The following is a 72,089-nucleotide window of genomic DNA, read 5'->3' as shown; positions in this document are numbered from 1 at the left end:
ACTAATAAAATAAAAAGGAGGTTTGACCCACATCAGCTAATTAAAAATAATAAGTACCAACAAATAACACAAATCATCAAATTAACAGATGATCTAGAACAACTAGTGCCTAGTCTTAAAAAAGAAGCAGAGAATCTAGCTCCCTTGAATCCACGAAGGAAACATGCATGGTGGACATCAGAATGTGACAAATTCCATGAAGATAGACACCAAGCATGGTTAAAGTTTCAAACACATAAAACTGAAGAAAATGCCATCAACCTAAAAAATGAAAGAAAAAAATTCGCTCAAAATATTAGAAGAATCAAGAGAGGATTTCATAAAGATATTATAAAGTCTATAGAAGGCAATTATCATAAAACCAACTCCAGGAACTATTACAAAATTTTTGGGAAACAACTTCAACAACATGAGGCCCCCACACAAATACTGAAAGATGAAGATGGAAGAATGACACACAGTAACAAGGAAAATGCAGAAATCATGGCAAAAGCATTTTACAAACTTCTGAATTGCGAGGAACCCAAAGAAGCCTTACAAATCAACATAAATACCCCAATAAAAACCAAACCTAACAAACTAGACCCTCCAACTTTCCAAGAAGTAGAAGAAATTCTTAAAGAACAAAAAAATTATAAGGCATGTGGAGAAGATCAGGTTTTTGTTGAAATGTGGAAATATGCAAGTGACACAGTCAAGACCTCCTTACACATGGCTCTAACAAAAATTTGGGTAACAGAACCATTTCCCGAACATCGGACCACAGCTATCATCCACCCACTACACAAAAAGGGATATAAGAGCAACCCAGACAACTAAAGAGGCATCTCTCTCCTAGATTGCACATATAAAATTGTATCCAAGATCCTATATGAAAGAATCAAGGAGCAATTAGAACAGGAGTTAGGGGAATATCAGGGAGGTTTCAGACCATGGAGAAGCTGTGCAGAGCAGATAATTAGTTTAAAATTGATTATGGCATACTACAAGAAACGGAACAAACCTCTGGCAATAACATTTGTAGATTTTAAGAAGGCATATGACTGTCTCCACAGACCATCAGTATTAAAAATTTTAAGAAATCTAGGACTCCATCCAAAACTAATTAAAATAATACAACTCACTCTAACCAACACCAAATCAAAAGTGAAGTTTGGAGGAGAAATTTCGGAACCATTCCTCATAAAAACAGGCTTAAGACAAGGTGACTGCCTATCACCATTACTTTTCAACTGTGCACTGGAATACATAATGAGAGAATGGTACAAGGACAATCCAAAGAGGATAAGAACTGGAAGTGCAAAAGATGATATTAGCTTAAACTGCTTGGGATTCGCTGATGATCTTGCTCTCCTAGCCAACACCGTTCAAGAAGCCAGGCAACAAGTGAAACCACTACAAGAAATAGCAAAGAAAGTAGGCCTTCGAATATCATCTGAAAAAACGGAGATTATGCTAACTGATCCACCACTTGCAAACAAAATTACAATAGGAGAACAGGAAATCAAAATTATTGATAAATTTAAATATTTAGGCGAAATAATAACATACAATCTAAATGAGAAGCCGTCATGGTAAAATAGAATAAAAAAACTGAACTATGCAAATTACATTACCAAAACTAAATACAAAAAAAACCTATCTATAGATGCAAAATTAAAACACTATAAAACAGTTACACAACCAGAAATAACATATGCAGCTGAAACTATCTTCAAAACAACTAATACAGAAGAAATTGACAGAATACTAAAAATAGAAAGAAGAATAATTAGGACATGTATAAATAAACAGTATAGAATAAATGGACATTGGAGAATAGCATCAAATGAAACAGTATATAAGAAAATAGAGCCAGTCATGAGCACAATCAGCACACTCTCACGTAATGATCACAACGAAAAGATCCGAGAAATTAGAGCAAATACGGAGACTTACAAGCAGTCGTTCTTCCCACGCACAATTCGTGAATGGAACAGGGAAGGGGGGATCAGATAGTGGTACAATAAGTACCCTCCGCCACACACCGTAAGGTGGCTCGCGGAGTATAGATGTAAATGTAGATGTAGAAACGCATCTCATTCTTTGGACATCTGATGAGAACTCCAGAAAACAGAATTAGTAAAAAAATAATACAAAAATTGTGGAATAGCAAGAGCGACATTAAATGGATCACAGAAATTAAGGAAGATGTAAAAGAACTTCAAATTACAGTAGATGACCTAAAAAACAAGACAGAGAAAACCAGAATACTGCAAGACCCGCAAACCAGACTACAAATGAAAATCAATAAAAGGAGTACAGGAAGAGTTGTCTCAGATGAAGAAAGAAAGAAAATATCTGAAAGAATGAAGAAATATTGGGCAGACAGAAGAGCAAAACACCTTTCATATAAGAATAGCCTCTAATAATTATATTACCTAAATATATTAGGTTATTGTCGAACCAATTGTACCCATGTGTAACAACTTGTTTAGAACTTTGTATTTTTGACTACAGTGGTCCAATGAAGGCCATAAAATAAATAATAATATAATAAATACTGCATGCCCTATGCACACAATACCCCGCTGAAGCAACAAGTGTTACGCCTCAGAATTCCGCCCGTGTGTTAGAGGAACACTGAGCAGTTTCGCACGCGTGTTATTTCTGCGACGTATTTCCTTGTTGGTCAGCCACGATTAGCCCACCCGTGTAAGTATGGCGATGATGATGATGATGTTTGGTTTGGAGGGCGCTCAACTGCGCGGTCATCAGCGCCCGTACGACGTTCCAATTTTTACACATCCCAATTTTTCTTTTACACAATCCAATATAGCCACTGTCACGAATGATGATGATGATGAAATGATGACGACACCACAAACAGCCCGTCCCCGGGAAGAGAAAATCCCCAACCCGGCCGCGGATCGAACCCGGGACCTCGTGATGCAGAGAGAGCAACGCTAGCCCCTAGACCACGGCGACCATGACGAAATGTTGTTATGTTGAATGAGAATGTCCGTTAAATTGCGGACACGAGCATATATTCGAAGCGAACCGGAAGTGTGAAGATGCACTGTGGTACCAGAGAGACCGAAACTGATGTCACTTTTGTTTGACATATCTTTCCATTAATGGACCGATATATGACAGAATTCCAAAGAAAGACAATCTGGGTGGAAAACCAGAATCTTCTGAAATAACAATAGGCATCTATCGGGACAACGCAGTTGAAGGCAGTGAGGTTTGCCTTTATCTGACCATAGTACGGCTTTCAGACGAACAAAAGAAAAATCCTCTTGATGGCATAATGTAGCGCTGAAACTGGTTGCTCCAATAAAATAACAACTGTAAATTTAAACGGCTGTAGGTGTTTTTGTTGTGACTTGGCAAGACAGCCAAGCCACTAGGAGAGGAAGCCGAAAGGCACGCGTTTAAGCTCACGCAGGCTGGCGTGAGGTCTGGAACAGGACAAGGTAATGAATATAGCCAATAACGTACGTAGCTGCTGGAATACTTAACTTTAATCCATAATTGGTAAACATCGGTCTGACGGTACATGCATCACAAGATAAATAGCAAATGATAATGGCGCCTTGCTAGGTCGTAGCAAATGACGTAGCTGAAGGCTATGCTAACTATCGTCTCGGCAAATGAGAGCGTAATTTGTCAGTGAACCATCGCTAGTAAAGTCGGCTGTACAACTGGGGCGAGTGCTAGGAAGTCTCTCTAGACCTGCCGTGTGGCGGCGCTCGGTCTGCAATCACTGACAGTGGCGACACGCGGGTCCGACGTATACTACCGGACCGCGGCCGATTTAAAGGCTACCACCTAGCAAGTATGGTGTCTGGCGGTGACTCCACAGTTTTGATTCGACATTTTGTAATGAACAGCCGAGGTCCCGCATCCATCTGTAGAAAGATGGACTTATAGGATCTTGAAAATTCTGTTCCGCTTTGGTCGCAGGAATTCTAGACAGCGTCTCTGTCGTGAAGGGATTGATAAAACCCTGAGTGATTGCGGGACAGCGCTTTGTCGATAATTCCGACCAATTAGAGTGAAGATGCTTGTTGCAACACATGTCAAAACATACATTCATCTTTTTAGTCGCTGGGCAAATAACGATTTAACTTTATTATATCTTGACTCTTATTAAATGCAGAGACAAGATGAGAAATGAGAAGTTATCTCCATAACAGACGAAGTAATTAATTTTCTTCTGTTACTCTCTTCTCTCTGTAGTTCCATCTAGTACCATGGAAGTTATTCCCTGATCTCTTAACAGATGTCCGATCATTGTGTCCCTTCTTCTTGTCAGTGTTTTGCATATATTCCTTTCCTCTCCGATTCAGCAAAGAACCTTCTCATTCCTTACCTTGTCCACCTAATTTTCAACATTCGTCTGCAGCACCACATTTCAAACGCTCCGATTATCTTCTGTTCCGGTTTTCCCACATTCCACGCTTCACTACCACACAATACTGAGCTCTTGCTCAAATTAAGACATATGTTTGAAACTAGTAGACTCTTCTTGGGCAGGAGTGCCCGTTTTGCCCGTGTTAGTCTGCTGTCTATGTCTCTCTATCATTAGATATTTTGCTGACTATGTGGCAGAATTCCTTGTCTTCGTCTACTTCGTGATCACCAGTCCTCATGTTGAGTTTCTTGCTGTTTTCATTTCTGTTACTGTTCATTACTTTTTTTGTGTTAGCAGAAGAGCCAACACCGTGTTACGAGTGGAGGCCGAAATGCGCGCGTTTTAGCTCTCGCAGGCTGGCGTGAAGAGGGAAGAACTATACTGACGTGAGGTCTGGAACATGACAAGCAATGAGAATTCAGAAAGCGGACGTAATTAGTTTGATACTTAACTTTAATCCATTAATGATGAACGTTGCTCTTGACGGTACATGATTCACAATATTATCTGTTCAGAATACGTTCTTGAAGTAATTATGGTAACTGAATATGGCGCCTTGTTAGGTCGTAGCAAATGACGTAGCTGAAGGGTATGCTAACTATCGTCTCGGCAAATGAGAGCGTATGTAGACAGTGAACCATCGCTAGCAAAGTCGGCTGTACAACTGGGGCGAGTGCTAATGAGTCTCTCTAGACTAGACCTGCCGTGTGGCGGCGCTCGGTCTGCAATCACTGATAGTGGCGACACGCGGGTCCGATGTAGACTAACGGACCGCGGCCGATTTAAAGGCTACCACCTAGCTAGCAAGTGTGGTGTCTGGCGGTGACACCACAACTTTCGTCTTTCTTCGATTCACTCTCAATCCATATTCTGTACTCATTGGACCGTTCGTTCCATTCATCAGATCCTGTAATTCTTCTTCACTTTCAGTGTCATCAGGGAATCTTATCACTGACACCCTTTCCCACTCGTGAACCTCTCCTTCAGTTCTGTCATTGCTTCTTCTATCTTTAGATTGAATAGTAGGAGCGAAAGATTACATCACTGCCTTACACCCTTTTTAATCCGAGCTCTTCGTTCTTGGTCTTCCGGCCTCTCCAGTCTCTTGGTTCTTGTACATGTTGTATATTACGTGTCTTTCCCTTTAACTTACCCACATATTTCTCAGAATTTCGAATACTTTGGCCATTTTACATTGTTGAACGCATTTTCCAGGTCGACGGATTTTATGACTGTGTCTTGATTTTTCTTCAGTCTTGCTACCAATGTCAACCGCAACGTCATAACTGCCTGTCTGGAGAGTTTACCGTTTCTAAAGCCAAACTGATCGTCATCTAACAGATTCCCAGTTTTCTTTTCCGTCCTTGCGTATATTATCCTTTCCAGGAACTTGGATGCGTGAGCTGTTAAGCTGATTATGCGATAACTCTCTCACTAGTCGGCTCTTGATGTCTTCGGAATGGCGCGGATGAGCTTTTCCGAAAGTCTGATGGTATATTTCTAGTCTCATACATTCTACACACCAACATGGATAGTAGTTTTGTTGTCACTTTCCCCCAATGATTTTGGATGGTTCAAATGGCTCTGAGCACTATGGGACTTAACTTCTGAGGTCATAAGTCCCCTAGAACTTAGAACTACTTAAACTTAACTAACCTAAGGACATCACACACACCCATGCCCAAGGCAGGATTCGAACCTGTGACCGTAACGGTCGCGAGGTTCCAGACTGCAGCGCCTAGAACCGCTCGGCCACTCCGGCCGGCAATGATTTTGGAAATTCTGATTGAATCTTATGTAACCCTTCCGCCTTATTCGATCTTAAGTCTTCCATAGATCTTTTAAATTGCGATTCTAATACTGTATTACCTCATTACCTCTCTCTTCTATGTCATGTTTCTTCTTCTGTCATATAATCTTCCACCTATCCACACTCTCCTCTGGATTTAACAATGGAATTCGCACTGCACTCTTAATCTTAGCGCTCTTGTTTTTCGCTACAAGGAAAGGTGTTTTGTCTTTATGCTGAGTCAGTCCTTTTGGCAACATTTCTTATTCGATTTCTTTTCATTTTTTATGTAGTCATTTACCCTTAGCTTTCCAGCCTTCCTCTTTATTTCATTCCTAAACGACTTGTGTTTCTATATTTCTGAATTTCCCTGGACATATTTATGTTTCCTTCTTTCGTCGATGGATTTCTCGTGTTACCCGCACTTCCTTCTACGCAAGAGTTTCTTTCCAACTGCTGTTACTGGCCTTTTTTGAGCTGTCCATTCCCCTTCACCCTTACTGACTACCGAGCTATTCCTTACCACAGTATCTATAGCCTCAGAGAACTGAAAGCGTATCTCTTCGTTCCTTAGTACAATATCTCACGTATTCATACATTAATCCTTCCTGACTAGTGCCTTAAACTTCGTTGTTGTTGTTGTGGTCTTCAGTCCTGAGACTGGTTTGATGCAGCTGTCCATGCTACCCCATCCTGTGCAAGCTTCTTCATCTCCCAGTACCTACTGCGACCTACATCCTTCTGAATCTGCTTAATGTATTCATCTCTTGGTCTCCCTCTACGATTTTTACCCTCCACGCTGCCCTCCAATACTAAATTGGTGATCCCTTGATGCCTCAGAACATGTCCTACCAACCGATCCCGTCTTCTAGTCAAGTTGTGCCACAAACTTCTCTTCTCCCCAATCCTATTCAATACTTCCTCATTAGTTATGTGATCTACCCATCTAATCTTCAGCATTCTTCTGTAGCTTCTATTCTCTTCTTGTCCAAACTATTTATCGTCCAGTAATCTGATGATGACACTTAAATCTATACTCGATGTTAACAAATTTCTCTTCTTCAGAAATGCTTTCTTTGCCATTGCCAGTCTACATTTTATATCTTCTCTACTTCGCCCATCATCAGTTATTTTGCTCCCCAAATAGCAAATAGAGATTGAATAACATCGGGAAGAGGCTACAACCCTGTCTCACTCCCTTCCCAACTTCATCATTACTAAATTATGGTCTGGGTCTACATCTGCTCCTTCGTAAGCTTTACAATCCAATATCTGATTCAGGATAAGAGTTCAGAGGCGGAACTCCAGCACCAAACTTTTAGAGGTTGTTGAGGTACACCTGAGTGACTTGGCATAAGGGACTTAACAGTCTCCGACAACTCGTTACAGATTTATTGAATTTTGTTTGGTTTCTTGCTCTAGTTAGCTTCGTATATGCATTGCACTGAAAATATCTGCGTAACACTGCAAATGTCAACGATATGTTCCTGCGGCCTTGTTTCCATTCGCCCACGGAACCTACTGTTGACAAGAGTAATGCCCTCATTACCTAATCGCCCTAAAGTTTTCACTTACTGCTCGGTTCTGTCTAGTGTTATGTTTTCCGGCAGGGTTATCTGCTCGTTAACAGTGATACACTGGACTGATATGGATGGGTGTACTGATGAGTTGGCCGATACGCAGCTTACGTATGGGTTCAGTGAGTGCAGCGGAAGACAGGCAGAATTAAAAAAGGTATATACTAGGTGTGTGAGAAAAGTAATGAGATTGACAACTCTGCGAGCGATCTGGCAACGCTGTGTTGTTCTACTTGGGTAGGCCGGTGTGTTCATCGCTTCCAGATGCCCAGTCCGAGTTTCAGCTCTGCACAGCCATGAAGCAGTTCTTGAGAGCGCCAACGTTATGCTGTCAAGTTTTGTTTTAAATTTGGGGAATCCACCAGTACGACCTTTGAAAATTTGAAAAATGCCTATGAAGAACATTCCTTATTAAGAGTATAAGTTTTTCGCTGGCACAAATCATTTTTGGAAAGAAGACGAACATCGCTCAGAGAGACCTTCCACTTCAAAAACCGACGAAAACGTCGAACGTGTGCGTGCTCTTGTGAGATGAGACCGAAGTTTAACAATAAAGATAATGGGTGACAAATGATTTCACCGTACATCAAATTTTGACCGAAGTTTTGTACATGAGGATATTTGTACCAAAATGGTACAACTGAGCAAAAGGGCAGTCGAAGAACGTATGCATTGATCTTGAGAGGATTGCCAATGACCACACGAATGGTTCAGTCCTCTGATTATACGTAATGGATCCTGGATTTTTGAGTACGATCCTGAGACAAAGCGGCAAAGTGAGAACTGGCACATAGAGACATTTCATTGACTGAGAAAATCTCGAACGAGCAAAAATAGATCAGAGCAATGCTGATTTGATTTTTTTACAGTAGGGCTACAGAGCATTAAGAATAAGTTCCTTACAGGACAAACTGTCAACCACGTGTTTTACAAAGATGTTCTTAAAAGGTTCAGGAAAAGGACGAATTGGGTGAGACTGAATATTGAGGACAAGTAGATGCTGCATTATGACAACGCCCTATGCCACACGGCCACTTCCAACATGGAATTTTTGATCTCAAAAGTCTTCCAAAGCCCCCTATTCACCTGCTCTGAGCCTTTGCAACTTTTTTCTGTTCCCGAAATTGAAAAATTTCTTAAAAGCGTTATCTTTTGGGATTTTGGAGAACATTCAAAACAATATGACCGATATGTTAAAGGCCCTACCAGTTGAAGCCTTTCAGCGCTGCTATCAAGACTGGCAACAACGACTCCGTGTGTGTATAGCTACCGAAGGGAACTACTTTCAAGGTTACAATATTTTTGTTTAAAAACAATGAAAACTTTGGTAGATAAGAAGTCAGTCTCATTACTTTTCTCACACACCTCGTATTGTAGGGAAAGATGGCTTATATACAGGGTGGACCATAGCAGTCCTTTGTTTTACGTAGCGGAGTGGGAGTCAGCAGTGAACTTGACCAATGTGTAGTAACCATAAGTCAGCTTGAGGTTATGTTGTTTGTTATTATATGAGAAACAATGTATAGAATGTTAACTACAGAACAGCGTGTATTTTTTCCAAACATGGTGGAAACCTGACCATAGTTACAGTGATGTTTATGATCTGTTTGTAGAACGTTTTACGAACAACCAAATCCATCTACACAAGGAATTCACAATTAAATTTAAAATCTGAAGTGACTGTGTCGATGGCTGAGCTTCCTCGCTTAGATAAGCCGAAGTCTTTTACTATCGAAACTGACCTTAATGTTGTCGCGCAGTGTTTCGTGCAATCACCGACTAAATCTCGAAGCAAAGAGACCAAGCCCACCAAGGATTCAGAAAAAAACTGAAACTGAGACGGTATAGTGCTACTTTACTTCAAGGCCTAAATGAAGATGATCCAGACAGGCATTTGGAATTCTGCAAGTTGTACACTATCCGACAAGAAGCCGATCTCAAGGGTTACAAAAGCATTCTTTGGAGCGACGAGGCAGTTTTAAGGCCAATGTCAGATTTAGTACAAAAAAGTGTGTCTACTGGGATTCAACGAATCTCCATGTGGAGATAGAGCCATATTCTCCTGGCGTGAATGTGTGGACAGGGATTTTCAGCAGTGGACTAATCGGGCCTATTTTTTAATGCTGCAGCAAATAACCTAGGCATCCTTCAAGAAGTGTTGTCAGAACTTAAAAATAGTCTGCTTTTGAACATCTGCAACCTGTTACGGAATTGTTAAAATGTCACCAAGGTGGAGCACCCTCGCATTATGGAGCTATTGGGAGAGACTTTTGCAATGAAAATTTTAGTGAGTGCATTGGTAGACTGGGTATTATTGAATAGCCTACACGATTCCCTAATGTCACACACATCGATTTTCTGTCTATGGTATACTAAAAAGATGTTGAGCATTTCAATGAACATATACAATCACAACTGGAAAACCTATAGTCCTGCAAGATGTGTGACAAATACTGTAAATCAGAGTTGAAGTGCAATGTTTGCATAGAACAGCGTGCAAACCACCTTGAACATCTTTTGTAGGTCATTGAACTGTACATGTATTTCTAAGTTGATAATAAATTTGTACTTCCATTTGCTTAGTGTTATTCCACCAAACACATTTTTAACAACTGATTCATGGCCTACCCTGAACAGTATGTACAAGGGAGAACAATAAGAGTTGAAAACCAAGAGAGAAGTGCTTAGATTAAAGACAGCGAATAAATCATTCTGCTCTCCTCTTCATTCTACACATAGAAAGACCAACGAAGTAAATGAAAATAAAGATTCATTGGGGGGATTGAAATTCCAAGTGAAAGGATGTCAATGTTAAGATTCGCAGATAACAATATTATACTCAAAGAAAGTGATAAAGGCTATGTACAGGTTAATGAGCACATGATATAGATTGTGTGTAAACAAAAGAAGAAAGTAATGAGAATCATCCGAAACTGGATTATCGGCAAACGTAACAACAAAGTCAGAGACTAAATTTCTTTTACTATACGTCTATGATCGCAAATTTCTTTGTCATTAGACTACCGGTTTCAGTCTATAATGACCAGATCTGTTTTATAAAAACATGTCCTAATATAATGGCGCCATAGTGGCATCGTGAAATTGTGAACACAAAATCATTACCATCTGACGATGCCACTGTGGCTCCCGTACATTAGAACAAGTTTTTATAAAACAGACCTGAAGATGGTCATTGTTCTTGTTGTTGTGGTCTTCAGTCCTGAGACTGGTTTGATGCAGCTCTCCATGCTACTCTATCCTGTGCAAGCTTCTTCATCTCCCAGTACCTACTGCAACCTACATCCTTCTGAACCTGCTTAGTGTATTCATCTCTTGGTCTCCCTCTACGATTTTTACCCTCCACGCTGCCCTCCAACACTAAATTGGTGATCCCTTGATGCCTCAGAACATGTCCTACCAACCGATCCCTTCTTCTGGTCAAGCTGTGCCACAAACTTCTCTTCTCCCCAATCCTATTCAATACTTCCTCATTAGTTATGTGATCTACACATCTAATCTTCAGCATTCTTCTGTAGCACCACATTTCGAAAGCTTCTATTCTCTTCTTGTCCAAACTATTTATCGTCCAGTAATCTGATGATAAAAGAATTTGCGATCATAGACGTACAGTAAAGGAAATATATTCTATATCAGGGTCACTGTTCAGTTCGCGACCATGTCGCAGCTTGTGTAAAATAAGAGACAATTTAGTAGATATGCTGGAGGAATTTTGCTAAGAATTGTGTTAAAATATGGAAGATGAGGCAAAGAGGACATAAGATGCAGACTAACATACGCAAGGAGGGTGTTCGTCACTGAAAGATTTGCTAATATCAAATATAAGCCTCAATTTGAGAAAGAAATTTCTGAGATTGTACATCTGGATTATAGCACTGTACGGAAGTTAGTCATTGGCAGATGAAAAGCGGGTAGTAGGAGGCTCGAAGTGTTTGAAGTTGGAATAAGAGAGATATTCTGAATAAGAGAGATATTTGATTAGTGGTTGTATATTAAAGAGGTTTTGCTCCTTTTAGGGTCTTAGAGTATCTTCTACTGAAGGCTGGCTGAATGGTTAACTTCCGGAGAGATCAGCAAGAATCGACAATAAATCATGGGTCCAACTTGCTAAATGTACACCTACATCTATACTCTGCAAACCAGAATTGGGAGTGTAGCAGAGTGTAATCCACACTGTAAAATTTTCTACGGCTTTTTCCGATTTCGTTCGTGTACGGCTGCGGTGAAAATGAGTGCTTAAATGTCTATGTGAGCTGTAGTTAGTCTAATTTTGTCGTATCCCTACAAATAATAATTTCTATGTAATGACTGGTTCCAACTGTAACTCGTTGATATTGTACTCATACTACACTTTTTTTGTTTTGTGAAGAGGACAGCTTTACATTTCTGAGCATTGAAAGTAAGTTGAACTTGTTGCACTCTTCTGTAATCTCATCAAGACCTAAATATTTGTACACCTATTTTCAGATTGCTTCTGTATAGACAATGTCACCATTCACAAAAAGTCTGATGTCAGCATTAATATTGTAGCTAGGTCGTCAGTATACAACATCAGCAACAAGGGAGCCAACAGACGTCCCTGTGCTAGCTTAAATTACTTCTACATCAGTCGATGACCCGGTATCCAAGGTAACAAGCTGCATCTTTCCTCCCAAGAAATCCTCAATCAGTGATAAATTTCATTTGTTACGCCGTGCGATAGTACCTACGTTAATAAGTGTTGGTATGGTACTAAGAAAAAAGCTTCTCGGAAGTAAAGGAAAATGTATGCGCCTGACTGCCTTGATCTATGCCTTTCAGACAGTCATGTCAGCTTCACATGACGTTTTCGGAATCCATAGCTGGTTGGTATGGATGATGTAATTCTTCGAGATACCTCATTCAAAAATGGTTCAAATGGCTCTGAGCACTATGGGACTTAACATCTATGGTCATCGGTCCCCTAGAACTTAGAACTACTTAAACCTAACTAACCTAAGGACAGCATACAACACCCAGCCATCACGAGGCAGAGAAAATCCCTGACCCCGCCGGGAATCGAATCCGGGAACCCGGGCGTGGGAAGCGAGAACGCTACCGCACGACCACGAGATGCGGGCGAGATACCTAATTATGTTTGAGCACAGAGTATGTTCTAAGATGCTGCAACAGATGTTTGTCAAAGATGGTAGTTCTGTGAATTACTTCTGCTACTGTTCTTGTAGACGGCTGTGACCTGTGCCTTCTCTCGACTACTGGGTTCAGTTATTGTTCAGGGGATCTATATAGAATATTATTAACTACGGTATAACGAAAGGAAAAGTGTGCTGTTGTTTGCGGTGACTACGTTATTTATTTTGCTCTGGTTATAAACTGATATTTTTGTGGCGTCTATTCGACATGCAGCACTTCTAGCATCGCGTACCTACACGACTGCGGGAAACGTTCAGCGGCCGAGCTCCGTGTAGAAATTGGTTCGGCGAAGCGGCTTACAGCGAAGCTGTTGGATTCCTGGAATCCTCAGCTTGACCTGGCTAACTACAGAATTTCGAGGCGTGCGGGCCCTCGCAGAGCGGAAGCCAGCGGACAGAACCACTCTCGCAGAAACTGTCAGAGGCTGATTACTGTCTTTCCTGTTGTATGTTCGCTGAGTAATACGTACTGTAACATACAGTGGGAGGACAAAATAGGGAAACAAACAAATACAAAACATTGCCATGCCCAACATGGTGTAGGGAAACAGTTGGCATTCAAAACAGCTTCCAGTCGCCTCGGAATGGATAAATGCAGGTCTTGTATGGTTTTCATTGCAATCTTATACCGTTCATCCTGTAAAATGGTGTCAATTTTAGGTAATAGTGATGGAGATGATAACGGTCTCGCAAGCAGACCGCAAAGGATGAACAATATCGATATCTCATGAGTGTAGTGAGCAGAGGAGATGTGACAATTTCTCCTCGTGCTCACAAAACCACTCTTGGACGGTAGGAGCTGTGTGAACAGAAGCCCTGTCTTCTTGGAACACAGCGTCACCGATGGGGAACATTGCGCCATGAGGTGGACGCGATCAGCCAAAATGGTCACGTAATCCATCAATGGCAGTAACGAATTCTTGCAGGGTAACCATGGGGACAAGGGGGTAACACGATACGTCTGCCTGTATCATCACCGAACGCCTGTCTTGCTTCACTCTTAGGATATAAACTCGGCCAGAAGCTGAAAGCAGTGCGACTCATCTAAGTGACTTTCTTCCATTGTTCCGTAGTCCATGTTTTGTACACTGGAGCGCCAAATAAACTAGTACACGTGTGCGTATTCAAATACAGAGATATGTGAACAGGCTGAATACAGCGCTGCGGTCGGAAAGGCCTGCGTAAGACACCAAGTATCTGGTGCAGCTGTCAGATCTGTTACTGCTGCTACAATGGCAGGTTATCAAGATTTTAAGCGAATTTGAACGTGGTGCTATAGTCGGTGCAAGAGCGATGCGTCACAGTATCTCCGAGGTACCGAAGAAGTGGTGATTTTTCCGTACGGCCATTTCATGTGTGAATATCAGGAATTCGGTAAAACATCAAACCTCGGACATCGCTGCGGCCGAGAAAAGATCCTGCAAGAGCGAGACCAACGACGACTAAAGAGAATCGTTCGGTGTGACAGAAGCACAACCATTCCGCAAACTGCTGCAGATTTCAGTGCTGGGCCATCAACAAGTGTCAGTGTGCGAACCATTCAACGAAACTTCATCGACATGGGCCTGCGGAGCTGAAGGCCCAGTCGTGTACTCTTGATGACTAGACGACACAAAGCTTTATGCCTCACCTGGGCTCGTCAGTACCGACATTGGACTATAGATAATTAGAAACATGTTGCCTGGTCGGACAAGTCTCGTTACAAATTGAATCGAGCAGATGGACGTGTACGGGTATGTAGACAACCACATGAATCCATGGACCCTGCATGTCAGCAGTAGACTGTTAAAACTTGTGGAGGCTCTGTAATGGTGTGGGGCGTGTGCAGTTGGATTGATACGGGACCCGTGATACGTCTGAATTTGACTCTGACAGGTGAGACGTACGTAAGTATCCTGTCTGATCACCTGCATCCATTCATGTCCATTGTGCATTCCGACGGACTTGAGCAATTCCAGCAGGACAATGCGACACTCCACACGCCCAGAATTGCTGCAGAGTGCCTCCATGAACGCTCTTCTGAGTTTAAATACTTCCTCTGGGCACCAAACTCTCCAAACACGAACATTGTTGAGCATATTTGGTATGCTTAGCAACGTGCTGTTCAGAAGAGATCTCCACCGCCGTCGTATTCTTACGGATTTACGGACAGCCCTGCAGGACTAATGGTATCAGCTCCCTCCAGCACTGCTTCAGACATTAGTCGAGTCCATACCACGCCGTGCTGCGGCACTTTTGTGAAGTCGCGGGAGCCTTACACGATATTAGGTAGGTATACCAGTTTCTTTGACTCTTCAGTGTACAGTCACATGAAGGAACATGGAGTAGTGACGGACACAAACAGTTTCTGTTATTTCCTACTATTTTTATTGTTGTCAGAAATGAAATGTGTTTCGCGCAGCGTTTGTAAATATTTTTAATTCTATATAAATAAAACCTGTGTAATATATTAAAGATATTTGGAGGATACTATTACCTCTTCAGTTACAGAATTATACGGTGATTAAAATTCTGTATATTTTTGAAGGTAACTACATAACTTGTCGACAGTTAAGACAGACATTGTCGGTAGTGCAGCATCTTTTACCTTGAAGAGGAAGGTCTTCTAACGTGGAACACGTGATATTTTCAAATTATCTGAGAGTTTTTAATGTCTTAATAATTTTCCCTGCTTTAAAAATTGACATTTGCGTTATTTTCGAATTGCTTGTATTTCACAATGTTTTTAAATTGTTTTTAACTTTGTAATGATTCACCTTAATTTGATTTGGCTTACTGATTGCTAATATGCAGTAGCTTAATAATATAACACATAGACTATTAAATACATAACTGACAACATTTCGTTGACTGAAACACTTTTATACTCAAATAGAATATTTGTTAATACGTACATGACCATGTTGTATTTTGCAACAGTGTTTCACATTTGGAAAAAACCTTTCTACTCCGCATAATTGTTGAAGTTCGAGAAAGAAGCTACAGCACCAAGAAGTGAATGCTATCATTTCAAAATGGCATGAGAAAACGTATTAAGCTCCTACGCACGGATATTCAAATGACTTGCATTTCGGGACAAACGCACAAAGAAGGTCGGTGTAAAGCCATCCCCATTATGCAAGTAAAGAAAGGTAACACAACAGAAGATTTCTCATTCAGAAAATACATTTGGATGTTTGTTGTGAGAAAACTGTATTATGCTCCGTGTAATTAGGAAATACGTCTAAAAACATGTCAGAATTCGGCAGCAGCAGAATTGTGGCCTACCGAAACTGCCGTTTATCGTTCCGCGGCTTTGATCGTGATCCCATAACCGTCGCGCGGATGTGAAATAGATGGTTTCAGACAGGACGTACGCAAAGCAATGCGTGATCTCAATGGACCCGCTCAACTGTTTGTTGCTCAAGAGGACAAACATAATGTATAGTTCACTTTGACGCGCAAAACTGTGAATGCCACATCACTTATGGTATTGGGCATGTGTTGATCAACACAACTCTCCACATGGAAAGTGCTACGACATCCGGAGCTGTACACACTGTGTAATGTGCCAAAACATTGCGGTAGACGTTACGGACCAACTTGTCGCCTCGTTAAGGAACTGTTGTTGGTATTGTGGTCTCCAGTCCAGACGCTGGTTTGATGCAAGTCTCCAAGCTACTCTAACCTCTGCAAGCCAGTACATCTCCGAATAACTACTGCAACCTACATCCTTCTTAATCCGCTTAGTGTAATCGTCTCTTGGTCTCCATCTATGATTTTTACCCTCCATACTTCCCTCCAGTACTAAATTGGTGATCCCTTGACGCCTCAGAATGTGTCCTGCCAACCGATACTTTCTTCTGGCCAGGTTGTGCCACAATTTCCTCTTCTCCCCAATTCTGTTCAGTACCTCCTCATTAGTTACGTGACCTACCCATCTAATCTTCAGCATTCTTCTGTAGCACAACATTTCGAAAGATTCTATTTTCTTCTTTTCTACACTGTTTATCGTCCATGTTTCACTTCTATGCATGGCTACACTTTCAGAAAAGACCTAGTGACACTTAACTCTATACTCGATGTTAACAAATTTCTCTTCTTCAGAAACGTTTTCCTCGCCATCACCAGCTACAAAATATATCCTCTCTACTTCACAGTCATCAGTTATTTTGCTCCCCAAATAGCAAAACTCATTTACTACTTGAAGTGTCTCATTACCTCATCTAATTCCCTCAGCATCACCCGATTTAATTCGACTACATTCCATTATACTCGTTTTGTTTTTGTTAATATTTATCTTATATCCTCCTTTCGAGACACTGTCCATTCCGTTCAGCTGCTCTTCCACGTCCTTTGCTATCTCTGACAGAATTACAATGTCGTCACCAAACCTCAAAGTTTTTATTTCTTCTCCATGGATTTTAAATCCCACTCCAAAGTTTTCTTTTGTTTTCTTTACTGCTTGCTCGATATACAGATAGAATGACACCGGGGATAGGCTACAATCCTATCTCATTTCTTTCTCAATCCCTGCTTCCTTTTCATGCCCCACGATTCTTATAACTGCCATCTGGTTCCTGTAGTAAATGTAAACAGCCTTTCGCTCCCTGTATTTTACCCCTGCCACCTTCAGAATTTGAAAGAGAGTATTCCAATCAACATTGTCAAAAGCTTTCTCCAAGTCTACAAATGCTAGAAACGTAGGTTTGCCTTTCCTTAATCTTTCTTCTAAGATAAGTTGTAGGGTCAGTATTGCCTCACGTGTTCCAACATTTCTACGGAATCCAAACTGATCTTCCCCGAGGTCGGCTTCTATCAGTTTTTCCATTCGTCTGTAAAGAATTCGCGTTAGTATTTTGCAGTTGTGACTTATTAAACTGATAGTTCGGTAATTTTCACATCTGTCAACACCTGCTTTCATTGGGATTAGAATTATTATCTTCTTCCACTTTCCTGCTTTCCCATCTTTGATTAGAACTTGGTTTCCATCAAAGGACTTGATATTCATGCAAGCGGTCCTCCTTTCTCCAAAGGTCTCTTTAATTTTCCTGTAGGCAGTATCTATCTTACCCCTAGTGAGATAAGCCTATACATCCTTACATTTGTCCTCTAGCCATCCCTGCTTAGCCATTTTGCACTTCCTGTCGATCTCATTTTTGAGAGGCTCGTATTCGTTTATGCCTACTTCATTTACTGGATTTTTGTATTTTCTCCTTTCATCAATTAAATTCGGTATCTCTTCTGTTACCCGAGGATTTCTATGAGCCCTCGTCTTTTTACCTAATTGATCCTCTGCTGCCTTCACTATTTCATCTCTCAAAGCCACCCATTCTTCCTCTACTGTATTTCTTTCCCCCATTTTTGTGAATCGTTCCCTAATGCTCTCTCTGAAACTCTGTACAACCTCTGGTTTAGTCAATTTATCCAGGTCCCATCTCCTCAAATTCCCACTTTTTTATATTTTCTTCAGTTTTAATCTAGAGTTCATAACCAATAGATTGTGGTCAGAGCCACATCTGCCTCTGGAAATGTCTTACAATTTAAAACTTGGTTCCTGAATCTCTGTCTTACTATCATATAATCTATTTGAAACCTTTCAGTGTTTACAGGCCTCTTCCACGTTTACAACCTTCTTTAATGATTCTTAAACCAAGTGTTAGCTATGAATAAGTTACGCTCTGTGCAAAATTGTACCAGGCGGCTTCCTCTTTCATTCCTTACCCCAGTCCATATTGTCTTCCTTTTCCTACAATGGAATTCCTGTCATCCCATGACTATTAAATTTTTGACTCCCTTATCTATCTGAGTAATTTCTTTTGTCGCATCATGCATTTCTTCAATCTCTTCATCATCTGGGGAGATAGTTGGCATATAAAATTGTAATACTGTGGTAGGCGTGGGATTCGTGTATATATTGGCTACAATAATGTATTCACTATGCTGTTCGTAGTAGCTTTTCCCCATTCCTATCTTTTTTTAAAATTATTATACCTTCTTCTGCATTGCATTATTTGATTTTGTATTTACCCTGTATTCACTGACCATAAGTCTTGTTCCTCGTGCCACCGAACTTCACTAATTCCCACTATATCTAACTTTAACCTATCCATTTCCCTTTTAAATTTTCTGACCAACCTGCCCGATTAAGGGATCTGACATTCCACGCTCCGATCCGTAGAACGCCAGTTTTCTTTCTCCTGATAACGATGTCCTCCTGAGTAGTCCCCGCCCGGAGATTCGATCGTGGGACTATTTTACCTCCGGAATATTTTTACCCAAGAGGACGCCATCATCATTTAACAATACGGTAAAGCTGCATTCCTTCGGGAAAAATTACGGCTGTAGTTTACCCTGGCTTTCAGCCGTTCGCAGTACCTGCACATCAAGGCCGTTTTGGTTAGTGTTACAAGGCCATATCAGTCAATGATCCAGACTGTTGCCCCTGCATCTACTGAAAAGGCTGCTGCCCCTCCTCAGGAAGCGCACGTTTGTCTGGCCTCCCAACAGATACCTCTCTGTTGTGGTTGCACTTACGGTACTTCTATCTGTATCGCTGAGGCACGCAAGCCTCCCCACCAACGGCAAGGTACGTGGTTCATGGGCGCGGGTTAAGGAACTACCGAAAAAAAATCGCAGCACCAAAAATAAGTAATGCAGAGTAATGCGGGAAAACATTTCTCTAGGTAACATTGGAAAATTACCGTCGAACCTCCTTGCCTAGGGACGCCATGTGAAAGTTGATGTCGTCAAGCCCTGAATGAAAATTGCGCAACGGATAACTGGGGAGAGGAGCTTGAGAGCGCTACCTAGAGAGCGTGTCCTTTCTGTAGGATACTAGGCAAGGGGCTGGAGGGCTCACACGCTGATGTGTGGGTCCCTGCATTCTATAGCTTTTATTTTAAATGAATTCCTTTAACTTGACTCCTTTTGCGATTTTTACGGTATATTAAAGATTGATGACAATTGATTACCTATTTATTTTAAACATTATCACTCGACTATACAGCGATTGCAGCAATTGTTCCAGTTTACAGATATTAAGATTTTACAACTTACACCTCTGGTATATTATATACTAATCTGCACGCAAATTTCTACCAGCGAGACGGAATTGCGTTGGCCAAATGTATATCACCAAAGTCTCCCAATATTTTACATGGGACATCCACTATGTGAGGAGGATAACGGGCAAACTGGAGACCGGATACATTAACACAGGGGGTCAAATTTCCGAAATGAAACGAGAACATTAATTTCCTTACACAATCCGAAGCTGGAAATTAAAGAATTAGTGCAAATATTCAAATACCTCTCTTCCACGCGTGAACATCGAGACACACGCACTGAGGGCATGTCTGTTCACTTACTCGTCTTCTGTAACACTTTCTTCCTAGGCCCCGGTGAAGGGGATGGTCGAATCACTTGGCCGTGACCAACCTCTCCACCCGAAATCTTGTGACACTGAAACGTCTTTGACTTTTACCTGCCTGTGCTATCTCTCTGATCCCCTACCCAGGAGTAAGGTTGGCACTACTATACTACAGAACTACTTCCCAACTAAGATTTTGCCACGCTTTATGGAAAGGTGTGAGGAGGGTTAGGAAAGTTCATGTGCAGATTTACATCCACGTACAAGAAATGCATAATGCACGACACATATAAATACGTATTATGAAGCCCGACACATTTCTTTCCACCCGTCCACATGGGTTCTGTTGCACCCGCGGCCGGCCGCGCCGTACAATAAAACTGGCGGCGAAGCCGCCTCCGTTTGTATTTCCCGGTGCGAGCGAGCAGCGAAACCTGCTGCTTATGGAGCGGAAACTACTGTACCGTTTCATGGCCTCTGAGGTATTTTCTCATAGGAAGTGCTGGGGCCCGGGTTCCCGGGTTCGATTCCCGGCGGGGTCAGGGATTTTCTCTGCCTCGTGATGGCTGGGTGTTGTGTGCTGTCCTTAGGTTAGTTAGGTTTAAGTAGTTCTAAGTTCTAGGGGACTTATGACCACAGCAGTTGAGTCCCATAGTGCTCAGAGCCATTTGAACCATTTGAAGTGCTGGGGCGAGCTTCCAGCTGAAAAGCAGAGAATGCATTTTTGACTGGTGGGGGGACTAAGGATGTAAGAGGGGAAATTGAACCTTCTAGAAAATCTTCTGAAAGGAATATGAGCTTCGCCTGATTGGTTGCCAGATTGATGACTCAGGTTGCGGGAAGCAATATTTTTGTAACGGCTGCTGGGATTCATCCCCTCAACATATTTAAGTAATTAATATTGCAAGATTACAGCATGAGATAAACCATTGCAAATGTGAAATGATGGTGCATTAATAACCAGTTTAACCGACAGAATGTTGAATGGAAGCTTGCAAACGTACATGGATTGTGTTGTACAAGAGCCGGATGTCAGTTTGTGCAATGGAGTCCCATGCCTTTTGCACTTGGTCGGTCAATACAGGGACGTTTAATGCAGTTTGTGAATTATGCAGGAGTTGTTGCCCGATGATATTCGATAAGCGCTCGATTGGAGACACATCTAGTGGTGAAGCAGGCCAAGACGCCATGTTGACGCTCTGTAGAGCTTGTTGAGCTACAACAGCAGTATGTGGACGAGCGTTATCCTGTTGCAAAAAAAAAACCCATGGATTGCTGTTCATGAATTGCGGAACAACAGGTCGAATCACGAGACTGGCATACAAATTTGCAGTCAGGGTGTGTGGGATACCAGAGAGTACTCCTGCTACCATACGAAATCGTACCCCAGACCACAACTCTAGGTGTAGTCCAGTGTGTCCATCAAGCAGACAGGTTGGTTGCAGATCCTGAACTGGCCTCTACCTAATCAACGCACAGCCATCACGTAGAAACAGAAGCAGCTCTCTTCAGAAAACACAACCGACTTCCAACCTCCCCTCCGATGAGCTATTGCTTGAAGCCACTGAAGTCGCAAATGGCGGTGGTTTGGGGTCAGTGAAATGCACGCTACAGGGCTTCTGGCTCGGAGCTGCCCTTGAAGTAACCAATTTTTAACAGTTCCTTGTGTCACAGTGGAGCCAACTCCTACTCAAATTGCTGCTGCAGTACGACGGTCGTCCCTCCTGGTAGTGCCACATGGCCGCCCGGAGTCCGGCTTCTTGTCGCCGCACATTTTCGCGACCACCGGTGCCAGCAGTCATGTACAGTGGCTACATTCCTGTCACGTCTGTGTGCAATATCGCACAAGGAGTACCGAGCTTCTTGTAGCCCTGTTACACGACCCTCACAGAACTCCCTCTTGGTGTTGCGATTTTTTTTCCGTGAGTCTAATTTTCAGGCCGATGTACGGATAAAAAAATAGCGCTATTGTAAAATATTTTTGATGTTTATAAGTTGTTATGTATTTACTGTTCTAGAAAAGCACCAGAGGCGAAACGGACTTCGTTGATTCTGTTATGGCGAAGGTTTATAATAGATCATATTAGAAAAAAAAATGAATGGAGTAAATATGCCGAGTAGCGGCAAAGAATTAATTTATATACATGTGACAGGCGTAAGAGATAGTATCTCAGGTAATTTTTGTTTCAAAAAGAAAAGACAAAAAATTCATTAATTCTTATTTGAGATGCCCGCTAAATCACGCAGGGCTAACAGTTAATTAGGGTTGTGGAAAGGGCCAAGGGGGTTCCGATCGGATTCATTTCACAATTGTAATTTATTATCATTTCGTTCACCAATACACTTTTTTGTGGACTGGCAAGACAGCCAATCCACTAGGACGGGAGGCCGAAGGGCACGCGTTTAAGCTCACGCCAGGCGTGAGGTCTGGAACAGGTAAAGGAAGTTATAGTAGCAAAGAACGTACGTAGCTGCGGGAATACTTAACTTTAATCCATAATTGGTGAACATCGGTCTGACGGTACATGCATCACAAGATAAATAGCAATTGATAATGGCGCCTTGCTAGGTCGTAGCAAATGACGTAGCTGAAGGCTATGCTAACTATCGTCTCGGCAAATGAGAGCGTAATTTGTCAGTGAACCATCGCTAGGAAAGTCGGCTGTACAACTGGGGGCGAGTGCTAGGAAGTCTCTCTAGACCTGCCGTGTGGCGGCGCTCGGTCTGCAATCACTGATAGTGGCGACACGCGGGTCCGACGTATACTACCGGACCGCGGCCGATTTAAAGGCTACCACCTAGCAAGTGTGGTGTCTGGCGGTGACACCACACACTTTTTGAAGAATTAAATTTGTTTCGCGGCTGAAGGCCTCCAAACAGATGCTTTAGATAAGTTCAATATTGAAAAGACATGATACACATTTAAATTTACGAATAAGATAAATCGTATACATATATGAGATCAGCATGCGGAGTGGCAGAAGACCGCCGGATTAAATATTCAAAATTCCAAATATACCATGATGATTTCTGAAGGTAGAAGGCCACAATGTTTTAAGATGCTAACAGGGCTTATGGCCCACAAGGTGCACAGAAAGGAATAAACAAACGCAATAAGATGGCTGAAGGCCGCAAAGTTAAATTCTGCAAATTAAGGAAATATATATCACAACGATCGGTAAAACAATACGTTAAGTTTAAAAATTTCCTTTTTGCAACACCAACGGCGGAAGGCCCACATAACTTGTCAAATCTTTCAGAGGAAATTACAATTCAAGAGCAGAAGGCGATAATGTTTGGATTTGAAGGAAACTCTGAGAACATGTTTCCAGGACTGAAGGTCCACACAACTAACCTTGCCAAATTAAAAAAAAAATGTGATTTTCACTATGCAGCGGAGTGTGCGCTGATATGAAACTTCCTGGCAGATTAAAACTGTGTGCCCGACCGAAACTCGAACTCGGGACCTTTGCCTTTCGCGGGCAAGTGCTCTACCACTGAACTACCGAAGCACGGCTCACGCCCGGTACTCACAGCTTTACTTCTGCCAGTACCTTGTTCCCTACCTTCCAAACTTTACAGAAGCTCTCCTGCGAACCTTGCAGAACTAGCATTCCTGAAAGAAAGTTCTGCAAGGTTCGCAGGAGAGCTTCTATAAAGTTTGGAAGGTAGGAGACGAGGTACTGGCAGAAGTAAAGCTGTGAGTACCGGGCGTGAGTCGTGCTTCGGTAGCTCAGATGGTGGAGCACTTGCCCGCGAAAGGCAAAGGTCCCGGGTTCGAGGCTCGGTCGGGTACACAGTTTTAATCTGCCAGGAAGTTTCATATCAGCGCACACTCTGCTGCAGAGTGAAAATCTCATTCTGAATTGTGTGAGATGTTTTTCAATTGCATTCATTTAAATAATTGGTATGTTCCAATTCCTTCGCTACTTAAGTTCATTCTTAATGAGTTTGAGGTAATTTAGAAGAATAGTTTTTCATTTATAAGAATTTTTACATTTTTATTTTTGTTTGTAGGTATGTATTTATCTTTCCTATAAATATGGAAGACTTAAAGCAGGCTTTGGGTATAGACATGATGCAACCATTCGATTTTTGCGTATGTGGGGCCTTCTTGCTGATAACGTTCGATGTCGTGAGTGCGGCGAACATATGCTCCTGATAAGTGTGTCTGCTCGTCGTACGATTTATTCGTATAGAGGTGTAGCAAGTATCTACTACGGCGCTAAATTAGTCGAGGAATATCGTTTTGGAAATCGAAGCTGACCTTGAGGTATACAGTAAAAATAAAAATTGTATACTGTTGATGTTTGAGCTATCCTGTGTGGTTGTGTGTGCATGACTGTCGTGTGAGTGAGCGTTCCGTTTTAGAGTGGTATTCGTTTTGTAGGGAAGTATGTGGGGAATATGTAAAGTACAGGGGGCCTTTTTGGGGGGGGGGGGAGGGGAGGATGTTATAGTCGAAATCGATGAGTCTCATTTTGGCAAAACCAAGCGTAGCAGAGGGGAACCTGCGATGGGGTTATGGATTCCTAATCGAACGAAAACAGTGTTGGTGAAAATAATTGAAGATCATGTTGCAGACGGTTCTGTAGCATCTTGTCGTCAATCATAATACTGAATTCAGATCTTCATCAACTCGGGCTTGTACCAATAGTATAGAAGGTTACTAGTCAGCTTTAAAATCTGTTGTAGGGAGGGGGAAATAACGCATTTCAACACTACAGAGCCATTTAGATCAATATTCATGGACACGTAGTGTACTCGGTATATACTACCAATTTAAGTGTTTCCTTAAACATGTTGGGCAAATAATACTCGAAAATTTGTCAGTTAATTTCGAGTTGGGATGGGGTCGGGGGTAAATGATAATTAAGGGAAAGGGTGGGTTTCGTCGAGATGATTGAAATACCGATTTGCATTTTTTGGGGTTGATCAATCATTCTTCATTTTCTTGTGTCAGCTAATTTTCTTCTGTGGATATTTTTTAATAATTTTAGTTCAATCGTTGATCTGAACTTCTGGGTTTACGTGTTTGTATGTATGTGTGTTTTTTGTGATGTTGTGTTTCATGTGTTTGTGTGTATGTGATTTTTCTAGACGTCTTCCAGGCGAGCTTTGGTTTTTTGCGGAGGAGTTTGCGTATGGTAAGATTAGTTTTTTATTTTCATGTTGTACTGAATTCGTCATTTTTGATGTATTTCTTTGTCGTATTATATTGTTCTGCGTTATGTATGGGTTCGCCAGCTGCCGTACGGAATATAAATTTTACAATTATTGCTCTTTTTCCCTTTCTTAGTACTAGTATCACTACGAATTTTTCGAGTCTGTATTAGCACTACTGACTTTAGACCGACATACATAAAATTTGTATCCTATAGTTCAGTTTACGTATATAATTCAACTGAGGTACGGAATACTGAAGCTAGCTAGACGAAAAAACCGACAAATGTAACATTGGTATCATTTACATACACCACTGGCCATTAAAATTGCTACACCAAGAAGAAACGCAGATGATAAACGGGTATTCATTGGACAAATATATTATACTAGAACTGACATTTGACTACATTTTCACGCAATTTGGGTGCATACATCCTGAGAAATCAGTACCCAGAACAACCACCTCTGGCCAGTTGCTCGGCCACCATTGACCAGACGTTTTCAATTTGTGAGAGATCTGGAGAATGTGATGGCCAGGGCAGCAGTCAAACCTGTATCCAGAAAGGCCTGTACAGGACCTGCAACATGCGGTCAGGCATTATCCTGCTGAAATGTAGGGTTTCGCATGGATCGAATGAAGGGTAGAGCCACGGGTCGTAACACATCTGAAATGTAAAGGCCACTGTTCAAAGTGGCGTTAATGCGAACAAGAGGTGACCGAGACGTGTAACCAATGGCACCCCACACCATCACGCCGGGTGATAACGCCAGTATGGCGATGACGAATACACGCTTCCAATATGCGTTCACAGCGATGTGGCCAAACACGGATGCGACCGTCATGATGCTGTAAACAGAAAGTGGATTCATCCGAAAAAATGACGTTTTGCCATTCGTACACCCAGGTCCGGCGTTGAGTACACCACCCCAAACGCTCCTGTCTGTGATGCAGCGTCAAGGGTAACCGCAGCCATGGTCTCCGAGCTGATAGTCCATGCTGCTGCAAACGTCGTCGAACTGTTCGTGCAGTTGGTTGTTGTCTTGAAAACGTCCCTATATATTGACTCAGGGATCGAGACGTGGCTGCACGATCCGTTACAGCCATGCGGATAAGATGCCTGTCATCTCGATTGCTAGTGATACAAAGCCGTTGGGATCCAGCACGGCGTGCCGTATTACCCTCCTGAACCCACCGATTCCATATTCTGCTAACAGTCATTGGATCTTGACCAACGCGAGCAGCAATGTCGCGATACGATAAACCGCAATCGCGATAGGCTACAATCCGACCTTTATCGAAGTCGGAAACGTGATGGTACACATTTCTCCTCCTTGCACGAGGCATCAAAACAACGTTTCATCAGGCAACGCCGGTCAACTGCTGTTTGTGTATGAGAAATCGGTTGGAAACTTTTCTCATGTCAGGACGTTGTAGGTGTCGTCACCGGCGCCAACCTTGTGTGAATACTCTGAGAAGCTAATCATTTGCGTATCATAGCATCTTCTTCCCGTCGGTTAAATTTCGCGTCTGTAGCACGTAATCTTCGTGGTGTAGCAGTTTTAATGGCCAGTAGTGTATACAGGTTAATTGAAAAACATAATATAAATGTTGTGTATGTCGCTCTTTTCCACCTTCGCTAGCACTACTAGATTCTTCAGTTGACCTATATAGGTCAGCTGTAGTATGGAACACAAATATTTTGTAGGTAGGTCTTTTCGCCTTAGCTAGTAAGAACAGAATGCTAGTAGTAGCGGAGGCGAAAGGAGCAACACCTGTAAAATTTGTTTACGTACTTCAACTGACATATATAGGCCTACTGAAGAATAGATTACTAATGCTAATGAAAACGAACAAATCGACGTAAGTTAAATTTGTTTCCCGTACTGCAGTTAACCTATACAGATCGACTGAAGTTTCGGATACAATTCATATATATCTCAATATTCCATGCTAACGTTACTTCTGTCTCTTATTTGCTTTATTTTTACAGAAGTTCTAGGACTGTAGCAGGCGATATACTTAACATTATGTTCGAAATATTTATGGACGTGATATATGCTACCATCTGTTTTCTCTCTCCTGCATTCTTTTTTTTACGAACACTCTTCTTTGCTGCTAAATATGTGTACTAAATTCTGACGTCATTGGTTAAAGCCGACGGGTTGTATCCCGTTGTTCAGTAGTCCCCATTATGCCGCTTAACAAATATTTTGCCAGCGGTCTCGTATTGTCGCAGGATCGAATCCTGCCTCGGGCATGGATGTGTGTGATGTCCTTAGGATAGTTAGGTTTAAATAGTTCTAAGTTCTAGGGGACTGATGGCCTCAGAAGTTAAGTCCCATAGTGCTCAGAGCCATTTTGTTTTTTGGTATCGTATTGTAGTAAGTGCCCTTTCAGACTAGCAACCTGTATCTTCTAGATATGGAAGTCTGATGTTTCCTTTTGCGGCGACCGAAGAAATTCTAATTTGTGAGACCGCAACTCAAACCTGTAATAACAATAATTGCGTCATTTTAGGAAGAAGTCTACCTTTATTGGCGACGTGCGTAGAAAGGACTATTGTAACTGTGTACTAATGTTTATTTTATTTGTTGTTTCATGCTACAAAACTGTTCATGTTCAGAGAACCGAAAAGTAAAACCTATCTGGTGAGGAAATTAAAAGCAGAATTGACAAGAGAAGATGCAGCAATGCTTAGCGGCAGCACATTAGCGAGAACGCATATGTGTCGTAGATTTTATTATGGGAAATGTTATTTAATTTGAAGGTGATGCAGAATTTTTCATTTCAAAATTCATATTACAGGCACACTACAATAGAGTATAACAATAAAACTTCGAAAATTGTTTTAACAAGATGGCTACATCATTCATAGCCGCCATTAAGAAAATGATACTGATACAAAAAAAAATTAAATTTTAATTTATGAATTTGCGTAGCAGAGGATGTTTAAGAATCAGGCATCTGCTATCAAAACAAAATTTTATTAACAGAATTTTTGTACAGGCCTGGTAGAAATGGCTCTGAGCACTATGGGACTTAACTTCTGTGGTCATCAATCCCCTAGAACTTAGAACTACTAAAACCTAACTAACCTAAGGACATCACACACATCCACGCCCGAGGCAGGATTCGAACCTGCGACCGTAGCAGTTGCGCGGTTCCGGACTGAGCGCCTTAACCGCGAGACCACCGCGGCCGGCAGGCCTGGTAGACAATAAGCAAGTATGAAGCACAACATTGCAAGTGCAGATTCTGACACGATACAGGTACCAGATCAGAAAAGTTAATACAGGTACCAGATCATGATGTCTAACAGTTTCTTTCGGTCTTAGGCTCTCTTGAGATCATTAAGGAATACACGCGAAGTGCGCGGAACAACAGTTAAGGCACGACTGTCAGAAATCAAACAACGCGTGGTGTTACCCAGCATAATGCACACGCGGAGAATAATGTCACCTGAATGACACAGCAAAACATTCAACCATATCTGAATACGTACAATAATAACAATGGTACGCATTCAAATGGAGGCAGTCCAAACAAAAAACCAGAAGCCGGTAACAATAACAACAAAAATCGAAGTGGAAATAATCACAATTACAGGCAACATAATACGTCACCGTATCAAAATAACTCGCAACCACAGCATTACGTAAACAATTATCGACAAGGTGCTTTTTCATACTTAAATAACCAGTGAAGTCATTGGGAACCGCCAACAAGTGTTACGCAGCAAAACAGTAATTTAATGAATCATGGTTAACCAAGCAACAACAATATGACTAATCAAAACACGACACCACGCATACCAAGATAACGAAACGGTGACTGGAACAGACAATATCCGACTGTAAATGTTGTGGAGGTGGCAACTGAAGTCATTCCAACAACCACTTGTTCGACAAACTATGTAATGTCACATCTCACCCCCAGGTGGTGACTGAGGAATGCGTGGGGCGGACGATGATACAGTAACAGACATGTTTGTCGCATTGTCGCTGCGAATGAAAGATAGTACACAAACACACGTATACCTAGGGATGTAAACAAGCCGCACATACTTCTACTAATGTGGAATCATGATGCAAGTTTAACGGAGTAGTTTCTTGAGGATCATTCTCAATGCCGATCAGCAGTAAAAGCGATTGTTCTAGCAACGACTAAAGGTATTGTAGGAGGTATAGCGATGAATATTATGACTGATACGGTAGCGGCGATTAGCGCCGTATCTCACAGTATTTATAAAGAAATGGTTGAACTAGGATCGATTCCTGAATTTGTGGTTCAAAAATGCCGAATCTTGACTGCAGTTGGGTGCAAATCAAATAGGATAAGTAAGCAAATATTTGTGACTATGGAAGCAGGAAATCGTACAATAGAACAGCCGTTCCTTGTAGTAGAAAACCTGATCATAAATTGTCCAACTGGCGTAGATTCATTAAGAAAGAAGGACAGTATAATTGACTTCTCAAAAGGTATGTTTTATGAAGCATAACGGCACTCAGATCGACATTAGTCTGGATAAGCAGACACTGAATCACAATAAATAACGTTCGGGATACAAGATCCAGTTAGTGTGTGAACAAGATGACAGTACTGGCAATGAACCTGTCTTTGATCAGGAGATGGAAGACCTACAATCCCTAATTAATTATAAAATAAATGATACTATAGCTATTAACAAGAAACAACAAGAAACACTACACAAACTATTGCTAAACTACATCTCTAAGAGAAATCAGTGTGATCAATACTCACGTATATAACATGGAAGTTAAACCTCACGAAATATTTTGCTATTACGCACATATCTTCTGTCCAAGCACCCCGCTGCGCGTGAAGAAATCAAGCAAATGGTTAAATGGAATACCATATAACCATCAATATCTCTTCAATGCAGTCCATTATTAACTGTAAGCAAACCAAACGGAAATATACCTTTAATTCTGGATTCGCGTGCGATCAACAAAAGCATTGTACTAGTTCGCAAAGAGGCCGAAAATTTCGAAGAAAAGTTGCAGGAATTTTTAAGAGTAAAGTACTTATCAACTGTGGCTTTAAAATATTCGTTTTGGCAAATGCCATTAAGCAAAGAGTCAAGGAAGTATACTGCGATTATTTTTGGTGACCGCAGTTACCAATTTTGCGTATTTTTATTCGGACTCAAAGGAAGTTCAGGTCTTTTCACTACTGCTCTAGACACAGTTCTAGGCACAGAATTACTGGAAAAGGTGACGTTGTACGTTGATGACATCCTTATAGCCACACAGACGTGGGAAGATCACATATACGTTTTGGAAAAGACAATATATAAATTCGCACAAGCTGATGTTACAGCAAATTAAAGTTTGCGCGAAATGAGATGAAGTATTTGTGACACATAATCAGCTGTGAAGGCGTTAGACCAGATCCTATCAAACTGGTTGCAATTAAGAATTTTCCTTACCCTTGTACCAAAAAACAATAACAGTATTTCCTGGGTTTAGCGTCATTTTTTAGGCGCTTCATCCCATATCAATTCCTCAACAGCAAACACTTGCTGTCACTTTTAAAGGAGAATCATGTTTGGGGTTTGGACGGAACAATGTACACGAGATTTTAACAGAATAAAGGAAGCATTGGTAAACTCAAATATTTTGAGTCATCCTGACCTTAATGAAGCTTTCTGTATTGGAAGTGATGCATCATGCAAAGGGGTTGGGTCGTGTCTTTTTCAGGTATTAGGAATTTGGGACAGCCAAGGGGTAAAAATTGTTGGTGTTGCTAGTCGAGCCCTAAGTGAACATAAACGCCCTTATTCAACCACAGAGTTGGAAACATTGGGAATTATATGGGCCTTTAAGAACTGTAACTATTACATTTTCGGAAGACATGTGAAGGCATACACTGGCCACCAGATGTTAACTTTTTTAATGGCATGTACAGAGTCTTACATCCACGATTACTGAGATGGGCACTGACCTCGCAGCACTACTCGTTCGAAATATTATACACTCCTGGAAATGGAAAAAAGAACACATTGACACCGGTGTGTCAGACCCACCATACTTGCTCCAGACACTGCGAGAGGGCTGTACAAGCAATGATCACACTCACGGCACAGCGGACACACCAGGGACCGCGATGTTGGCCGTCGAATGGCGCTAGCTGCGCAGCATTTGTGCACCGCCGCCGTCAGTGTCAGCCAGTTTGCCGTGGCATACGGAGCTCCATCGCAGTCTTTAACACTGGTAGCATGCCGCGACAGCGTGGACGTGAACCGTATGTGCAGTTGACGGACTTTGAGCGAGGGCGTATAGTGGGCATGCGGGAAGCCGGGTGGACGTACCGCCGAATTGCTCAACACGTGGTGCGTGAGGTCTCCACAGTACATCGATGTTGTCTCCAGTGGTCGGCGGAAGGTGCACATGCCCGTCGACCTGGGACCGGACCGCAGCGACGCACGGATGCACGCCAAGACCGTAGGATCCTACGCAGTGCCGTAGGGGACCGCACCGCCACTTCCCGTCAAATTAGGGACACTGTTGCTCCTGGGGTATCGGCGAGGACCATTCGCAACCGTCTCCATGAAGCTGGGCTACGGTCCCGCACACCGTTAGGCCGTCTTCCGCTCACGCCCCAACATCGTGCTGCCCGCCTCCAGTGGTGTCGCGACAGGCGTGAATGGAGGGACGAATGGAGACGTGTCGTCTTCAGCGATGAGAGTCGCTTCTGCCTTGGTGCCAATGATGGTCGTATGAGTGTTTGGCGCCGTGCAGGTGAGCGCCACAATCAGGACTGCATACGACCGAGGCACACAGGGCCAACACCCGGCATCATGGTGTGGGGAGCGATCTCCTACACTGGCCGTACACCACTGGTGATCGTCGAGGGGACACTGAATAGTGCACGGTACATCCAAACCGTCATCGAACCCATCGTTCTACCATTCCTAGACCGGCAAGGGAACTTGCTGTTCCAACAGGACAATGCACGTCCGCATGTATCCCGTGCCACCCAACGTGCTCTAGAAGGTGTAAGTCAACTACCCTGGCCAGCAAGATCTCCGGATCTGTCCCCCATTGAGCATGTTTGGGACTGGATGAAGCGTCGTCTCACGCGGTCTGCACGTCCAGCACGAACGCTGGTCCAACTGAGGCGCCAGGTGGAAATGGCATGGCAAGCCGTTCCACAGGACTACATCCAGCATCTCTACGATCGTCTCCATGGGAGAATAGCAGCCTGCATTGCTGCGAAAGGTGGATATACACTGTACTAGTGCCGACATTGTGCATGCTCTGTTGCCTGTGTCTATGTGCCTGTGGTTCTGTCAGTGTGATCATGTGATGTATCTGACCCCAGGAATGTGTCAATAAAGTTTCCCCTTCCTGGGACAATGAATTCACGGTCTTCTTATTTCAATTTCCAGGAGTGTACATTAACCGAAAAGACAACATAATTGCTTTGGTCACGTCTGCCTCAGGAACGGTATCATGACGTAGATGATCTGGAACATGTAAACAATGATTGCATCATGTTGATGCAGGACAAACACTACCGCCACTATTGTCTTGATTTGCATAGGAATATATCAGTACTGCAGAAGGCTGACAGTAGGTGGAAAAAGGAAAGATCGATAATAGCGAGCAACCCTTGCCATCCTATTGGAAAGCCTTATAAACTATGTCAGGACGCCCTATCATAACGTCGACGTTCAGACAGTAATCAATGGTACGTCTGTATTCCACAAGTCCACAAGAATCAGAAGCAAATCTAACCTGGCATACATATTTTACTTTGAGGGGAATTGCGATGCAGAGAAATGGATGCAGAAACTAAACACTTACTGTTACTTCACAAACATGTGGAGGAAAATTCAGGAACTTATCAAAACATGTACTATTTGTCAAAAGACAAAACCTGAGAATCTAGGTTGTAAAATAGAATTGCATCCGATTACCCAGTAAATCTAAAGAAATTGTAGCGACAGACATAGGCGGACCGTGTCCTAGCAGTAGAGACGGTGTCAAGTATGTAATCACTCTATATGACCTTTTCTCAAAATACGTGAAACTAAATGCCATAAAAGGCGCGACAGCCAACACAATCATTACACGAATAAGTAGAGATTACATCCTAGCGTTGGAAAACCTGTCGCCATCCTTTCGGACAATGCATCATATTATATAGGTTACCAGTGGAGGAAGTTTTTGAAAGATAATGACATCAGAATTATCCATCTGTATATCAAGATTTTGCCCCCAGGCTAATGCGTGTGAAAGGGTATTCAAGGAAATAAACCGTTTCACGCGACCGTACAAATCAGGGAATCATTCTGAGTGGCTGAACTATATGTCTCTTTTCGGGGAAGTGTACAATAATTTGCCCATTTATGACTACAATCATACACCTACGGAAATTAAGTTAGATGGAAAGTAACGAATGGTGTGATCCACTTTCCGAAGATTCCTGGACAACCGGAATTCTACGACAACAAGATACGAGATGTGTTGATTACCCTAGCAAATAACGCCATAATCAGAAAACACGAATTTGACAAAACTATAAAACGAACTCGGGAATGTACAATAGGCATGCAAGTTCATTCGAGTGACTCACCCAAAGCCTTGTGCATTGAAGAAACGTAATGCTAAGTGAACGCTTCTTTATGAATGTCGGTACATCATTGCTCGCATTCCACAAGCTGGGTCGTATTTGTTCCAAAATCATAGAACAAACAAAATAGTTTGATTATACCATCATAGGAATTTACGTAATGTTCATATAAAAGCATAAATAAAGTCATGAGCTTGTGCGAATTTATATATTGTCTTTTCTAAAATGTATATGTGGTCTTCCCATGTCTGTGTGTCTATAAGGATGTCATCAACGTACAACATCACCTTTTTCAGTAATTCTGTGCCTTGAACTGTGTCTAGAGCAGAAGTAAAAACACCTGAACTTACATTGAATCCGAATGAAAGTACGCAAAATTGGTAACTGCGGCCATCAAAAATAATCGCAGTGTACTTCCTTGACTCTTTGCTTAATGGCACTTGCCGAAACGGATTTTTTAAAGCCATGTCTACAGCTTACAAATATACAAAGTCATCTATGATATTTTATTTCAGGTCAGCAGCTAATGAGAAATAAGAGATAGTGCAGAAGAAAACTTTATTATAGTTTAAATCTGTCTATAAGATAAATGATTTATTTAATTTATTGTGCTGCGTAATGAAGACTATGTCAATCACTACGGAAATTTCTACGTAACAGTAATGACAGAAAACTGAGCACTTATGAACCAGACACAAACAGAAATCATTCCTAGAAGCGAACTACGTTTCAAAACACAGAATGAAGCCGCAAACTTTCAGAATATAATGGATAATGCCAAAGGAAGCAGACAAATGATGTAGATGAACTAAATCATTACACAACATTGGAAAACAGATTAGGTTCCACAAACACATCTACTGCTGTACCTTGTAGCTGGACTTTGAGCAATTTTAATTCTTACTTTAAGTGTAGTATTTCATTTGTAGATATGAGCTTGTGCTCAAGTGTCGTTGCGCGGCATATGGTGGCCCTGACCTTTTCTTTCAGGTTTTAGTAGTAATTAAAAACAAGAAATCCTATGGTGACATAAAAGAAACATAGAATTGCTGCATAAATAAATGTATAGTAGAATGTTTAGAATGACAAAATGGTTCAAATGGCTCTGAGCACAATGGGACTTAACAGCTGAGGTCATCAGTCCTCTAGAACTTAGAACTACTTAAACCTAACTAACCTAAGGACATCTCACACATTCATGCCCGAAGCAGGATTCGAACCTGCCAGCGTAGCGGTCGCGCGGTACCAGACTGAAGCGCCTAGAACCGCTCGGCCACTATGACCGGCTTAGAATGACAGAAAAACTTTTAAAACAACGAATGAAATCGTATAAATGATGACAGGAATGTCCTAAGGCACCATAAAGTGTGATAAATTCAAATACTGAAGTAACGCGTAGAGAAATGTTGAAACATCCGGCCACAAATTTTCAATGTCGTCATTCCATCATACAACTGGTGCTTTTCCATGTTCGCAAGTGTGAATACATTTCATGTCTTTCGGAATTTCGTAGTCAATTTGCTGTATGCTAAAGAGTCGATTGCAGTTTGTGGATTTGGGTTGGTGGAATTATTAATCGGTGTGGTGCCCAGTTTAATGTTCCGATGTACTCGAATATGGGTCTGGACCGGGAGTTTCCCATGGTGAAGAATCGTATCTGATTGCATGGAGCAGATTGGTTGTCTTGAAATTGTAGTTAGTGCGTAGTGATGACTTATTTGTATATTATACTAAAGACCTGCATTGTTAATGTCGGTTGCAGTATTGTAAATTGGTAGTACAGCGCAAGCGGCACGTGTGTCAAGATATTCACTTGTTTTGGGTAGGAAAGGAACCATTACAGCGAGCCATGAGCAGTGCTATTAATCGTTTAAAAGGAAAAAAGTCTGCGGAGAGTGTCCGTTGTGTTGAAGAATTCATAGGGTGAAGAGCTAGTCAGGTACCAACGCGTCAAGAGGCTGAGATTTTGCTTACCTAGGTTAGAATGTAGGGTCAAGGTGGCAGTGGTGACTTTTTGTCATTTATTCATAGCTTGGTTAGTTCTTTTGAGGTACATGAACAGCCGTGTACATCTGCGAACTACACTCCTGGAAATGGAAAAAAGAACACATTGACACCGGTGTGTCAGACCCACCATACTTGCTCCGGACACTGCGAGAGGGCTGTACAAGCAATGATCACACGCACGGCACAGCGGACACACCAGGAACCGCGGTGTTGGCCGTCGAATGGCGCTAGTTGCGCAGCATTTGTGCACCGCCGCCGTCAGTGTCAGCCAGTTTGCCGTGGCATACGGAGCTCCATCGCAGTCTTTAACACTGGTAGCATGCCGCGACAGCGTGGACGTGAACCGTATGTGCAGTTGACGGACTTTGAGCGAGGGCGTATAGTGGGCATGCGGGAGGCCGGGTGGACGTACCGCCGAATTGCTCAACACGTGGGGCGTGAGGTCTCCACAGTACATCGATGTTGTCGCCAGTGGTCGGCGGAAGGTGCACGTGCCCGTCGACCTGGGACCGGACCGCAGCGACGCACGGATGCACGCCAAGACCGTAGGATCCTACGCAGTGCCGTAGGGGACCGCACCGCCACTTCCCAGCAAATTAGGGACACTGTTGCTCCTGGGGTATCGGCGAGGACCATTCGCAACCGTCTCCATGAAGCTGGGCTACGGTCCCGCAAACCGTTAGGCCGTCTTCCGCTCACGCCCCAACATCGTGCAGCCCGCCTCCAGTGGTGTCGCGACAGGCGTGAATGGAGGGACGAATGGAGACGTGTCGTCTTCAGCGATGAGAGTCGCTTCTGCCTTGGTGCCAATGATGGTCGTATGCGTGTTTGGCGCCGTGCAGGTGAGCGCCACAATCAGGACTGCATACGACCGAGGCACACAGGGCCAACACCCGGCTTCATGGTGTGGGGCGCGATCTCCTACACTGGCCGTACACCACTGGTGATCGTCGAGGGGACACTGAATAGTGCACGGTACATCCAAACCGTCATCGAACCCATCGTTCTACCATTCCTAGACCGGCAAGGGAACTTGCTGTTCCAACAGGACAATGCACGTCCGCATGTATCCCGTGCCACCCAACGTGCTCTAGAAGGTGTAAGTCAACTACCCTGGCCAGCAAGATCTCCGGATCTGTCCCCCATTGAGCATGTTTGGGACTGGATGAAGCGTCGTCTCACGCGGTCTGCACGTCCAGCACGAATGCTGGTCCAACTGAGGCGCCAGGTGGAAATGGCATGGCAAGCCGTTCCACAGGACTACATCCAGCATCTCTACGATCGTCTCCATGGGAGAATAGCAGCCTGCATTGCTGCGAAAGGTGGATATACACTGTACTAGTGCCGACATTGTGCATGCTCTGTTGCCTGTGTCTATGTGCCTGTGGTTCTGTCAGTGTGATCATGTGATGTATCTGACCCCAGGAATGTGTCAATAAAGTTTCCCCTTCCTGGGACAATGAATTCACGGTGTTCTTATTTCAATTTCCAGGAGTGTATTTTGCTCGATGACTCTCCATCAGTTACTACGAACTCTGACCTCTGTGACAGGAAATCACGAATACAGTCTATAACTGAGACAATATTCCATAAGCACGCAATTTCACTACAAGCCGCTTGTGTAGTAGTGTCAAAAGCCTTCTGGAACTCTAGAAATACGGAGTCAATTTGAATTCCCTTGTCAGTAGCACTCAACGCTTCGTATGGGTAAAGAGCTAGTTGTGTTTCGCAAGAACGATGTTTTCTAAATCCGGTGTTAACACACCGGTCTCTTCGAGGTAATTCATAATGCTAGAGCACAATATATGTTTCAAAATCCTGATGCATATCGACGTTAATGATGCGGGCCTGTAATTTAATGGACTACTCCCACAACCTTTCTTGAATATTGGTGTGACCTGTGCAACTTTCCAGTCTTTGGGTACGGATCTTTCGTCAAGCGAACGGTTACAAGAATGCTAAGAGATTTATTTAGCTTTCTACGATCAGTTGTCACAGAATGCGCCAAATATTTACAGGTGTCGTTTAATACTGAAGCGTCAGTTGATTCACACATTTACTAAACTCATCTCTACACAAAGTTCAGAATGATTGCTGAGTCTAATATGTGACTAGCTCATGTGTCCTAACCAGACGAGGCTGTCTGCTTGATCAGAGATCAGGAGCTGGGGGTGAGCATTCCTGTGCTTGGCTGTGTGCCCAGTGGCACTGGGAGACAGGACGTCGCCCCGACAGGGCATCCCGCAGGAATGCAACGAGGCATCGTTAACAGAAGTGGTGCCGACGTAAGATAGTCACCAAGTGCTACTTATTGCCACTGTTACAACAAATGTTTGTTTACTGGCCAATAGCCTGTTCAATAAGGGAGAAAGCCCGCAATATGACTATCTCATACTAACAATCCTTAAAACATTAGAACTGGAGTCGCTGACTGGATTACCACATCAGACGCATCGTTGTAAGATTGTTAGAATATGCATTTAGCAGTAATCTTTATTGGAAAAAAGGAATGTAATTTGCATAATGAGTGGGTAGTACACTGACCGGCACGCAACACTTCAGCTGCTTACAAAACCTGAAATTTATTTCAAATTTGTGACACTTTTATGGCTCTAATCCACTATCTTATGACGGAATATTGTGATACGGTCGCATCTAAGTGTCCGACAATGAAAAAAGAAAGACGATTGTAAACAAATTTAGCAAATGAAGCGAGAGATGCACACTTTAAGGAAATTTTGAGTAACCTCATAGAGGTAATGCATGTCTGTTTTGATGTTATACAGGGCTATTACAAATGATTGAAGCGATTTCGTAAATTCACTGCAGCTCCATTCATTGACTTATGCTCACGACACACTACAGATACGTAGAAAAACTCATAAAGTTTTGTTCGGCTGAAGCCGCACTTCAGGTTTCTGCCGCCAGAGCGCTCGAGAGCGCAGTGAGACAAAATGGCGACAGGAGCCGAGAAAGCGTATGTCGTGCTTGAAATGCACTCACATCAGTCAGTCATAACAGTGCAACGACACTTCAGGACGAAGTTCAACAAAGATCCACCAACTGCTAACTCCATTCGGCGATGGTATGCGCAGTTTAAAGCTTCTGGATGCCTCTGTAAGGGGAAATCAACGGATCGGCCTGCAGTGAGCGAAGAAACGGTTGAACGCGTGTTTCACGCGTATCCCGCAGAAGTCGACGAATAAAGCAAGCAGGGAGCTAAACGTACCACAGCCGATGGTTTGGAAAGTCTTACGGAAAAGGCTAAAGCAGAAGCCTTACCGTTTACAATTGCTACAAGCCCTGACACCCGATGACAAAGTCAAACGCTTTGAATTTTCGGCGCGGTTGCAACAGCTCATGGAAGAGGATGCATTCAGTGTGAAACTTGTTTTCAGTGATGAAGCAACATTTTTTCTTGATGGTGAAGTGAACAGACACAATGTGCGAATCTGGGTGGTAGAGAATCCTCACGCATTCGTGCAGCAAATTCGCAATTCACCAAAAGTTAACGAGTTTTGTGCAATCTCACAGTTTAAAGTTTACGGCCCCTTTTTCTTCTGCGACAAATACGTTACAGGACACGTGTATCTGGACATGCTGCAAAATTGGCTCATACCACAACTGGAGACCGACAGCGCCGACTTCATCTTTCAGCAGGATCGTGCTCCACCACACTTCCATCATGATGTTCGGCATTTCTTAAACAGGAGATTGGAAAACCGATGGATCGGTCGTGGTGGAAATCATGATCAGCAATTCATGTCATGGCCTCCACGCTCTCCCGACTTAACCCCATGCGATTTCTTTCTGTGGGGTTATGTGAAAGATTCAGTGTTTAAACCTCCTCTACCAAGAAACGTGCCAGAACTGCGAGCTCGCATCAACGATGCTTTCGAACTCATTGATGGGGACATGCTGCATCGAGTGTGGGAGGAACTTGATTATCGGCTTGATGTCTGCTGAATCACTAAAGGGGCACATATCGAACATTTGTGAATGCCTAAAAAAACTTTTTGAGTTTTTGTATGTGTGTGCAAAGCATTGTGAAAATATCTCAAATAATAAAGTTATTGTAGAGCTGTGAAATCGCTTCAATCATTTGTAATAACCCTGTACAAGTAACACTTTTCTTCACAGACCTCCGCGACGATTGAGGACACATCTGGTCACAATTTCAAAAGCGTGTATTACCGCCTCTTGCACCAATGACGGCATTGAACCTTCCCGGCATGTTCCTGATTAACGTGGTAACGTCCTGTTGATAGATTACATCCCATTCTTCCAGGAGACCGTTCCGTAGGTTCTATAGCGTCTCTGCAGAGTACTGACGGGCTGCCCAGCCAGTCCCAAACGTGCTCAAAAGGATTCAAATCAGAGCTTCGAGCAGGCCAACGCATAACATGAACAGCCGGCTGAAGTGGCCGTGCGGTTAAAGGCGCTGCAGTCTGGAACCGCAAGACCGCTACGGTCGCAGGTTCGAATCCTGCCTCGGGCATGGATGTTTGTGATGTCCTTAGGTTAGTTAGGTTTAACTAGTTCTAAGTTCTAGGGGACTAATGACCTCAGCAGTTGAGTCCCATAGTGCTCAGAGCCATTTCGAACTAAATTTTTTCGAACATGAACACCTGTTTCATTCAAGAACTCTTGCACAGTTCTCGAAACACGTGGGCATGCATTGTCGTGCATTAGTGTAAAATCATCATCAATAAAGAGAGCAAAAGGAACAACGTGCTCCAGAAGGATTTCCTCCACATATCGATGTGCGGTAAGGCTCCCAAGCTCCACAAAGAGCAAATCTGTCCTTGCAGCTGTATTATGCCTGTTCACACCATCACAGAACCACCCTGAAAAGGAGCCCTGGGTTAGAATGTGCAAGGGGAGTACCTTTCCCCTGGCCTTCTCCAGACCCTCTCTCTTCCGTCAGGCCAAATCGTGATTCATCGGTGAACAACACTTGATCCCGTTGTTGTACTGTCCAGCCAAGATGTTGCCATGTGAAACGTTGTCGAGCTGTGCAGTGCTCTCTGGTGGGTTCCGGACCTGCAGCAGATCTTCTGGACTGAAGGAAGATTGGCTTCTTCAGTCCTTTTCGAACGGTTCTCTCAGTAACATCGACCACTCGAACCTGGTGGAGTCGATTTCGTGCTTCAGTAGGGGTGGTATGATGGTTGTGGAGAACTTAAAGTTGTGAGAAGCGGTAAACTCTCTCTCATGTTGCTCTTCTCGGGCCTGTACCTGGTCTCCCTGCAAAACCTTCAGTTTCCCTGTGCCTTCGTGTAGTACCAGAAATCGTGGAAATTGTAGTCCTCAACACTTCTGCAACCTAATGCATGCTGCGGCAATCTTCCACCAAAGCAACAGCTTCTGCAGATTGTTCAAGGCTTAACGGCATTATTGCTTCAGAAACTCAATTACGAAAATCATAGAAAGATCCTACAAACACGTGTAACTGAAAGGGGAGCAATTCAGGTTACAATAAATAGCGCTGCAACAGGGGGAAAACATGATTCGCTCACATTCAGTGAGTTTTCCAGGTTGCGTGGGAAACAATTGAAGCTAGTGCAATAAACAATCAACACTACATTGTTTGTTCGCATAGCACCGCCACTAATGTACTCCATCTAAAAAACGTGGCTGAAGTGCTTCACTTTGATTAAATAGATAATTGCACCATAATTACACATCATTTATTGAGTGTTGCGTATTTCGTGCCGGTGAGTGTATTTTACTTAGATCCAGATATGCATATCGTCACAACAAGTCATTTTCGAGAATCTGCGAAGTAACAGGGCATACCATTTGTGTATCATTACTACTGTCATTTTAGGCGACGGATGTCGTGGCTTGTCGGCCTCTGTAGCTGAATGGTTCTTGCCGGTGTCAAAAAAATGATTCAAATGGCTCTAACAAGGGAACCTCCCCATCGCACCCCCCTCAGATTTAGTTATAAGTTGGCACAGTGGATAGGCCTTGATAAACTGAACACAGATCAATTGAGAAAACAGGAAGAAGTTGTGTGGAACTGTGAAAAAATAAGCAAAATATACAAACTGAGTAGTCCATGGGTCACATAGGCAACATCATGCACAATGTGAGCTCAGGAGCGCCGTGGTCCCGTGGTAGCGTGAGCAGCTGCTGAACGAGAGGTCCTTGGTTTAAGTCTTCCCTGGAGTGAGAAATTTACTTTATTTATTTTTGCATAGTTATTATCTGTCCGTTCGTTCATTGACGTCTCTGTTCACTGTAATAAGTTTAGTGTCTGTGTTTTGCGACCGCGTCGCAAAACCGTGCGATTAGTAGACGAAAGGACGTGCCTCTCCAATGGGAACCGAAAACATTTGATCGCAAGGTCATAGGTCAACCTATTCCTCCACAGGAAAACACATCTGATATATTCTATACGACACTGGTGACGGCATGTGCACCACATGACAGGAATATGATGTCGACCCACCTAACTTGTACACTTGGCGATTCTTCTACCTTGCCCGATTTAGGTTTTCTTGTGGATGTGATAATCACTCCCAAAAAAGTGATGAAAACATAAGAGTTTGTCACATAAACTGAAAATAAAAAATAAAAATCTTCGCTCAATGGAAGAACTTAGGACCTTTCGTTCCACAGCTGCCCACGTTACCACGAGACCATGGCAGTCCTGCGATCCTACCGTCCTTGATGTTCTATATGTTACCATGAACTACTCAGTTTGTATATTTTGCTTATTTTTTCACAGTTCCACACAACTTCTTCCTGTTTTCTCAATTTATCTGTGTTCAGTTTTTCAAGGCCTATCCACTGTGCCAACTTATAACTAAATCTGAGGGGGGTGCGAAGGGTAGGTTCCCTTGTAAGCACTGTGGGACCTAACATCTGAGGTCATCAGTCCGCTAGACTTAGAACTACTTAAACCTAAGTTAACCTAAGGACATCACACACATCCATGGCCGAGGCAGGTTTCTAAACAGCCACCGTAGCAGCAGCGCGGTTCCGGACTGAGGCGCCTAGAACCGCTCTGCCACAACGGCCGGCTTGCCGGTGTAGGCGGCACAAGTCGTGACACAACTCTCCCATGTATCGATATTCATTCTGGAATGTGACCTCGTATCGCTCCGAAATGTGCCCGCTCAAAGCAAAAGATTTTTACACCGCCCTTTTCCGGGCAGTTCCGCGTAACGTATGTGTCTGGCGCAGTTGTTAGATCTGTTGCTGCTGCTAGAATGGCATGTTATTAAGATTTAAGTGAGTTTGAACGTGGTGTTACCGTTGGCGCACGAGCGATTGGAGACATCATCTCCAAGGTAGCGATGAAGTGGGGATTTTCCCGTACGACCATTTCATGAGCTTGAACATCAGGAATCGGGTAAACCATCAAATCTCCGCCATCGCTGCGGGCGAAAAAAGATCCTGGAAGAAGAGGACCAACGACGATTGAAGAGAATCGTTCAACTTGACAGAAGTGCAACCATTCCGCAAATTGCTGCACATTTCAGTGCTCCGCCATCAACGTCAGCGTGTCAACCATTCAACGAAACATAATCGATATGGGCTCTCGGAGCCGAAGGCCCACTCGTGTACCCTTGCTGACCGCACGACACAAAGCTTTACGCCTTGCCTGGGCCCTTCAACGCTGACATTGGACTGTTGATGACTGGAAACATGTTGCCTGGTCGGACGAGTTTCACTTCAGCTACCTCATGAATCCATGGGGACTGTTCAAACTGGTTCAAACTGGTGGAAGCCCTTAATAGTATGGGGAGTGTGCAGTTGGAGTAATATGGGATCCCTGATACGTCTAGATACAACTATGACACATGACACGTAAGTAAGCATCCTGTCTATCACCTGCATCCATTCACGTCCATTGTGCGTTCCGACGGACTTCGGCAATTACAGGAGGACAGGGCGACACCCCATACGTTCAGAATTGCTACAGAATGGCTCCAGGAACACTCTTCTGAGTTTAAACACTTCCGCTGGCCACCAGGCTCCCCAGACATGAACATTATTGAGCATATCTGGTATGCCTTGCAACGCGCTGTTTGCAAGAGATCTCCACCCCCTCGTACTCTTACGGATTTATGGACAGCCCTGCAGGAACTGGTGGTGTCAGTTCCCTCCAACAATACTTCAGACATTAGTCGAGTCCATGGCACGTCATGTTGCGGTACTTCTGCATGCTTGTGGGGGCAGGTGTACCAGTTGCTTTGGCGCTTAAGTGGTGTGGTGTGCCATTAGTTACACAACACGATCACCGTTGGTTCACATAGCCGGTAATTCGGAGAGCTACGATCAGTTTCTGATAAATTAGGCGGTTACATGTCTGATGTATTAAGGCCAGTGTCTGTCTTATATTCAAGATGTCCCTGAAAATGATAATGTAAGGTCTCGTGTTGTTTATACTGTCACGACATATATCGATACGGAGGACAACTCATGTACTGGCCAGCACTTTCTGCGGATCTGTCACCCTGCTGAAGACCTCCGTTCATGGGTGAGCCTCACTCACCACTACTCGGCCCTCGCCTCTACCATTGACGAGCCGTGACGTAAAGTTGAAGCGGTATGGAATGACGTCTCATGTTTGTCATTGGAGCTCAGCTGGACTCGATGGGCAGCCGTTGCTGTTGCCAGAAATGGCAGCTCCGTATACTGAATTTCGCATCCTAACATCTCACACCACCGGACACAGGTAACATGCTTTAGTAAGGAGCACACTGATCAACAGGTCCTAGAGGAAGGGCTGGGGAAAACTATTAAACATCGTCTGTTACCAAGCACTCTTTAAAACAATTGGTTGACAAACAATAATCTATTTTTCTCAACAATAGTGAGGTACAAAACTCAGGTTAAAACAACCATTTGAGATTAAACTTGAGCTTTCACCGTTAGGAAACTGCATTAAACGTGAAATACCAGAAGCGAAACAGTTTAGATATTCTTTAAAATTTGTCAAAAATTAAAAAAAATTACAATTAACCACAGCACTAAAAGTCATGTCGATGCACATGTTAACCTAAAAATTACAATAGAGTAATTCAGCTGCTCCATGTCGGATCAGATCATTAACCCATTGACGACACAATAGTGCCCAGACGTAGATTAGATCTCAGAACCCAGCCACGCCCCCCCCTCCCCCTAACGACAAGCTGAGGGAGGGTAGGTAGTGCTCTACATACAGGGTGTTACAAAAAGGTACGGCCAAACTTTCAGGAAACATTCCTCACACACAAGTAAAGAAAAGATGTTATGTGAACATGTGTCCGGAAACGCTTAATTTCCATGTTAGAGCTCATTTTAGTTTCGTCAGTATGTACTGTACTTCCTCGATTCACCGCCATGATTTCATACGGGATACTCTATCTGTGCTGCTAGAACATGTGCCTTTACAAGTACGACACAACATGTGGTTCATGCACGATGGAGCTCCTGCACATTTCAGTCGAAGTGTTCGTACGCTTCTCAACAACAGATTCGGTGACCGATGGATTGGTAGAGGCAGACCAATTGATGATGAGAGTAGTGTTTAACGTCCCGTCGACAACGAGGTCATTAGAGACGGAGCGCAAGCTCGGGTGAGGGAAGGATGGGGAAGGAAATCGGCCGTGCCCTTTCAAAGGGACCATCCCGGCATTTGCCTGAAGCGATTTAGGGAAATCACGGAAAACCTAAATCAGAATGGCCGGAGACGGGATTGAACCGTCGTCCTCCCGAATGCGAGTCCAGTGTGCTAACTACTGCGCCACCTCGCTCGGTACAGACCAATTCCATGGCCTCCACGTTCTCCTGACCTCAACCCTCTTGACTTTCATTTATGGGGGCATTTGAAGGCTCTTGTCTACGTAACCCCGGTACCAAATGTAGAGACTCCTTGTGCTCGTATTGTGGACGGCTGTGATACAATACGCCATTCTCCAGGACTGCATCAGCGCATCAGGGATTCCATGCGACGGAGGGTGGATGCATGTATCCTCGCTGGAGGACATTTTGAACATTACCTGTAACAAAGTGTTTGAAGTCACGCTGGTACGTTCTGCTGCTGTGTGTTTCCATTCCATGATTAATGTGATTTGAAGAGAAGTAATAAAATGAGCTCTAACATGGAAAGTAAGCGTTTCCGGACACATGTCCACATAACATATTTTCTTTCTTTGTGTGTGAGGAATGTTTCCTGAAAGTTTGGCCGTAACTTTTTGTAACGCCCTGTATAGGAAAGCGCTTATAAGCAGTAAACAGATTAAATTAGGAAAGCTCTTATAAGCAGTAAACAGATTAAATAAAACCGAAGCCCTTTCTCCAGCTCTAAGAGAAATCCAATAACTACTATTAAGATTGAATGTTAACTCACCTCAACTTGCCTTGCGATGCTCATTTGAGTTAACAGGTTCGAGCGAGGTCCTCACGTAAAGCCAGAATTGCTACCGGCCAAGGATAAAATATTATTAGTATTTTAAGAGTAGAAAAAATATCACCACAATCTTAATGAATGCGAAAACAGCCTTCAAACTATTATCCACAACCCAAGGTATACAACTGAACTTTTTAGCTTAATGATCAAATCAGAGGCGCTCAGGAACTTCAATTGTCTTCATGGAATTATTTATAGCACAGTTTTACATGTAATTTAACAGAGCCAATCATCATTTAAACATCATATAAAATATTCCACTTATTTCTCCTAAAGGATACTGTGGTACCTAAGCGGAAAAAAGTTGCTGACCGCAAGAAACAAGTCAGTACCACTAAATAAAGCGGATCGCTTTTCTTAAAACCAACATGGAGGCAAAATGTGACGTAGAAGCGGGCACAATCACCAACATCACCAAAACAACAGTCTGCACTTAACTGTAAATTAGGTCCCTTAAAATTTTTTTGGAACGTTTACTCTAGACATAAGCCAGTTGAAACATGTACTTTTGAAATATGATTAAAATTACGTAATTGACAGTAGTCTGAAACACAACTGTTAAAACACAAATGGAATGTGAAGGTGTATTTTATCTCGTCGCTTATGCTCTTTGCACTGTACGGAACTTTTCTGACTGCGAGAATGTAAATTTAATTTAGCTGCAAGAATGCGATCTGTCAAGAACTCTAAATCAAACAAAAACTGCATGAATTTATATAACACAAAAACTGAATCTAATGCAATACTATTGATCTGAAATTGGCCCTGGTAATAAAACAAAACTCTATCAATTAGAAAATAGTGGTCCCTGTGCTTAATGAATGCTATCCCTGAAATAATAAAATTTCTCACCTTTATCTGCGCAATGGTAACGCTCTTCGCACTGCTCTCTGTTAGTACTTTAAATTGTGTAGTTAGCAAACAGCTATTGTGTAAGGCTGCTGCTTAGCACACATTTTAATTAAACCGAATATGACTGAGACAATAACTTCTTGAGAAAAATAGTTACTCAAAAATGACATGGATCTGCGAACTGGTATTGACTTGGGCTAAGTAAAAATATGGCTCTAACTTTGAAACTTGTATTTTGACTCTTTGAAAATTAATGAAGCTCACAATTAACACATTCAACTGATTATACACTAACAATTAGCTTTATAAAATCACTGGATGTGAGTGCTATACATTGCGTCAATCATGACTTACGAATACCCGCATTGCATTAGTAAGAAAGCAACTTTCTTTACCTTAATTAATTCCAACCTCTATCGAGATTCCTTTTACAGTTAATAAGCATCGGAGTACATTGCAAATAAAAAAATCATTACTACTCGTAGCGAGTAAGTATATGTTCAGCACACATCAGATACAACACGCTTTTACCTTTGATAGACCTCCTTACATCTCTCGGTCTAAAGTTACTCTAACACGTTACCCATAACATTTTAAATCAGCGATTGCTGTTGAGCAGAGATACTACTGCACAAGCGACACTACATTTGAGCATCTCTGGTTCAATATAATATTTTCTTGCGAAACTCGAATTAATTTACCCTGTGTATATACCTTTCACAGTTTCCACACGGGAGAGAGTTGAGGACGTGCCACAAACCTTTCAAAATCAAATTAAATGGAAAATGGGGGAGCGCAGCGCAACTAAACAAAATTGAAAAACCAACTGGACGGCCAGCACTGCATGTCCTCGTAGCACGCGATTGTCTTCGTGTCTCAACAGTTTCGTGCGGAAATTTAAGTAGCTAAGCAGATTTCAACGGTAGTATAAATTGCAAGCGAGGAGCATTATATATGCTTTCTAAAACTCCACCTTTTGCAAAACACATGCTTCTCAAGCGCATCCCCCCCGACCACTTAATCTCTCTCTCTATCTGGGAGGGTGAATGCGCTTGAGAAGCATGTGTTTTTAGATAACAGAGGATGTGTGAATACTGGGGAGTGTTATTCTGAAAACACGGACTTGCAGGTGCGTTCTCCATTATGCATACTGCAAACTATCACCACAGCCGTTTAAAGCAGAATCAGCAGTTATCGAAATCACTGCTTCATTTAAAATAGCGAACTATACATATTTTTTTTCCTTTATTGTATTTCAATTCCCCATCGGGGCGGGCTGGCAGCAGCAGAGGCGCTGCTCTTCAGCCGAAAGACATAGAACAAAACAATAGAAGACATTTAAAAACAGCAAAGGAGAGAATAAGGTGATCATAGATATAAAAAAGGGGGAACATCATGGAAGGCAATAGACAAAAAACGGGGTGACTGTAAAATGGAGATAAAAAACTGTTTAAAAGTAGCACACACAAAAAGCCACACACTGCGACGGTTAAAAGAACACAAGGCACAGTATGACTGGAGCATAGAGGTAGCGACAGATGGCATAGCACACAACGTAACACGGACGGCGAACCTCAAGGCAGGACACAATTAAAATCACACCTCTTGATGCACACGAGAAACAGCACTTAACACAACACTGATGTGGCACTCTGATGATGATCAATACAGAGGATCTGCTAGGCGCTAGGAGATGAGGGAGACCTGAAGAAGGGAGGGAGGGGAAGAGATGGGGGAGGTGAGCGGGGGGCGCGCGGAAGAGGGCCAGGTAGGGAGGGATGTGGGAAGGAGAGAGCCAAGTATGGGGTGCATGGTCGCAGGGGAGGGGGCGACAGAGGAAAATCCGCTCTGGGAGAAGGAGGAAAGAGGAAAAGGGGGCCCTGGGGAGGGGGGGGGGAACAAGGCCAGGTTATAGTTGGAAGGAAGGGTAGATGTCATGGTGAAGTTCATCATCCGGGAGGGGGAAGTGCTGGAAATTGCCCTGATGAAGGAGATGGAGGGTGTGGAGGTGGAGAGAGGGAGGGATACAGCGATAGAGACGCGGCAACGGGCGGGGGGTGGAGAGGAAGGAGGAAACCAGAGGGTGGGGGGGATCAAGCCTGCGAACAATGTAAAGGATGCGGAGACGTTGGAGGAACAGGAGGAGGTTGGGGGAAGGGGATCAGTTCAGACAGGAGCCGTGTGGGGGAAGGAAGGCGGATACGGAAGGCAAGGCGGAGCGCATGGCGTTCAAGGATTTGAAGGGCCTTGTAAAAGTGGGTGGGGGCGGAGATCCAGGCGACGCTGGCATAACAGAGGATAGGACGGATGAGGGATTTGTAGGTGTGGAGGATGGTAGAAGGATGCAATCCCCATGTCCGGCCAGACAGGAGTTTCAGAAGGCGGAGGTGGGAATGGGCTTTCTGCTGGATGGTCAGAAGATGAGGGGTCCAGGGGAGGTGTCGGTCGAGGGTGAGGCCAAGGTATTTCAGAGTGGGGGTGCGAACTATATTCGTATCACTTCATTTTTGTTAGACTGCTGTGGTCAAAACGTGGTGGGAACGACTGTTCGTAGCTACTTAGACACTCTAATACTCCTCGCTAACGGTCATGAATGAGCATTACAGATGGTAATACTAGACACACGAATCATTTAAATACCGTCACACTGTAATCAGAGAAAGGCTTACCACCTAGTGAAAGGGAAAAGCAGGGGGAACCAACTGCAGATGTTGGTGCTATAAGCAACCACAGAGAGGCGCCGTGCGGTGCCCTGCTGAAAGAAAACTTAGATGCAGATGTATGGGTCCGCAATTTGCATGCTGTATCCTGCACACGTGCCCCTTTCTCTCAAGGAAGAAATGAAAATCCCTTTGAGATAAATTTACGAAATATTGAAGATACTGAATAGATTGAACTCCTCTGGCTGCAGCTGTAGTCATAGAATCAGAACATTTTACTGCTACATGAGGGCTTCTATTGTAGTCATAGAATCAGAACATTATACTGCTACATGAGGACATTTTATGCAATGACGTATTCAGAAATTAGAGAAGTAAAGGTAAACAAAGCAGCTAAATTTCAGACTATTATAAACATTAGCAGAAAAAAATAACAGTTACATGAAACGACAATTTGACGGATTGTGTTCACCTCCGACGTGAAGCGATAAGAAGTTAGTTGAATGACTCTCGACCTTCGAATGTAGTGAGGGAGTAATAATGGCTTCACTGTAAAGTGCAAAGTACAGAGAGTGAGGCACAGAGGAATTGCGGTAGGTTAAACAATCATAATTTTAAATTTTACTATAACCAATTAACAGCAACGTTCATATTTTTAACTTGTAGAATTTACTCGTTTATTACGATTTTCACAGGCCTACTACGCATTTGAGAAAATATATAATCCCATCCCATGGTGTAATGGTAGTGGATTAGTTGCACATGTATTTGAAATAGTGTTATGGGATATCATTTTCTCTTACTTAAGATATAATAAGTCGAACTATAATCTTCTCATATATTTTCTACCGTTGTAAATAATTCATTTTTACTCTATTGGAACAAATGAATGAGCAGAGCGCTCTGCACGAATAGTAAACAAGATCCTTGACTCTGCATTGAATGTAATCTATGATGCACTTGGTTGTCAGTAAGTTGTGACTTGAGTTTGTCGAAAAGGAGATTTGATATTTGTGAATGTGAGAGAAATTATGTGGAATACATCATTATGAAGATAAAAACTTATTTGTAAATATATGTTATTGATTGTATAGATGGAGAAGACTTTCTGGGGGATTTTTTCAAGGTAAACAATGCATGCACAAGAATGAAATATTTTTTGTCAGAACTATTAAATGAAGGAAATCTTTGTCCCTTAGATAACAATAATATTCATAATTATTGTTAATTTGATCTCTTTATTTCCATTATGTCACAAGTAGCGCAATTAATTTAAATGTTTGTAATGTTTTTATATTGAGAGAATTGTTCAACAGTTAAAGTCCCCTTATATTTGAGGTTCTTGACAGTAATCAGAGTTCAATTTTTCAAGAACTAATTTCTGCAAAGCAAAACCCTCCTCCATCATTCTTAGTAATGTTTTGAATACTTTGTCTTGTATGCATTATGCCTTGCACCACACGAAGCCGCAGGTTGTTTCTGAAAAAAAAAAAATGTAGTGTGTACATTAAATTTCTTTATCTGCTAAATTTGCTGATTTTATTTTGTTTTCGAGAACGTCAGTACACTAGATACAAAGCAGCAAACTGAACATAAGGTAAGTTACTTTTCTTTCAGGGCTGATATCACTTTGCATTCTTGTGAGCAAAGGGTACACGGTCAACATTTTCAGGTGTTGTGCTTATCAATCCGATTAATTTACAGTGAACAGTGTGAGTAATATTAAACAGTTGCTTTCGTGGATATTTCATGTCAAACTTTGCATTTCATGCTACGCAACTTTCATGACGTACTTCAATTCTGCGTTTCAGTTGGAGCCTAAATAGTTTTCCCTGAGTACACAATTATTTACTTTTGGCACTTAGTGATATTAGTTTTCATTATTTCAGATTCAGCATTTCACTAAATTGAAAGATTTGTTTCATGACACTGTTCACACGCGCAACACAGGGCCAACCAGGATCAGTATCGCTCAGCAGTTGAATACGATATCTAAAGCACACGGTTCACGAGGCAAAAGTTAAAAAAAAATAATATCCAGTATTTTGATTTATAGATAATTTTTTACAGAAAACTAACAAAACATGTAATGTTACTAAGGAAAAATACATCTCCGCTAAGAAAAAATAGTTCAGAACTTGTATCTTTGCAGATATTGTGCCCAGCCTTTACACTGTCATTATTGCAGTTTAATTTGTCTTGGATGAGTACATGCAATTTAGTACTATCTTTCTCCAGGCTGTCAAAACATTTTTAAAATTTCGATTGAACCCAGTAATCTTGATAACTGCTGTTGTTTCGGGTCCCCTTATGCTAAGCGTTAGTTACGTTCACGAAATACATGAAGCCAGTATTTTCACGCCAAACGATCTTCCTTAGAAATCCTGTGAGAAATACTATACCTTGCCGTACTTCGTGGCCTGACAATCCGCAAAATTCATCGTTTAATAACCCTGTTTACTTTAGGCGTTTTCTTGGTCACAAATGAAAGTTGCATTTCGTCCTAAACGGGACTGAGTATTTTTTTTCCGCTGATGAACGGTATTTTAAATGTTCTGGTAGCAGAAATATTTGAATTTCATCTTTCATAAGCTTTAAAGTGCCTTTTAGTATTTGTTCAGTTCATCTCCATGTAACTGTCTGTGTTTACCAAATCGTTGGCATCGGTAACAGTCATGAACAACACGCGTTTTTAAATTTTGTTGCTTTCGCTTTACAAGCAATATCGGGGGGCGCCGGTAAACTAACATCGCAGTCTATCGTGGCTAAGCGGTCGGCAATATGTGAGGAAAACATCGTTATGACATAGAAAAGTCTAATTAAAATGACAGAAAGTATACGACACTCAAACTCAATAAGAACGCTTCCATTACACGATGACTGAAATTATAGAAGAACACAAAACAAACAGGTTGGTTTAATAAAGTAACACGCTTTCCGCTACAGCTCATGTAATTTGGAAAAACCGACCAGGGTACCAAGCGACGGAACTGAAATTATAAATGTCGTCTGCCGGAGTTACCTCGGAACCGGTGCAACAACGCTCTCCTATATATAAACGCTTCTTCCACGATGCCGAAACTTGAGGGTTACTGGTGATGAATACGATGAGCTCTGAATGCTACGAAGTTTTAACAACTCGCTACCCATTTTCATATTAGAGCGAGGTCGCGTCCTGCGGTACATACGCTGTAGGTCTTTGCGTCACACGCGATCTCGCAAAGCGACGTAATTGCATCGATATCAGTTCAGGGATTCCAAACCGGCGGCCCCATTCAATTTTCTGCTCGGCTAAATTAGTGATTAGGGGCAGAAGCCATGCTTTATCCCGCGAGACAAGGTTCAAAAGCCACAACTCCGACACAACTGCTCACTGCCCTACAGATTCCGATTACACTTACATGACGAATTCCAAGATCCTACCACAGGTCTTCCAACATACACCATTAACAGTGTTCGCTTAACATCTGTCTTAACATCTGTCAACTTTAAAAAAAAAAAAAAAAGAAAAAAAAGAAAAATCTGGAAGTGAGTTTAAAGCTAGGAATGTCACAATCTAGAGTTTACATGACACAAATTAAAAAAAAAAATACGCGTTCGAATTTTGAAGTTCATGAAGTTCTTGTATTCACTTACTGTAAAAGTACCATGCTCCAGATATTGTCTAATGGATACTTCAGAAGAAATTTTATTTAATATGTATTGTAAGTCGTTGGCGACTTGTCTCTTTTATTTCCATATGGCATGTACCTTGTACCTTCCTCAGACAAAAATCATTTGGGATTACTTGTAAGTTTTGTTTTATTCTAGTACTGTGGTTACGTATGGCACAATTTTTCTTATACTACTATCATATGAATTAGCGTGTCCATAAAAAGTGCATCTAATGGTAGCACTCTCAGTGTTTTAAACATTGGTTTACACATCTGTCTATCTCTGCCACATATAATCTTTCTAGTGGTTTTCCTTTGGATTCAGAAGGTCCCCCAGAGCTGCTGGGAAATCCCAGTTTCCATGGAAACAAAACATCACGATTCTTGTGCATATTGTGTACCACCAGTCTCTGCCTACAACTTATTCCTATTTTTCTCAGAATTTCGAACATCTTGCTCCATTTTATATAGTCGAACACTTTTTCAAGTCAAAAAAATCCTGTGAACATGTCTTGATGTTTCTTTTGTATTGCTTCCATTATCAACCGAAACGTCAGAACTGCCTCTATGGCGCCTTCACCTTCCCTAAACCCAAACTGATCGTCGCCTAATAGATCCTCAGTTCTCTTTTCCACTCTTCCGTACTTTTTCTTGCCAGCGACGTGGATGCATGAGCTATTGAGCTGAATGTGAGGTAATTCTTGCACTAGTCAGCTCTTGGAGTCTTCGGAATAGTGTGGATGATGTTTTTCCAAAAGTCTGATGGTCTGTCGCCAGTCTCATACATACTACATAAACGCGAATACTCATTTTGTTGCCACTTCCGTCAGTGGGTCTAGAAATTCTGATGCTACGTCTCCTTCCCTTCAGCCTTACCTGATCTTAAGCAGTCCAAAGTTCTTTTGAATTCTGACTCTTATAATGGACCCCTATCTCTTCACTATCGACGCCTGTTTCTCTCCTCTCAAGTCATCGGACAAGTCCTCCCCCTCACAGAGGCCTTCAACGTACACTTCCCACGTACCCTTTTCTCTCCTGTGCATTTAACAGTGGAATTACATTACACTCTTAATGTTAGCGTTCTTGCTTTTAGTTTCTCCGAAAGCTGTTTTGACTTATAGGTATGCCGAGTCAGTCCTTCTGGCAATCATGTCTTTTTCGATTTCTTCTCATTTTTTATGCAGCCATTTCACCTTAGCTTCTCTGCCCTTCCTAATTGTTTCACTCCTGTGTGACTTATATTTCTGTATTCCTGAATTTCTCTGAATATTTCAACACTTCCTTCTCTCGAAGATCAACTGAAGTAGTATTTCTTTTGTTACCCATGGTTTGTTGGTTTGTTGGTTTGAGGTTCGCCGATGACATTGTAATTCTGTCAGAGATAGCAAAGGACTTGGAAGAGCAGTTGAATGGAATGGACAGTGTCTTGAAAGGAGGCTATAAGATGAACATCAACAAAACCAAAACAAGGATAATGGAATGTAGTCTAATTAAGTCGGGGGATGCTGAGGGAATTAGATTAGGAAATGAAGCACTTAAAGTAGTAAAGGGGTTTTGCTATTTGGGGAGCAAAGTAACTGATGATGGTCGAAGTAGAGAGGATATAAAATGTAGTCTGGCAATGGCAAGGAAAGCGTTTCTGAAGAAGAGAGATTTGTTAACATCCAGTATTGATTTAAGTGTCAGGAAGTCATTTATGAAAGTATTTGTATGGAGTGTAGCCATGTATGGCTCTGAGCACTATGGTTCAAATGGCTCTGAGCACTATGGGACTTAACATCTATGGTCATCAGTCCCCTAGAACTTAGAACTACTTAAACCTAACTAACCTAAGGACAGCACACAACACCCAGCCATCACGAGGCAGAGAAAATCCCTGACCCCGCCGGGAATCGAACCCGGGAACCCGGGCGTGGGAAGCGAGAACGCTACCGCACGACCACGAGATGCGGGCAGCCATGTATGGAAGTGAAACATGGACGATAAATAGTTTGGACAAGAAGAGAATAGAAGCTTTCGAAATGTGGTGCTACAGAAGAATGCTGAAGATTAGATGGGTAGATCACATAACTAATGAGGAAGTATTGAATAGGATTGGGGAGAAGAGAAGTTTGTGGCACAACTTGACCAGAAGAAGGGATCGGTTGGTAGGACATGTTCTGAGGCATCAAGGGATCACCAATTTAGTATTGGAGGGCAGCGTGGAGGGTAAAAATCGTAGAGGGAGACCAAGAGATGAATACACTAAGCAGATTCAGAAGGATGTAGGTTGCAGTAGGTACTGGGAGACGAAAAAGCTTGCACAGGATAGAGTAGCATGGAGAGCTGCATCAAACCAGTCTCAGGACTGAAGACCACAACAACAACAACACCCATGGTTTCTTCACAGTTACCTTCTTAGTGCTTACGTTTTTCTTTTCAATTCCTGTGATTGACCTTTTTAGAGATGGCCACTCCTCTTCAACCGAACTTTCTACAGAGCTATCCATTATCGCAGTATCTGTAGTCTGAAAGAGCTTCAAGCGTATCAAAAAAAATGGTTCAAATGGCTCTGAGCACTATGAGACTCAACTGCTGGAGTCATTAGTCCCCTAGAACTTAGAACTAGTTAAACCTAACTAACCTAAGGACATCACACACATCCATGCCCGAGACAGGATTCGAACCTGCGACCGTAGCGATCTCGCGGTTCCAGACTGCAGCGTCAGAACCGCGCGGCCACTTCGGCCGGCTCAAACGTATCTCTTCATTCCTTAGAAGTTGCGTATCCCACTTCTTTGCTCATTGATTATTCCTGAGTAGTCAGTTTAACTTCAGCCTTGTTTTCATCGTTACTAAATTGTGATCTCTGTGTATATGTGCCCCTTAATATCCAATATCTGATTTCGTAATCTCTGACTGACTACGATATGATCTAACTGGAATCTTCCCGTATCCCGTATCATTTCAGTATCTTCATATACTTTATCTCTTCGTCTTTTGCTTGCGACCTCAGCATGTACCAGTATGTCTGAACTATTGTTGTCGGAGTTGGTTTGCTGTCGATTCTCATGGGTAGAACCCTATCACTGAACTGTTCACTGTAACTTAATCTCTGCCCTAGCTTCCTATTCACAACGAATGATATTCCCATTATATCGTTCTCTGCTGCTGTTGATATTACCCTATACTCGTCTGACAAGAAAGTCTTCGTCTCATTTCACTGCACTGACGCCCACTATATCTCTAGCGAGACTTATCATTTCCCGTTTTAGGTTTCCTAGTTTCGCTGTCAGTTTCAAACTTCCGACATACCACACTCAGAGCTCATAGAATGTTACTCTTTCTCTGATTTTTTTCAGTCCTTTTCTCATGGTCGCCTCCCCCTTGGCAGTCCCCTCTTGGAGATCGGAAGGGGGCCTAGTCCGGAATCTTTTGTCAACGGAGAGGTAATCAGAACACTTGATTCAGTTGCACGCCACATGCCATGTGGATACATATTTTGTGTGTCTTTAATACGGTGATTTCCATTGCGTCCTCATGTCACTTTTAGAGGCTTTTAGTGGCAGTTTCCCATCCCAAGGGCAAGAGAGTGGCCTGAACCTCTGTCCGCTCCTCCGCCCTCTTTGACAAGGCCGTCAGCAGATCGAGAGTGACATGCCGGCAGTCTCCGGCAGTCATTACTGATGACTTTAAATAAAAATTTAAGTAGCGAGGAGGTTCTAAGAAAGGAGGAGGATAATTTGGCTGCTAATAAAAGACACTACTCCTAGACCAGGGGTGCAAGCCAAAGAAAAGACTGTCTAGACTTCAGACATCGACTGTCTACTTTCCGATATACCCCATGACCTAGGGTGCCGTCAGCCCTTCTCTTGACCAAGACGTCAAGGAAAGGTAATTTACCCTCCGTTTCAGTCTCCATAGTGAATTTGATGTTGGGGTGTATGGAGGGTATTTAAATCGGCCGCTGCCGCGACCGAACCCAGTTCCCTCTGAGCAGCCATAGCGTACGGATCTCCGTGCCGGCACGTTCACAGGAACTCAGTCCGTCAGTTCACCTGATGATGGCGACATGTATGATCGCCGAAATATTGTGCCCGTTGCACACTATAGACCGGCAGCACACCCGTGGATATTTTGATTATCAAATACGCCGGGAGAAACTCAAGAATCACAATACTAATAGTAGCCTCAGATGATGCATTTATCTACAATGAAATACTGTCTGAAAGAAGCTGCACAAATATTCAGCCAGATCTTGATCAGACAACTAACTTTAAATGTTCAGAAATGTAAAATTATGTGCTTCAGAAACGAAAACGACCTAGTATCCTAGGACTATAATATCAATAAATCACTGTCGGACTCGTCCAACTCTGAAAAATACATGGGTGTAACACTTTGTAGGGACTGAAATGGAATGATCACATAGGTTCAGTTGTGGGTAAAGCATACGGTAGACTTATGTATATTGGTAGAATACTGGGGAAGTGCAATCAGTCAACAAAGGAGATTGCTTACAATTCACTGCAACCGGTTCTAGAATACTGCTCAGTTGTGTGGGACCCGTACCAAATAGGACTAATAGGAGATATTGAATGTATAAAGAGAAAGGTAAACCAATGGTCACAGGTTTATTTGATCCGTGGGAGAGAGTCACAGAGATACTGAAGGAACTGAACTGGCAGACTCTTGAAGAAATACGTGAACTATTCCGACGAAGTTTATTAACATAGTTTGAAAAACCGGCTTTACATTAACTCTAGGAATATACTACAGCTTCCTATGTATTACTCACATAGGGATCGTGAGGATAAGATTAGAATAATTACAGCACGCACAACAGCTTTCGAACAATCATTCTTCCTGCGCTACATAGGTGAAAGGGACGGGGAAAAACACTAATAAATGGTACACTGGAAGGTACTTCACGATGGTTTGCAGAGTATATAAGTAGATTGTCATGCACCACTTAACAGCAGATTGGAGGCTGTATCGAAAGCTTTGCACGTTCGACTACATTTCTAAGATGTCCCACTCAGGGTAGTTGACTGCAGTGTTTAACACCGAGACGGGAAAGTATGAGAAAGTTGCAAGGCGAAATTACTCGTGGGTGACGAAATGTCACAACTTTCCTAAACCTCGAAGTAAATATCGTAATTATCTAAAATGTCAAGTGCTTATTAAAAATACTTATTATTTTATGGGTCAGTTGTTACTTTCATTTTATGTGCTAGTAACAACGCACTAAAACGATGTCCACGAGCGTAAATACCTCCGTTATTGCCAGAAGGTAATAACACGGGTACCCCCGCGTCGCTTGCAGAAACAGACTTCTGGACTCGGCTGAAGGTCGTTGTGGTTGTATCGTTCGGAGTTCGAAAATTTAGACTGGGGTTCACGCTAGGAGTGTGTAACCTCCCCGCAGAAATTTTGTTAAATTAAAATGGAACGGAGCCAAATGTAACCTCCCAACAAAATAATGTTTAATAAAAAATATGAAATGGAGCCAAGCTTAAACTCCCCACACAAAAATTAATGAATGAAAATTGTCCATGAACCACACAATAATATTAATTGAATAATGAACCATGAACGAAATGTAACCTCCTAACAGAAATAATAATATCTGGTAAATTTTATAAGGACAGCAGCGCTGACCTTCGGCCATGTATTCTGAATAACAAAAGAAAAATTCTTACCTCAATAAAAACTGCAACTATATCTGCTCTTGTTTATCGACACAGCTTCGTGCAATGCTGGCGTATATATATATATATATATATATATATATATATATATATATTTGATTCTTGGAAGGAATGCATAGGAAATATTCTTGAAATTGAAATGAATGCGTTTTCTTCAAAAGAGTGGAAAAATTCTTTAAATTGAAATGAATGCTTTTCTTTAAAAGAGTTACTTTATAAAAAAATTATTATTGGGGCATTTTTTCTGAACAAATTAATTTACAATTAACATACATTATTAGATATGCGCAAGGCTGCTTCTTTACCTTCTACAACAATACTCATCCTCCAGAGTCCTGACCAGAGTCGCGAGCAGAGCACACAGCCGACGCATGCCGACTCCCACAGACTACTACTGTCCACTCGCTACTGTATCCGACTGACTACTACTGCAGACTCGCGCAGACTAGCCCAGACTGACTTCTACTGTCGACTCGCGCAGACTAGCACAGACACGCGACAAGCCACAACTAACAATAAACTACTCTCTGGTCAGAGATTCTGTCATGCCTCGCCCATCGCCGGCGAAGCATACACCTTGCAAGTGTTACGCAGTAGGGTCATCGTTACTACTGCTCGTATACCGCAAGTATCAGTGTCCCATCGAGGACGAATAAAAGTGAAATCAGTCTGTTCTTTCGGCTACTTTGATTGACAATAAGAATTTCCAACAACGCTGGTTTTATTCACTTGTAATGAAATGAATCTATATATGTAGTGGGGTCCTGTTGTTGTCCCTCACGAAATTACCTGTCTCTAAAGAAAGATTGCTTAATGTGTCATGATAAGCCAGCCCGGTTAGCCGCGTGGTCTAACTCGCTGCTTCCCGAGCGGGAAGGCGTGCCGGTCCCCGGCACGAATCCGCCCGGCGGATTAATGTCGAGGTCCGAGTGCCGGCCAGCCTGTGGACGATTTTTAAGGCGGTTTTCCATCTGCCTCGGAGAATGCGGGCTCGTTCCCCTTCTTCCGCCTCAGTTATACTATGTCGGCGATTGTTGTGCATACACTGTCTCCGCGTATGCGTACACCATAATTACTCCACCGCACAAACATTTGGGGTTACACTCCTCTGGTATGAGACGTTCCTGGCAGCGATTGGGGGTGGGGGTGGGGCGAATCGCATGAAGTTAATAAGAATATCATAGAAGAAAAAGAAAAGATTAAGAAGAAAATTTGGCGCCGGTGAGACCTGACAAGGACGACCGTAGGCAATAGAAACGAGAAACTGTATAAGAAAGTGAAGGAGTACGTTGGTACCACAAGAAACTGCTGATTTAGACACTTTTCATTAGTAGCACAAGAGTGAAAAAGACAGTAAAGGAATTCAAGTAATGGCTGAACTAACGGGAGACATATCTGTCAGAAATCATATAAAATTTCCAATGCAAGAGAAAAACGGAGGACAGAGGACAGAAGAAATGGGAAGCAAAGAAAAGGGAAAATAAGAGAAAAAATTGCTTTATTCTGAAGTCTTACTTAACTTTTTTCATGTGACTACTGTTGTGACTTGGCAAGACAGCCAAGTCACTATGAGGTGAAGCCGAAAGGCACGCGTTAAGCTCACGCAGGATGGCGTGAGGTCTGGAAAATGACAAGGTCTTTATAGTAGCAAAAATAGTACGTAGCTTCTGGAATACTTAACTTTAATCCGTAATTGGTGAACATCGGTCTGACGGTACATGCATCACAAGATAAATAGCAATTGATAATGGCGCCTTGCTAGGTCGTAGCAAATGACGTAGCTGAAAGCTATGCTAACTATCGTCTCGGCAAATGAGAGCGTAATTTGTCAGTGAACCATCGCTAGCAAAGTCGGCTGTACAACTGGGGCGAGTGCTAGGAAGTCTCTCTAGACCTGCCGTGTGGCGGCGCTCGGTCTGCAATCACTGATAGTGGCGACACGCGGATCCGACGTATACTACCGGACCGCGGCCGATTTAAAGGCTACCACCCAGCAAGTGTGGTGTCTGGCGGTGACACCACAACTACAGTTTCATTACCATCATCAGGCAATACTACCATCAAAAATAGCACAGCGCGTAACTATAGTACCTCTGGCAGCAAGGGGTAAGATCCTGCCTATATTTTAAGATTGCACTTTTCTTGGATACTTTTTACCGGGTGCTTATAATTAAAGTTTCCTTATTTGCCAAGTTATAACACGGGAACTAATTATCGACCAGTAGCAAAGTTGGTGGCATTAATGTCCAGAGTATGGGGTGCATGATTTCCATGAATCACAACGCCACAGCACACTACTAACTATGGTCACCAGGTGGCGTAATGAGTCATAGTGATTCATAGTCTCACACGACTGACCAATCGCAACGCACTTGACGTGTGAGCATGTGCTTGGACTAAAGGAGCAGGACATTATTGGTGAAGCTCTATTATCAAAACAACAGTAATGCTGCAGCTACACTTCGACAATATGGTCGGCTGAAAGGATTTCGGAAGGGTGCCCTTTATCCATTTCCTGTGCGGGGCATGACGAACATGTTCGAATCAACTGGAGAACTGACAAGGGAACCTCCCCATCACACCCCCCTCAGATTTAGTTATAAGTTGGCACAGTGGATAGGCCTTGAAAAACTGAAAACAGATCAATTGAGAAAACAGGAAGAAGTTGTGTGGAACTGTGAAAAAATGAGCAAAATATACAAACTGAATGTTCATGGCAAGATAGGCAACGTCAAGGACAATAATAACGCAGCAGCGCCGTGGTCTCGTGGTAACGTGAGCAGCTGCGGAACGAAAGGTCCTTGGTTCAAATCTTCCATCGAGTGAAAAGTTTAATTTTTTATTTTCAGTTTATGTGACAAACTCTTATGTTTTCATCACTTTTTTGGGAGTGATTATCACATCCACAAGAAAACCTAAATCGGGCAAGGTAGAAGAATCTTTTTACCCATTCGCCAAGTGTAGAAGTTAGGTGGGTCGACAACATATTCCTGTCATGTGACGCACATGCCGTCACCAGTGTCGTATAGAATATATCAGATGTGTTTTCCTGTGGAGGAATCGGTTAACCTATGACCTTGCGACCAAATGTTTTCGGTTCCAATTGGAGAGGCACGTCCTTTCGTCTACTAATCGCACGGTTTTGCGATGCGGTCGCAAAACACAGACGTCAATGAACGAACGGACAGATAATAACTATGCAAAAATAAATTAAATAAAATTTTCATTTGAGGGAAGCTTTGAACGAAGAACCTCTCGTTCAGCAGCTGCTCACGCTACCACGAGACCACGACGCTCCTGTGGTCGTTTTGTCCATGATGTTGCCTATGCGGCCCGTGGACTACTCAGTTTGTATGTTTTGCTTATTTTTTGACAGTTCCACACAACTTCTTCCTGTTTTCTCAATTGATCTGTGTTCAGTTTATCAAGGCCTATCCACTGTGCCAACTTATATCTAAATCTGTGGGGGGTGCGATGGGGAGGTTCCCTTGTGAGTGTCGCACCGGGAAGCGGCCGACGACCGGTTGCACCACAGGTGATTGATGAAATCGCTGTTGCTATGGCAGACAATGCAGCGCGCAAGTCCCGATCGTCAGGCAGTGCGCGTGCTGTGTCACGACAGTAGAAATCCTATGGACCACTGTACGGAAAGTGCTTCGAACCATTCTCAAATGGTATCCGTACAAGACCCATATCGTACAGCAGCATGCACCATAGCACGCACAACGACGTGTTGACTTCGCTCTCCAATTTTTCGTAAGGACTGAATGGTACTGGACCATCCTATGAACAGACGAAGCTCATTTTGCTCTGATGGGTGAGGTGAACACACAGTATTGCCGAATGTGGAGATTCTGGAACACGTATTGTGTTCGAGTATAATGACTTTTCTGGAGACTAGAAATCTACTCTGTAGGAATCAGCATGGGTTTCGAAAAAGACGGTCATGTGAAACCCAGCTCGCGCTATTCGTCCACGAGACTCAGAGGGCCATAGACACGGGTTCACAGGTAGATGCCGTGTTTCTTGACTTCCGCAAGGCGTTCGATACAGTTCCCCACAGTCGTTTAATGAACAATTGTGTGATTGGATTGAGGAGTTCCTAGATAACAGGACGCAGCATGTCATTCTCAATGGAGAGAAGTCTTCCGAAGTAAGAGTGATTTCAGGTGTGCCGCAGGGGAGTGTCATAGGGCCGTTGCTATTCACAATATACATAAATGACCTTGTGGATGACATCGGAAGTTCACTGAGGCTTTTTGCGGATGATGCTGTGGTGTATCGAGAGGTTGTAACAGTGGAAAATTGTACTGAAATGCAGGAGGATCTGCAGCGAATTGGCGCATGGTGCAGGGAATGGCAATTGAATCTCAATGTAGACAAGTGTAATGTGCTGCGAATACACAGAAAGATAGATCCTTTATCATTTAGCTACAAAATAGCAGGTCAGCAACTGGAAGCAGTTAATACCATAAATTATCTGGGAGTACGCATTAGGAGTGATTTAAAATGGAATGATCATATAATGTTGATCGTCGGTAAAGCAGACGCCAGACTGAGATTCGTTGGAAGAATCCTGAGGAAATGCAATCCGAAAACAAAGGAAGTAGGTTACAGTACGCTTGTTCGCCCACTGCTTGAATACTGCTGAGCAGTGTGGGATCCGTACCAGATAGGGTTGATAGAAGATATATAGAAGATCCAACGGAGAGCAGCGCGCTTCGTTACGGGATCATTTAGTAATCGCGAAAGCGTTACGGAGATGATAGATAAACTCCAGTGGAAGACTCTGCAGGAGAGACGCTCAGTAGCTCGGTACGGGCTTTTGTCAAAGTTTCGAGAACATACCTTCACCGAAGAGTCAAGCAGTATATTGCTCCCTCCTACGTATATCTCGCGAAGAGACCATGAGGATAAAATCAGAGAGATTAGAGCCCACACAGAGGCATACCGACAATCCTTCTTTCCACGAACAATACGAGACTGGAATAGAAGGGAGAACCGATAGAGGTACTCAAGGTACCCTCCGCCACACACCGTCAGGTGTCTTGCGGAGTATGGATGTAGATGTAGATGTAGAGTCATTGTGCATGAAGTTCCTCTGTACGGTGATCGTGTCGCCGAATTGTATGGCTTCACGGTTACGTTCGTCATTGGCCCATTCTTTCTTAAACAGGTTGGTGCTCGAGGACCAAAGACGTGTAGCGTGAGTGGCCAGTGTTACTGCGATATGCTTCGCCAGCATGTCATACCCGCCATGCAGGAGAGAGACGCACTGAGCTCAACAGTAATCATGCAAGATGGGGCCCCCACTGCACACCGCCTGCTTTTCCGAAAGACATTTGGAAATGATCGAATTATCAACCAATGGTTTTCAAATGCTTGGCAGGCACGACCACCTGATCTCACTCCTTGTGTTTTCTCGTTGTGGGGCTACCTGAAGGACAGGGTTTACCAGGGGAACATCCACACACATGCAGCATGCCATGAGAGGTAGCCAGAATATCTACGGACATGCTTCGTTCTGTGGTGCAGCGTGCAATCCTGCGCTTTCAGACTCTTCTGGACACTGATAGGCACCATACTCAGCAAGTTTTATAGCAGTAATGTAACCAGTATCTAATGGTATATGTACCGTAGCAGCACATTAAAAGTATTTCAATTGGATATATTCTGCATTATTTCTCTTCCGCATGTACTTGACATAAATGCTACTAAGTTTAGTATTCGTACGGTAAATAGTTTCCGTGTTATAACGTGCTAAATAGAGAAAGTTTAACTATAACAGTCCGGTATACTGGAAAACAATTTTATAAAATTTTAAGTTAGTTGACTTCAAGGGCCAGTGCCAACTTGAATGAAATCGGTGTAGGCACCAGACCGCTTCATTATAAATCTTTGAAACAACTAAAATGTCGACGTCTTGATCCACTTTGCAACGATACTCTTCAGTTCGGGTAAACGCTGGATTCTGGTCGTGGTCTTCCCCTATTGTCGGGTGGAAACGGACGTCACTCTAGGATGCTAGTGCATACTCGAAATGAAGATTGCTCTGAAGGGCGCCTGCTGTTGGCTGTTGCCTTTGGTGCTCTGGCGTCTACGAACATCGATATGAACGCGGCGAAGTCCACGTTGGTGAAACCGGATGACGGTTTGGTACTCACGTATCGGGGCATGAACGCTACGTACAAATCGCGTAAGGTAGCAAATCACCTACAGCTTATCGCCGCCAGTATCAAGGCCGATGTACACTGAGGTGACAAAAGTCATTGGATACCTCCTAATACCGTGCCGGACCTCATTTTGCCCGGTGGAGTGCAGCAACTCCGACGTGGCATGGACTCAACAAGCCGTTGCAAGTCTCCTGCAGAAATATGGAACCAAGCTGCCTCTATAACCATCCATAATTGCGAATGTATTGCCGGTACAGAATTTTGTGCACGAACTGAACTCTCGATGATGTTCCATAAATGTTCGATGGGATTCATGTCAGGCGATTTAAGTAGCCAAATCATTCGCTCGAATCGTTCAGATCGTTCTTGAACCAGTCGCGAACGATTGTCACCTGGTGGAATGGCGCAGCGTCATCCATAAACGTTCCATCGTTGATTGGCTGTAAATGGTATCCGAGTAGCCGAACATAACCATTTCAAGTCAATGATCGGTTCAGTTGGACCAGTTGTCCCAGTCCGCTCCATGTAAACATAGCCCACACCACTGTAGAGCCACTTGCACGGGGCCTTGTTGACAACTTGAGTCCACGGCTCCTGGGGTCTGCGCCCCACTCGAATCGTACCATCAGCTCAAATCGGAACTCATCTGACCAGGCCACGGTTATCCAGTCGTGTAGGGTCCCACTGATACGGTACGAGCCCAGGAAAGGCGCGCTGCAAAGGCACTCGCGTTGGTCATCAGCTGTCACAGCCCACTGACGTCAAATTTCGCCACACTGTCAAACGGATACGTTCGTCGTACGTTCCACATTGATTTCTGCGGCAATTCCAAGCAGTGTTGCTGGTCAGTTAGCACTGACAACTCTACGCAAACGCCGCTGTTTTCGGTCGTTAAGTGAAGGCCTCGGTCACTACATTGTCCGTGGTGAGAGGTGGCGCATGAAATGCGGTATTCTCGGTACGCTCTTGGCACTGTGGATCACGGAATACTGAATTCCTTAACGATCGCCGAAACGGAGCGTCACATGCGTCTTGCTCCAACTACTATTTCGCGTTCAGAGTCTGTTAATTCGTATCATGCGGCCATAGGCATATCAGAAACCTGAGTACAAACGAGAGCTCCGCCAATGCACTCCCTTTCTATACCTTGCACACGCCATACTACAGCCATCTGCTTATGCACATATCGCTATCCCATGACTTTTGTCATCTCGTTGTATTAATAAGACCCTCGTGCGCATGCTTAGCAGCCGTGGATGGAGCAGCTAATAATAAGAGGGGCTGTCGAAGTCATTAAACGCTCTAACAGCACGAACAGGGAGGATGGTTACAAGTTACGCCGGCCCGGCTACCATCGATCCCAACGCATCGGTCCGCGAGTGTTCGCCACCCAGCAGCTCCAGGTGAGCCGGGTTCAACAGTATAAACAAAAGGCCGCGACATCAACTTGTCGCTGCAGGAAAGCCCTACCTCTAGGTACAAGCTGCCTATTCACAATTTGCCTACCACTCATCTACGAGTACCGCAGGCAATAGCTTACCGTACAGCCACCACTCTAGCAATCTTTATTTCGAATTGTCCAAAGATGTTATCGGATGTTGTTAGCCATCAGGCAATCGAAATAAGACGGTATACATTACCAGAATGCAACAGGGAGGACCGCTCCAAATCTGGTCGGCAGTCTGTAGCCTTAAAGTGTCAGTATCTAAGTCGCTGTGGTGGGTATTAAATTGAAATTTTCTGACTTCGTAACGAAGTGGCGACATCAATACAGCGTGTTCCGAGACTGCTCGTTCAAATTAATACAGGAAGTAGAGAACATCACAATAAATATACACTCCTGGAAATGGAAAAAAGAACACATTGACGCCGGTGTGTCAGACCCACCATACTTGCTCCGGACACTGCGAGAGGGCTGTACAAGCAATGATCACACGCACGGCACAGCGGACACACCAGGAACCGCGGTGTTGGCCGTCGAATGGCGCTAGCTGCGCAGCATTTGTGCACCGCCGCCGTCAGTGTCAGCCAGTTTGCCGTGGCATACGAAGCTCCATCGCAGTCTTTAACACTGGTAGCATGCCGCGACAGCGTGGACGTGAACCGTATGTGCAGTTGACGGACTTTGAGCGAGGGCGTATAGTGGGCATGCGGCAGGCCGGGTGGACGTACCGCCGAATTGCTCAACACGTGGGGCGTGAGGTCTCCACAGTACATCGATGTTGTCGCCAGTGGTCGGCGGAAGGTGCACGTGCCCGTCGACCTGGGACCGGACCGCAGCGACGCACGGATGCACGCCAAGACCGTAGGATCCTACGCAGTGCCGTAGGGGACCGCACCGCCACTTCCCAGCAAATTAGGGACACTGTTGCTCCTGGGGTATCGGCGAGGACCATTCGCAACCGTCTCCATGAAGCTGGGCTACGGTCCCGCACACCGTTAGGCCGTCTTCCGCTCACGCCCCAACATCGTGCAGCCCGCCTCCAGTGGTGTCGCGACAGGCGTGAATGGAGGGACGAATGGAGACGTGTCGTCCTCAGCGATGAGAGTCGCTTCTGCCTTGGTGCCAATGATGGTCGTATGCGTGTTTGGCGCCGTGCAGGTGAGCGCCACAATCAGGACTGCATACGACCGAGGCACACAGGGCCAACACCCGGCATCATGGTGTGGGGAGCAATCTCCTACACTGGCCGTACACCACTGGTGATCGTCGAGGGGACACTGAATAGTGCACGGTACATCCAAACCGTCATCGAACCCATCGTTCTACCATTCCTAGACCGGCAAGGGAACTTGCTGTTCCAACAGGACAATGCACGTCCGCATGTATCCCGTGCCACCCATCGTGCTCTAGAAGGTGTAAGTCAACTACCCTGGCCAGCCAGATCTCCGGATCTGTCCCCCATTGAGCATGTTTGGGACTGGATGAAGCGTCGTCTCACGCGGTCTGCACGTCCAGCACGAACGCTGGTCCAACTGAGGCGCCAGGTGGAAATGACATGTCAAGCCGTTCCACAGGACTACATCCAGCATCTCTACGATCGTCTCCATGGGAGAATAGCAGCCTGCATTGCTGCGAAAGGTGGATATACACTGTACTAGTGCCGACATTGTGCATGCTCTGTTGCCTGTGTCTATGTGCCTGTGGTTCTGTAAGTGTGATCATGTGATGTATCTGACCCCAGGAATGTCAATAAAGTTTCCCCTTCCTGGGACATTGAATTCACGGTGTTCTTATTTCAATTTCCAGGAGTGTATTTAGTTGTGGTACGTATGATCCATGACGGCAATTTCTGATGCTCGAGACGATTTACACAGAAAGTAGTTTAGCATGATAATTACGGCAACGCCATTCACAGGAATTGCTCGAATATGCAACCGTTGGCATGGCTTGTAAGTACATCGTCGGACCATTGATTGTCGTGTCCGTTCGAAAAGTCCTGGCATGCCCACAATGGTACCAGCAGCGCTGGCAATTCTAGCTACGAGAACGTCTTCTGTTTCCACAAAGGTTTCATACGCCAGCTGTTTTATATGTCCCCAAGTGAAGAAGTCCAGACACGTGAGACCAGGTGACCTAGGTTGCTTGGATGGCCAATCAATCGCTTCCCGAAGTTGACTCTCGGATGATTCCTCACAGCAGTACTGCAAGTACAACCGTTGTCTACATCTACATCTATACTCCGCGAGCCACCTTACGGTGTGTGGCGGAGGGTACTTATTGTACCACTATCTGATCCCCCCTTCCCTGTTCCATTCACGAATTGTGCGTACATTGATAGGTACATCCTTGAGCAGTTCTGGCAGTACATGTTCCACGAAGATGCGATATCCACGTCCGTTGAGGCGGATTGGAAGAATGTATGGTGCGGTCAACCTATTACAGAGATGGCCGGCCCACAAATTAATACCAAATCACTGCTGGTGAGCACGAGATCGAATACCTCGTGGATTCACATGTGCCCAGACATGCTATTGGTGGATATTTGAATGTCGGTACACATTCCCTAGCAGCGACGCCGACACAAGAGCTTACGTCAGCACAACAACAAAATGTTCCATAAGATTAGACGTTAACTTCGGAGACCATATATTCCTTAGCGAAAGATATTTGTTTTGGTATACTACTAAATTCTGGAGAGGCTAAATACTGAATGAATTTAATAACCTTACTGATAAACACTTGAGATTCATGGTTCAAATGGGTCTGAGCACTATAGGACTTAACATCTGTGGTCATCAGTCCCCTAGAACTCAGAACTACTTAAACCTAACTAACCTAAGGACATCACACACATCCATGCCCGAGGCAGGATTCGAACCTGCGACCGTAGCGGTCACGCGGTTCCAGACTGAAGCGCCTAGAACCGCACGGCCACACAGGCCGGCTGACATTCATGACTGGAATTATAACACAATTAATATTTCGTGGATCTCTACTGTAAATATGTCTCTGCTGTAACTATGTCGCAACTCAGTGTTTTATAATGACGCGGCAAACTCCCGAAAATTATTTTATTCAAATTTGACGGAAATGTTTCGTAAAGAAATGACATCGTGCAATACCTTAAATTGCTGCTGAGTTTCTTCTTTGTCGTGCGACCGGTTTCGGTCAAAGTTCGTTATCCAGAGTAGAGTTTTTTGCCAGGAAAAGTTTCATACATATACCAAAAGTACAATTTCAGAAATACGGTATTTGAAAACAATGTTTAGATATGCCGAGGTAGATGTGCGTAACGTCAAGTACAGACAAAAAAAAATCGATAGGGTTTAGGTGTTACATGTTGTCGTTTATTAAATATATAAAAGGTGTGGAAGACGTCAACAAAAAAAATTTTCTTTCCTGAAGAGTATCTTAACCTTATGCCCACAAGGTGGGGTGGAAAACCTCCCGCACGTCCTATCTACCTAAGTGCGCATGCGCAATGTAGCTCAGGTGTTATCTCCAGCTAGTGTATCCTAGCCTGTCACGGTCACAGTATTGGAGGGGTCACTCGCTCCGTGCTAAGAATTACCCGGGTGGGAGTCCACCCGACCTTGTTATTAACGTCCTCTTGAAACCACCTTGTGGGCAGAGCGCTATGTGCAATGTGCTACTTTCGATTGACGATGGTATCGAAACCAGCGGTCGTTTGACAATATAAAAGAGCGACTGTACACTAAAACAACCATTTTTTTCTGATTGTGATGCACACTTCTCCAACCGACAGTACGCTAGGAATATTTGAAAAGGGGAGACGTATTCTCTAGAGGAACGGAGGGTTCCAAATGATTGGAAAAGAGCACAGGTTGTTTCAGTTTTCAAGAAGGGCCGTCGAGCAGATGCGCAAAACTATAGGCCCTATATCTCTGATATCGATCTGTTGAAGAATTTTAGAACATGTTTTTTGCTCGCGTGTCATATCATTTCTGGAAACCCAGAATCTACTCTGTAGGAATCAACATGGATTCCGGAAACAGCGATCGTGTGAGACCCAACTCGCTTTATTTGTTCGTGAGACCCAGAAAATATTAGATACAGGCTCCCAGGTAGATGACATTTTCCTTGACTTCCGGAAGGCGTTCGATACAGTTCCGCACTGTCGTCTGATAAACAAAGTAAGAGCCTAAGGAATAGCAGACCAGCTGTGTGGTTGGATTGAAGAGTTTTTAGCAAACAGAACACAGCATGTTGTTCTCAATGGAGCGACGTCTATAGACGTTAAAGTAAACGCTGGCGTGCCACAGGGGAGTGTTATGGGACCATTGCTTTTCACAATATATATAAATGACCTAGTAGATAGTGTCGGAAGTCCCATGCGGCTTTTCGCGGATGATGCTGTAGTATACAGAGAAGTTGCAGCATTAGAAAATTGCAGCGAAATGCAGGAAGATCTGCAGCGGATAGGCACTTGGTGCAGGGAGTGGCAACCGACCCTTAATATAGGCAAATGTAATGTATTGCGAATACATAGAAATCAGGATGCTTTATTGTATGATTATATGATAGAGGAACAAACACTGGTTGCAGTTACTTCTGTAAAATATCTGGGAGTATGCGTGCGGAACGATTTGAAGTGGAAAGATCATATTAAATTAAGGCGAGTGTCGTGTTGAGATTCATTGGGAGAGTCCTTAGAAAATGTAGTCCATCAACAAAGGAGGTGGCTTACAAAACACTCGTTCGACCTATACTTGAATATTGCTCATCAGTGTGGGATCCGTACCAGGTCGGGTTGACAGAGGAGATAGAGAAGATCCAAAGAAGAGCGGCGCGTTTCGTCACAGGGTTATTTGGTAAGCGTGATAGCGTTACGGAGATGTTTAGAAAACTCAAGTGGCAGACTCTGCAAGAGAGGCGCTCTGCATCGCGGTGTAGCTTGCTGTCCAGGTTTCGAGAGGGTGCGTTTCTGGATGAGGTATCGCATATATTGCTTCCCACTACTTATACTTCCCGAGGAGATCACGAATGTAAAATTAGAGAGATTCGAGCGCGCACGGAGGCCTTCCGGCAGTCGTTCTTCCCGCGAACCATACGCGAGTGGAACAGGAAAGGGAGGTAATGACAGTGGCACGTAAAGTGCCCTCCGCCACACA

This window comes from Schistocerca serialis, chromosome 8, assembly GCF_023864345.2.
Source record: "Schistocerca serialis cubense isolate TAMUIC-IGC-003099 chromosome 8, iqSchSeri2.2, whole genome shotgun sequence".
Classification (NCBI taxonomy): domain Eukaryota; kingdom Metazoa; phylum Arthropoda; class Insecta; order Orthoptera; family Acrididae; genus Schistocerca; species Schistocerca serialis.
The sequence above is the reverse complement of the archived record's forward strand: the minus strand, read 5'-3'. Positions refer to the sequence as shown.